This window comes from Camellia sinensis, chromosome 1 (genome assembly GCF_055761805.1).
Source record: "Camellia sinensis isolate YWXY chromosome 1, ASM5576180v1, whole genome shotgun sequence".
NCBI lineage: Eukaryota > Viridiplantae > Streptophyta > Magnoliopsida > Ericales > Theaceae > Camellia > Camellia sinensis.
In genome coordinates, this window is record NC_138961.1 from 84,783,306 (window position 1) to 84,855,394 (window position 72,089).

The following is a 72,089-nucleotide window of genomic DNA, read 5'->3' on the forward strand; positions in this document are numbered from 1 at the left end:
GCTAAGTCAAAACAAAACACTGTTTCTCATCTCGGGAAAACATGCTGGGCGATAACCAGGTCTAGGCCGAGGTCCCACACCTCATTGCCGAGGTGTTTCCTTGATGGCCACATTCAAGGAAATGCGGTCGGGAAAATCTGGGTTTCCCTCTCTTGAAGAACATGACGAACATGAAGAACATGGACATGAGGAAGATGAATGCAAAGATCAAAACTTGCTATTACAAAAGCTGAGATTTCATGCTATGAATTCAAAAACATGGACCTGGGTACCCATACTCGAAGATCCTATGAAAACAAACACAAAAGCATGAATCTTAATGCAAACTTTCGGATCAAACAAGGCTTTTATTGAAGAACACATGAATACTACTTTCTCTTTCTAAAACCAAACTTTCAATCAATGCATGGCTTGCAAATCAGGTTCGATCATGCAATGCAGCTAGATGATTAACAAGGACTACAAGAGTAGGTCAAGAATCTAACCTTAATACACGAATCTAACGGTTAGATCTCTAGGAATCAAGCTCGAAGATCCACTCCTCCACTCTAAAACTCCTTCTTCCTTCTAGAGCTTCTCTCTCTCAAGGCAAAGATATGATACAAAATGATAGGTTCTACTTACTGTCGGCTGATTTAACATTTAGCTCAGACACGTGGCAACGGCTGGTTGGTTCTCCCCGAAGAGGAGGCTGACAAACCAAACAAAGTATGGCGAAAGGGTGTTTAACAAGTAAAGCGGCATGGCATTCTGACAAGGTACTGACATCGGGTGAAAACATCGGCTCTGGTAGGTGAGGTACCTATGATCCCGGCTAGGACGGACAACACTTGGCCTAGCTATGCCACACCTCGGCCTAGATGTGCCACACCTCGGTCTAGGTCGCACCAATCCGGAACAAGATCACTTGGGTCAAGGATAACATCTCGACCTAGATGATACACCCCTCGGCCTTGATGATACACCTCAGCCTAGAAAATGACATCTCGGCCAATATGCCAGAACGAAGGTAGAGGTCAACCAAAGTGGTTTCAAGGTGGTTCTGGCTTTAAGGTGACCTCGGCTAGACTCACCAGAAAGAACAAGACTCAACAAGTAAATTTCACATAAGTACAAACCAAGACAAAAATCTCATTCTAGTTAAGACAAGTCAAGAAAATTCACTACTGCAACTTAGCAAAACAAGATTATACAAATGCTCATGCCCGAGGCTAAGGTGGGGAATGAGGGTCACTACACTCTGATACCACTTTATGTTGGGTGTTTTGGAAGCAAATGTGTGTTGAAACTACAAAGGAATCAATCTATAACACACAAAATCTGATCTGATTTTTTCTGCAGAAAAATAGAGAAAAAGAAGAGCCAAAACAGGGAAAAAGAGTGGTCAAAACTGAATAAATAAAACCCAAGTTAAATCTTGCATTAGTTCATAATAGCATTCAAATGCTACCACATGGATAAGTTCAACTATTAGAGTGACAAGATACTTCAAATCACACCATGGATAGCAAGCAATCATCCAATCCGAGCCTTGAAGTGGGGGTAATTTGTAGACACTTAAATTTTTACGTGTCTTGATCACCATTTAATTAGTTAAGATAAATAAACTTTTCTCGATTAGTCAAAATTAAGATGGCCAAAGTTTTAAAATGGATGTGAGCCCTACCAAAATTATGGATTTCAACACATTTAAATTATGGATCATACCAAAGGGGAAGTAAACCTATCTTGATGATTAAGTGTAATATCCTGACCCTCGTACATGTTTTCTGATATGCTTTTAGTCCCCTATTCTGTGCATTTATATGCTTATTGTGAAATTTCATGTGAAATTAAGTTTAATTAAGTGAATCTTATGATTATAGATTCATATCTATCTAATAAGAGAAATATCTGTTACAATTATAATGTTTGGATCAGAAATTGAAAGCCTTAGAAGCTTAATAATCTGAAATTGACTTCATATTTGAGTTCAGCATAATTTTTAGATCATAATATGATTTTCTGTAAAAAATTGATTTGGAATGATTAAACTGATTAAATTTCGTCTTATTCAACCTTGCTATATCTATATGTTTCTTTGAACATTTGACTTAGAAGCTTTCACACAAATATCCCCTGAGAGAGAGTGGTAAGAGTAGAGAGAAAGGATCAAGATGCGAGCTTCATCAAACAAGATAGTTGGAACTTGAGAAGAATTTGAGAGAATTAAGCTCAAGGTATGTTTAATTCACCTTGTATAACCCTTTTCTTGGAGTTGGGTAAGAATTCCCTTTTCATTCATACCACCTAGGGTTTGTAATTGTGATCTTGTGTGTGTATGTTGGTTAATTGGCAAGATAATCTTATCTTTTGATTATTTTGACTTAACTTGAACTATCTAGTGGGAAATTACATCTTATTTCCTCTATTTTCATGTTTGAATTCAACTATGTAGATAGATGGCTATATAGGTATATATTGTGTGAATAGTTAGAAATATAAAGAAATTGAGTTGAGTTTATGAGTTTAAGGAATCAAAGACCTAATTGATCCTATGATCCAAGTTAATGTATCATCACATCACTATATTGTGTTAAATTCCCTTATTTTGTGCCTTATATTGAATTTGCCAAGTTGAAGAGTTGCTTGAAATCGAATTGCACAAAACAGGGTTTCGACCGCATGTGCGGGAGCACTGCCGCATGTGTGGGGCTCACTGCCGCACATGTGGAAAACAAGGGATTTTGGGATTTTGGCTACTGGAATAAAAGCACGTGCGGGGCCTCACAGCCGCACGTGTAGGAACCACTGCCGCACGTGCGGGCTCACAGCTGCATGTGCGGCCCATGCTGAAATATTCTGCCTGCTCCGTTTTACGTGTTTGACCCTCTGGTGTTATTAAAATTTGTATTTGATGCCTTTACAATGTTTGAAAATTCATTCGAAGTGAAACGAATTAGATATTGTTTAACCAGCGAAATGGACTAATTCCTGAACTGCGTGTGTATGTAGGGCACATACCAGAAGGAACTGCCGTTCCACCACAGCACTGTGAGTAATAGTACTGTAGTAGTACATTTTACTTATCGCTAATGATTGTTATTAGCACTCTGTTAATTGCAAGTCAACTGTGTTAACTTATGTGAACGTTTGGAAGAATATGTGTACGTCTGTATGACTTTGAGACTAGTCTATTTTGTTGATATCTGGGCCTAAGGCCAATTTGTGAAATCTGTTGGGCCTAAGGCCAATCTGTAAAATCTGATGGGCCGAAGGCCGTTCTGAAAATATTTACAGAATATGATTTCTACACCTGTGTATGTTATAATTCAGATTTATTCATTGAATCATTTAAGTATTATTATTCACTGAGCTTCGCTCACTCCGTCTTATGTCTGTCTCTGTAGGTAATCAACCTGGAGGTCAGTTTTAGCCCATCATGTCCATTCCGCTTTTGTCAACCTCAATGCGTCCAAGCACTTAGATGAAACTCATTCATTTTTGTGGAGTTCATGCTAAGCTTTTAGCTTTGTGCTCTATGTTTTCGATTTAATGTCTTGAAGTGTGTATAACCTTCTCTTACCAATGCTTTTGTTACACGCCCAATCATGGGGCTGGGTCTGTATATATGCGTGTACATGACAGTTTCTTGTGTGTATGTTTACCGTATGTTTGTCCGTCTAACGCAATGTTTGTGATCCTAGCATGTTAGTGATAGCTCAATGGATACTGTTTATGTTAATACTTGCTTTCGTTCAGGCCCCTATGTTATACGTATCAAATTTGATGTCCGTTTTCGAAGTGATCATGCCCAAACTTTTAGGGACGGGTTTGGGGTGTGACATTAAATCAACCTGAAAGTGTGGGGCCTATGAAGATATTATATCAAAGTTTGGTGCAATAATTCAAATTTCAATGCAAATCATTTCCATAAAGCAAAAGATAAATTTCTATTTTCTTGAAAATTAAAATCAGTTTTGGATTTTCCATAATTTACCATTCTTTTATAAGCCTATAAATAGAGGCTCTCACTATGAGGATGGGACGACATTTTGGCTAAGATCTTGCAAACTCCTAAGCAATCTTAAGACTTTGCCAAATTCTCTTCTTAAAATTCTTTCTAAAGCTCTTCAAACTTGAAGTGAAGGATTATCAAGCACTCCAAATTTGTGCCAATCCTTCGAAGTTATAAATACAAATTCAATTTTTTTTGTAAAGAGATCATTTCAAAGCTCATTCAAGATCAAGCCATTCAAGTCCTCGATCAAACCTTTTTTCTCCAAGTGTCTCTCTTTGAAGACTTGAAGAAATCCATCAACTTGTTCGATTCAACAAGAAACTTCTACAGCCATTGGACTACAACCCATTTTAGAGATTGAATCAGAGGATTTGTTCTTTTGTAATAGGGCAAACCACAGAGGATTGCACCCAATTTATTATAATCAATAAAATTAATTATCTGTGCATTTATTTCTTATCATAATTGCAAATACGAAATTCGTGTTTATAATAAGATAAACCAAAATTAAATGCCATTATATTAAATAACTTACAAACCATAACTTAATTTTAAAATCATATTAAGCATAAAATTAAAAATAAAAAATAAGTCTCGCAAAAGGAGTTTTATCTCTGTAGTAAAAGAAAATATTATTTCGATTGAGGTACAGCACGGGTTGGACATATACCAGGTACGTTTGGGTATACCAAAAATTAAGGGAAAAAAAAATTAGTACATGTTTCATATACTCGGTATGTATGCAAAAGTATCATATAAAATACACAGTACAAGTACGACATGTTTGTCGAAGTACCCATGCTTCATAGTTTGAGACTTAAAGAGATAATTCTATATGATAATTTTTATTAATTTTTTGCAAAGTATATTATTTAAATTTTAATTTTTTCATTATTGAGATAAAAAACTTATTTATTAAATATTTGAATTTAACTTTTTATAGTTGGGGGTAAATTGATTTTTAAGGTATAATTTGAGGGGTAAATTGAAGTTCTAAATGAAGTTTGGTGCTACGTTAACAAGTTTCATTTGATTGTAGATGGAAACAGATGGCGGGGGGAGAGGGGTGAATTGATCAAACTTTAAAAAGTTTAAAGGCTAAATTAAAATAATGCAAAGTTTAGATGTCAAATTGAAAAATGAGTAATAGTTTAGAGGGCAAAGTTTAGATGCCAAATTGAAAAACGAATAATAGTTTAGAGGGCAAAATGATATTTCTTCAAGCTCATTACATCTCCTTTTAGGACCTACCAAACTTTTTAACAAAATTAAAATTAAATCTGCTAGGTCCTGGAGCTTTACTGCCTTCAGAACTATTAACTGCACTCTAAACTTCCTCTTCATTAAAAGGTAAATCAAGCCTTTGAATACGGGAAGATCTGCACCATCCATCCACTTTGAAAAATGATGAAAAGTGATTCACCATCTCTGTTTTGATCAACTAGTGACAACTCTTCCATTATTCATTAGTTGCCCAATAAAATTCCCTTCAAATATCTTGTTGGCTAGTGCATGAAAAAACCCAGTATTTTGATCTCCAAAACTGAGCCACTACTCTCTCATGATTTCTGCTTCCAAAAAACTCTCCTCTAACCTGCTTGCCTCCCATAATTGACTTCTGAAAGCCCTCTTCTGAACAAAATCTCCTTCAAAACTTGTCTCTTCCTCAATCTATTTAAATTTGTGAAGTGAATCAGCTAAACTTTTAACTCTCATCACTTGTGTTACCAAAATTATTCATGTTCCCAACTTGGTTGGTTCTACATTTTGTTCTTCATTTTGAATGCTGCTACTTGGTGCACGAGGATAGGGTGATTGAAATGCTATTGGGATCGGCTTGCTTTTAGTGCTCTGTTGCATTTTTATTTTTATTTTTTTTCTTTCTGTTGTTCATTGGTTTCTCACCAACTTGGTATATTACTAGCATATGATTGGACTTGCTTTTTGGTACCAACCTAGTTGAGATGGTTCAACTTTGCTTTGATACTTTTTGCACCATTCTTCTTTATTGATATATATTATTTGCTATCTAATTTGATTTTCATCGATATAAGTTTCTTTTACTGATAAAAATATAAATAAATAAACTGTTCCTGTTCCACCCCTTCCCCTGAAATTTGCTTTCTTTCAGTATTTCTTAATTAATTTTTTAAATTCCCTTTGTCCCCAATCTTTTACCTCGCTAGTCGGCAAAACAAGATAATCAGATAACACTTGTAACTAAACTAATCATTGAGCCTACCCTAGATTAGATAATCCAATTCATACAATCTCAAAGGGCATTACCGTTGTTTTACACACTTCTCCTCTCCACTGCATCACTATATAGATAGATAGAATTAGAACACCATTGATCCAATGTTAGAGTATCTCCAAGAGGATAGCTAAAAACGGCTTGTTAGGCATTTTAGCCAATGTAACTCTAATTTTAGACTCCAATGGGCTAGCTACTGGGCTAGCTACTTTACCATTCTACATTTTTGCTACCCACAATTAAAGAGGCCCATAGGCTCTCCAAACAAATATTTATGTGTATGTCTTGAATATTTGTATATTTATGTCTTGGAGTTGGGATTTTATATATTTTATATATGCATATGTAGCAATTTTATATGTTCTTTCAATTCTGTTTGATGAATTATGGAATAACTTATTTTGTATTTTGTATTTTGTATTTTTTTTTCTCCTCATTCTATAGGTTTTGTATGCTTGTATGGACAAATTTATTATTATTGCAAATTTACATTAGTAAAATATTAGCAATTAATATTTTTTATTTTAAAAATTAAATTAAGTTAGTTTGAATGATTAGCTAAAATAAAGAGTGTGATTGGAGAACAGAATAGCTAAAGTAATTAGGTAAAATAAAGAGTGTATTTTTTTCGTACTTTAGCTAGTGAAAAGTAGAGCGTGTGGTTGAGGGGATGTCTAACTATTAGTTGAAGGCCTGATTATCTATTAGGTATAACTAGAATAAAGTATATATTTGGGTTTAGGAGCTACGGGTGTTCATTTACTATTTACTTTTTATTTTTTAAATTTACTGTTAGTTGAAAGCCTAACTACATATTAGATTTATAATCGTGATTTTCTAATTTGTGTCTTGTCTTGTGTTAATTAGGCTTTTGTAGTTTCAACTGCATCAATTTTATTATTTAATTTTTTTATTTTATGTCATTTTATTCTAATTTATAACAACCGTTAAGAAATTAAAATATAAGGCAAAATGAATTATTTCAAATTGACAAGAAGGCATTATTTTGTGTATTAATTTGAGTCCAATTTCTAAAGAAGTTAAATTCCACTATTAAAAACCTAAAAATTGCTTTAAATAAGAAAATAAAAACCTAAAAGCTCATTAAGGGTAAATTATATAACTGAAATACAAATCCATTAGACAATAAGAGCATGTTTGGTACAATGGAATGGGTTAGAATGGAATTCCCATTCTAGCTTTGCATTTCATTTCTCTTATTTGGCACGCCTTATTTAAGTGAGAATAGTCGCTTCCTTAGAATGACAATTCCAACAAAATGTAGGAATGCCTATTATTTCATCCAACCTAAGGAATAGCCATTCCATTCCATTATGGAATTAGTATACAATTTTATTATTATTTTTTTGTTGGCATTTAAAAAAAAAAATTATTATTTAACTACTGCCATTCCATTCTCTTACCACTATATTACCACCGCCACCATATTACCACCACTAGCATCACCAACACAGTCGCCACCACAACCACCACACCACCATACTACCGACGTCGCCACTACTACCACCACCACTACTACTGGCCACCACAACCACCGTCGCTGCCGCCACCTTACCACAACACCACCTTACCACCACCACTAAAGCCACAACAATTTGCTACCACCATCCTATTATCATTGCCATCATCACCACTAATGGCACCACCGTCGTTGCCCCCACCCCACCACTACTATGACTCACACCATCACTTTCACAATTATTAATATTATCATGAGCTATATAAATTTTTAATTTATTTGTTACTAGCTTGTTAAAAAAATAAATAAATAATAAAAAGTTATTCCATTCAATGAGTTTAATAGGTATAACCAAACATGAGAATGAGAATTATCATCATATTCCTATGTCATTCCATGTTGACAACCAAACAATAGAATGTGAATGGACATTTCATTCATTTCAACCTTATATTCCATTCTTACTCTTATGCCATTTCCACTTCATTTCATTCCATTGTACCGAACATGTATTAGAATTACACTTATACCAATTCTGTGTCCCATCTTCCTGTCCCAGTGTCTCTCGACTACTATGTGTCCAACACCAAACATTCAATGTAACTCCGTTAACTCTCCGTAAGAAAACTCACGGCACCGTTGTCAATTTCCTTTGTTCCTCTTCCCTCTTTTCTTTCTTCTTCTATTTTTGTCTCCTTTATTCCTAGCAGCCACAAAACATAGCCGACACCTCTTTTTCTTTTCCCTCTTCTCTCTGCCATAGTGATCTCCTCTTCTACTTTTTTCTATCCACTTCCTCTTGTTTTTCTTCTCTTCTTCGTTTCCCTCTTTTCTTTCTCTTTTCTTTTCTCTGCTATAAAAGGAATTTTCTATGGTACATAAAAATGGTTTTCATGTACCATACAGAAATTAATTTTAGGCATTAGGTTCGAGTTAGCAGAAATCCAGACTGTAATGATTAAAATTAAATTCAGAAAACAAGGTAGTTTGGTGAAACACGAGGTGATTTTTAAAGAAACCACTACTAGAAATAACACATTTACCGACCACTTTTGCGGACCAAAAATATTTTGGTCGCAAAAAAATACATTTGGCTACTAAAAAAAAATTGGTAGGCAAAACTTCATACTTTTACCGACTAAAGTAATTTAGTTGCTGAAAAGTGAATTTTCGCGACTAATTTGAAATATTGGTCGCCCAAAATTTAGGCGGGAAAGTGAAACACTGGGTGGGAGACTAAAATCTTTTAGCGACTATTATAATTTAGTCGCAGATTTCAAAACGATGTCGTTTTGCTTGCTAAATGCATAGAGTCCAAATAGTCGACCAACATTGTTGTAAAGGAAAACAAATTCAAACCCTTATAATATTTCAAAAAATACGCGCCTAATCGATCCCACCCTCTCAGTCGCGCCACTCATCTCACCTCTTCACCATCAACGTTGTCGTTTGCCGTCCTTGCCTCTCCACTGTCAGCGCTGTCATCCGTCTTCGCCTCACCACCGTTATCTAGGTTTATTTTTTCAAGCGTCTGTCTCTCTTTGTCTCACTTTTTCTCTTTGATTTCCCTTACTCTTTCTCATACTCTTCTTATTCTAAAGAGAGCATTTTAGTGGAAGAAGGAGCTCTATAACTCTGTACAGCTCATCGACATCATCGTTACACCTGTTCAAATCAAGTTCCTCAGCTCTGGAAAGGTCTTCGCTTGGTCTCACCTCACCATCAAGAAATCCTCTACCGACACTACCTAGTAAACATTTCTTCATTTTTTTGTCAAAACCAACTCATGTGTAAAATCAATCAGTGTATGTAGGGTTTTTAGATTGTTTTGTTAGTCTTGTCTTGTTAATACCAAAATGGCATCATTAATGATTAGTGGATATTTTGGCTCCAATTCCTGGGTCTGGGAATTTTGTTGCTAGTGTGCCTTATGTTTTGAGCCTACTTTGTAGAAATTCTGAATACAATTTGAGGTATAAATCCTTTAACTCTCCCTAAAAACAAATTGACGTATAAATCCTCTCTCCCTCTCTTACTCATTCTCTGTCTGTCTCTCCCTCTGCCTCTCAATGTTTGTGTTCATATTCTGTTTTTTTTTGGTCTCTTTGTTTTCCCTAAGGTAAGAAAGTCGACAAAGATTTCTACTGTTCCTGTGTTTTTTGGATGATGAAAGTGCATTAAAAATTATTATTATCATCTAAGTTTTCCTGAATTATGTAGATGTATTTAGAATTTGTTTGTTTGCTTGATTAAATATAAGAGCCATCTTCTGGAATAGAAAAATAATGTTAATGGTGAAAGCTTGACCAAAAAGTCATTACAAACATATTAATTTTTTTTACCTCATATTTTAGCTAAAAAACCAAAATGTTACTAAAATAGTATGTTCCCAAACGAAATACTAATACTAGATTAAAAATATTTAATTATATTAAAATATACAATATGAATGCAATCAAGGTAAAAGATTTATAAATAGCCATTTTAAAGCTGTGAGCCTTGGCAAAACTGCTTGGGATGGGGGTGCTACAAATAAATTATATGGCTCCAAGTAAAATGCATTTGGTGGGGATTCTTTTGAACAATGGATTAAGGTTTAGACTACGATGATGAGTTGTTTGTTTTTATAGTAGTCTTTCCTTTGCAATGTTGACACTATAGACACCCCATTTTTGACCGTCCTCAAGACTTGGACGTCACTGTTTGAACACACGGTGATCTTCCATGTTTGTGTTCGTTTGGAGTTCCCGGAGGCCTCGGCTCGCGCGCCTTGCCTCAGGATTTCCGAACTTGACCGTTTAGTGTCTGGTTTTGCACCAAACACTTGCATCTTGCCTTTGAGAGGCAGGGTAGGGCTTGTAGACCATCCCTACCCACCACCGGCAGTGGCTAGATGCCACCGGCTGGTTTTTGCTGCCACCGGCAATATAGTTTGCCGGCCGGCACTATTTGTTGCCGGTCAGCACTATTTGTTGCCGACCGGCACTCTTTTTGGCCAAGATGGCATTTTTTGCCGGCCGATTGCTGTTCATCTGCTTTTGCAGATATTTTTGGACAGCTGTATAGCTTTTGCTCCCCTCCATACACGTGTATGGAGGGATCTCCCTCTTGAAAAGCTTGTCTTGTAAGCTTTACAAGAGGCATATAGAGGGAAGCCCTCTCTAAGGCAAGAGGAGGGCTTTTAGACATTTTTGAGAGAGAAAAATACAGAGGAGAGCTCTGGTTTTCTAGGGTTAGGGTTAGATACACTCACCTATCTCTCTTTTCCTCTCATTTTGCACACTAGGTGTTTTGTGTCTCACTATTGCACACAAACACCTAGTGTTTCACCTTTCTCTTGGAGCTGAGGTTCTAAAGAGTGTGTTTTGAAGCTTTGGTGTTGGATTCAAGCTCAAGGAGGCCATTGGAGCATCTTTGTTGAAGAAGGCATCAAGGGTGAGAAACTAGTCCCCTTTTTCCCCCATTTTTGCATTGATTTTCTACTAGTCTTAGAGCTGTTTTTGTGATTATTGTATAACATAAAAAGTTCTGTTTTTAAGCCCTCTTTGTTGTTTATTAAGAGTGTTTTGTTGTTTGAGGGTTGTTGACCACCCTTAGGCCTTGAAAGGCCTCATTTTGAGCCATTTTGTGTTAGCTCCGGGATTTTGGTGTTGAGGTCTCTTCACCACTGAAATCTTGAGGGATTTCAGTGGTGAAGATGATGCTTTGAAGTCCCAAGAAGGAGAGGGCCACCCCCTCTCCTTGTTGTCCTTGAAAAGGACATATTTTGGCCTCTTAAAGAAGCCTATGCTTGAGTGTGTGTTGAGCATATTTGGTTTGTTTTTCATGCTTATATATCCATGATATAACATGATTTCAAGTTGGTTTTGGAACTCCATGCATGTTTAGCATAGTTGCCATGTAATGCCTTATTTGTGCCTTAACATGTTCTAGGTTGTTAGCCTTTGTTGGAGCATGTTTTAGGTTTGCATTTGTGAAGTTTATGTGCTTATTTTGCCATGTTTTAGCTCTGTCCATAGTCGTTTGGGTTGATCTTTGCATGCATTATATAGCTCATTTGTATTTGGGCTTGTTGGCCTTGAGTATGTGCATGTGTAGCATGCCATCTTTGCATTGTTTTGGTGATTTGGGATCATTCTACATGTCATTTCAGTCCCATTTCCATGCTTGTTTGATTGCCTTGCATGCCTCTTTAATGCTTTGAAAGCATGTGTTGCAATGCTCCATGTTTTGGCCATGGTGTATGCCTTTGTATTTGGGCCATTTAGATGCCATCTAAGGAGTCCTTTAGCTTTGTTTTAACATGCTAAACCTCTGATTTTGGTCCTTCTTTGCATGCCATGTTTGGTCATGTTAAGTGTAGTTCAATGCCTTATTGATTTGCTTTGAACACTTGGACTATTTGTTGCATGTTTTGACTTGATTTTGTTGCTTGGTTTGGCACCATCCTAACATGATTTTAGAGCTTATAATGCATGCCAATTATCCATGTTTCCTCCTTTCAAGTGTGCTTGAATGTTGTTTGATTTGTGCTTAAGTGTTGGCCCTTATGTGCATGTGTGTGTGCATGCCATTTAGCTCTCATTTTATAGCACTTTGGCCACTGTTTTAGGCCTTATTAGAGCCGCCTAATTCATGTTTAAGTCCATCTTTGCACCCATTTGTATTGCCATATGCATGCTTGTATGCTTGCATAAGTTAATTGCCATGCCATGTTGCATCCTTAGCTTTTATGCCTAGGTTGCATTGCATCTTGCATGCATTCCTTGTCCCTTGACTTGGGGGATAGGGATTGGGAGTTTTGTTTGATTGGTTTGCATGCATTTGAAACCAAAGTTGCATGCTTGGTTCCTTGGACCATCATGCATGGAAATGCGTGATTGGTGGCCCGAGAACCGAGGCACATGTCCCTTTGAGTCATTACAATGATAGGAGACATGTTTGGTGCATACATGCCTTGAATTGTGCTGCCATGCCTTGTTTTGCCCCTCTGTTGCTGTGAGTTGCAGGTTCTGCAGGAATACTCTGCCGACCGGCAGTGTAATGTGCCGACCGGCACCATTTTCTCTGCCGACAGCTTCAATTTTCTGCCGGTGGCCATACTACACTGCCGGTGGAAATTTCAATCAGCCGGTGATGACCCCCCTCTGTCCAAGGATGCAGTCCTGAGGCTTTGACAGCCTCCAGAGGAGGAAAGGAAGGAAAACAGAGGCAGCTTGCGCATGGTGGCGCGCTTCCCGAGGCGTTTTCCCGCTTTATTTAATTTATTCAATTTGTTGATTAAATTAGTTAATTTGTAATATTAATTAGCTGGTGTAGTTAATTAATTTGTATTATTTATTCAGTCCCTCCGAGCGAGGGAAAATCTGTAATAAGTGTGCGTGAGTGTGTGTATGTCTTCCAACCTCACGTCTTTCTTCCCTTTTATTTACCTGCTTAAGATGGTAGATTAGGGCACGTTTAATTTAGCATACCTTATGCTATGCATGTGTGCATCCATGCATTTCTATTACATGCATTAGGCTCGGTACATCATGCTAACCGCATATGTTTTTCAAATCAAAAACTGAATATGTGATAATTGTGCATTTTCACATGACATATCTAGGATTAGCCGAGCCTATCTTAGCGACATTTTGTATGCGATGCATTAGGCACTTCACATGGACTTGGATCATGCATGTTTGCTAACAAGTTCTTTGTTTTGGCACGGAGTACTATGTAAGTATTTCCGCTTTAGCATATCGCATGAGTGTGAATGTTACCATGACAGCATGCTTAACATGTGGCTAGATGCTTATGTGTTCAACTGTTTTGAATGCCTGTGGGTGAAGGCCGGATTGTTTGAGTTGGAAAAACTCGTTGAAATCCGTATTTTAGCCTACTTGCGAGTAGCAAATTCCAAAGCATTTTCAAACCAAACGGATATGCAATGTTTATTTCCAAATTAGGCAATCTAGTCTATACTTGTTTGCTGTGCGCATAACATAGTAATTCTAGGCTAATAATTGGAATAAGAACACGTAAAGTTTTCAAAAACGGATATCATGGTTAGTAGAGGCCGGTCTTCGGACCGGGCGAAAGGGGGTGCTCATAGCTGACCTTCCCCGATCGTACCCAAGCTCCCGAGCCGAGACAACTCCGGTGATGACGGACATGTGGCCTTCGGCACCGAGTCAGGGTTTCCTAAATTTCCCGTTTTAAAAATATTTAGGTGGCGACTCTGTATCTGGCAAAGCAGTCCATGTTTGGCACTACTTTTTCAAAAATCTGTTTCTCAAAACGATTTGCCAGATTTGGACTCTTTGGTTCAGATTAAGAACCGTGACACAAATCGAGTCCGAACTGTAGCACGAGGCCCACGCGGGCGCTGTTACAGACACTCATGTACTAAATGAATATTCTGACAACATAAAATTAATAAACTGTAGTGTTATGTGGTGTATGGATTATGTGTTCAATGAAATCCTTCTGGTGAACTTGACTACCACTGTATCAGCGTGTTAAGGAGATTATATCAGGATTGATGCATATTTTACCAACATCCCCTCACTGATGTCTTCCTCATATGAAAAAGCATAGACATCTTCTGTTTCCTTCTTTCCATGTTGTCCTTTTCATTCTTTTCCAATTCCAATATTGTTTGTTCTATTTAACTGATAAGAAGTTGTGGATAAAATAGCAAGATATGTAGTTGTTGCCTGAGGGATTTGTTCTATTCATTGCTAAATTAATATTTCCTTGAACAAGAATCTTGCTTTCTCATTTAGATTGAATGTGTTACACCCCAATCACAGTATATTTTATTTGATCTTCTAGTATTGGTGCTATTTGCTTCAAAAGTTTCCACCCTTCAAGATATCTAGATGTTTTTTTGTAACTTATTATTTTATTTACTGTGTATACAAGTTCATATTTACACTGCTAAGTGCATCTTTCTTTGGTAAAAACAGCGAAGGTTTACTAAAAATTTTCATTTCTTTTGCTATTGTGGGGGTCGAGAAGAGGGAGTTGTAGAGATTCCGGATAGTCGAATCTCGGAGAGTCGAGATTCGAAGCACTCGACAATTGGCTCGCAAGCTCAAATCCAACCCTATTCGGCCAAATAACCGATTAGGCAAAGGGCCGAGTGAAGGTCGGTCTATTATAAAATGTGTTGAATATGAGTTGGAAATGGACCTAATCTCGAGGCCCATGGAAGAAAAAATATAAATAGAAGAACATCAACCAGAAAGAGGTATGTGAGAATTGTTGTGCTTAACTTAGAATACAAGCATTCTTGAGTGAGGATTCTAACTTGTCCGTCTGAGTGCTAATTCTGGCACCCCTGACTGAAGTGTTTATTCCTTTTCAAGTGACGAGAAGAGGATCACGAGTATTCTCCAGGATCAGAAGAGTATTTCCAAACCACTTCCCCACAATTGGTGCCGTCTGTGGAAATACTCAAGCACATCCATGGCGAGCGTGATGGAAGATCCTCCGACAGTCACTGTCGACCCTATACTGCAAGATGAAACCACTCCAACAAACATGCTTGGAACAGAGACTATCACCGCAAGACGTGCCTTAAATTTCGCCTTACCCTTGACTTCGGAGCACGAAGCAATGCAAGCGATCCTGCAACAAGCAAAGCAAAACGAACAAAGATTGGAGAACATGATCGCAGAGAACGAACATCTCTGTCAGGATTAAGCCTTGGAGGTGGCGAAGTCCAAACAATCTGCATACCAAGGCCCAGGACGACCTGTGAGGGCAGCTGGTCGACGTTCTCGAGCTCCACAACAAGATACTGATAGCAACTCCGACTCATTATCCTCAGAGCCCAAGAAGAAGGGACGATCTGAAATTTCCAGTTCTTCTGAAGCGAGTCCCCATACAAGCATAAGCAAAGAAGAAACAACTCAGATGACGATCAACACGATCCATTTGTATGACGGATTGCAAAGGCAGTGCTACCCAAGAAATTCAAAGCATCGTTATTCACCATGTACGACGGTAAATTGGTACAAGATGGCTGGCTACAACGGTACGTCCGAAAAGGCAACCCAACCAAAGCAATAGCCTTCACACAAGATTCACATGTGATCCACGTAATCCACATGATATACAGCCTGCCAATGCCATCAGCGGTGCATGAGATTCAGTCGAAGTCTAACCCTCAAGAGCAACTCACTCCAGCTAAACAGCCCCATGAAGCCGAGGTTATCACTTTCGATGATTCGGATTTGGCCGAAGTAACACTGCCCCACATTGATCCCTTGGTAATTGAGTTACGCGTAAACTGATTCACAGTTGAGCGCGTACTCATTGATCCGGGGAGCACATCGGAGATTATGTATTACAAGACATTCACCAAACTCGGCTTCTCCGAATCGGATCTCTCTCTGGCCCCTTATCCACTATTCGGCTTCAATGCCAATCTAGAGTACCCGTTGGGAAAAATCAGACTTCCCGTTCGAGCAGGCTCTCGAACAATGGATGTGGGATTCTTGGTTGTCAAGCTACCGTCGCCATATAATCTCATCATGGGGCGATCCTGGTTGCATACTATGCGAGCCGTGCCCAGCACCTATCATCAATTACTCCGCTTCCCTGCAGAACGCGGTATTGAGCAAATCCGTGGCTCCCAAAAATTGGCACAAGCATGTTATCTCCTTGTTGAGAAAGCGCCAAAGGAACTATAGGTGAATTCCATTGAGTTGCTGGATCGAGAAAGCCTCAACGATGTCGGGCGGCTCCTAAATGAAAAGGCAACGGAAGACTTGGAACGAGTTCAAATCGATGGAAGCCTAAACAAGTTCTTCATGGTCGGCGCCTCCTTAAATCAGGCTGACAGACAGCAGCTAATATCTTTCCTGCTCAACAACCTCGATGTCTTTGCATGGACTCCATACGAGATGCCAGGCATAGATCCGTCAGTTTCACAGCACCATTTGAATGTCGATCCTAAGTGCAAGCCGATCATTCAGAAAAGTCGGTGGTCAACCGCAGAGCAAACTACCGCCGTTGTTGAGGAGGTTGACAGGCTGCTTGATGCCGGAGCAGTTAGGGAGGTGACCTACCCTACATGGCTCTCTAATATAGTGGTGGTGAAGAAGAAAAATGGGACTTGGCGAGTGTGCGTCGACTTCACGGACCTAAACAAAGCCTGCCCAAAGGATTATTTTCCTCTTCCCAGGATAGACCAGCTTGTAGATGCTACGGCGTGCCATCAGCGTATGAGCTTCCTTGATGCCTATAGAGGTTATCATCAAACCGCTATGCTTTCAGAGGATCAAGAGAAAACTGCATTCCTCACCCCAAGAGGAACCTATTGCTATAAGGTAATGCCTTTTGGGTTGAAGAATGCAGGGGCAACCTACCAGAGACTAGTTACCACCATGTTCAAGGAGAAACTCGGCAAAACTATGGAAGTTTACATTGACGATCTGGTGGTTAAGTCCAAAGAGGAACAAAATCATATGGCCGATCTGGAAGAGACATTCGGCATTCTACACAAATATGGAATGAAGTTGAATGCTTCCAAATGTGCGTTTGGTATCGGCTCTGGAAAATTCTTGGGCTACATTGTCAACCACAAAGGAATCGAAGCCAACCCAAGGCAAATCACAGCAATCCTGGAGCTCGGCTCCCCTCGTTCAGTAAAGGAGGTTCAAAAGTTGATGGGGATGGCTGCCGCACTCAACAGGTTTATCAGCCGGTCCACAGATTGCTGCTGACAATTCTTTCATACACTATGGCAGGGCAAGGCCTTTGAATGGTCCGCTGAGTGCGAAGCCGCTTTCAATGGCCTGAAGACCTACCTCCGCTCTGTACCACTCCTGACAACACCTTCTGCTGGTGACCCGCTCATTTTGTACTTGGCATTTTCTGACCGAGCCGTCAGCACTGTATTGATAAAGGAAGAGATGGGGGAGCAGCGGCCAGTGTATTATGTGAGCAAGGCAATGGCTGACGCCGAAACACGCTACCTTCCACTGGAAAAGCTCATCCTAGCCCTAGTTATTGCGGCAAGGAAGCTCATGCATTACTTCCAGGGGCATAGCATTGGGGTGCTAACAGATTATCCCCTCCGATCAGTACTATGCAGTACGGAAGCATTTGGACGTGTTTCAAAGTGGGCTCTGGAACTTGGCCAGTACAATATTCAATTTCTACCCAGAACCTCAATCAAGGGACAAGTGCTTGCCGACTTTATCGCCGAATTCACAGGGGGCCTTGCCAACTTCAAATATGATGTCGCCGACTTCAAGTCAGATGAAATTCGACTGAAGCCGAACTAGAGGATTTATGTTGGGGACATCTGGCAGTTGTATTGTGATGGATCGTCCAATCAACGAGGCAGTGGAGCTGGAGCTATAATCATGACCCCCGACGGCGCAGTACTTGAGCAGGTCGTCAAGCTCGGCTTCGAAGCATCAAATAACGAAGCTGAATACGAAGCCCTTTTAGCCGATTTGTGGAATACGCATATTCTGGGTGCCCGGTGTCTGCTTGTGTTTTGTGACTCAAAACTGGTGATCAATCAGCTAAAGGGGGAATACGCGGCAAGAAACGACCATATGGAGGCCTACATGAAAACGGCCAATTCTCTGTTGGCAAAATTTGACCATCATGAGTTGAACCAGATAACACGTGATCAGAACACTCATGCAGATGCCTTGGCTTGCCTAGCCTCCGCAATCAACTCAGAGATTAAACGGACCATTGAAGCAGGATTCATCCCAGAGCCAAGCATTGGCCCTTCAGAGGAAATCGAAATCAACGTTATAGAATCTGCACCAAGTTGGATGGATTTCATTGTTGCATTCTTATCTTCTAAACAACTCCCAGAGGACAAGAAAGAAGCACACAAACTGCGAAACAAAGTCATGCAATACTACTTGGACCTATAAGGAAGGCTTTATAAAAAGTCACTCTCTGGCCCATATTTGGAATGTGTGCACCCGGATAAAGTCGGGGAGCTTCTGACTAAAATACACGAAGGTAGTTGTGGAGCCCATTCTGGCGGACGCACTTTGGCCCATCGAGCTATAACGCAGGGGTATTATTGGCCGACAATGAGAGCGGACGCCGAATGTCATGCAAAAAAGTGTGAACAATGCCAGAAATTCTCCCCGTTAAACCATCTGCCTGCCGAAGAGTTGAACTCAATCACTAACCCTTGGCCGTTCGCCTAGTGGGGGCTTGATATCGTAGGACCATTGCCGAGGACCCCAGAGAACAAGCGATACCTGATCATCGCAACAGATTACTTTACGAAATGGGTCGAAGCGGAGGCATTAACACACACCCGAGATGCTGACATTAAGCGCTTTGTGTGAAGGAACATCATAACACGATTTGGCATTCCCAGAGCTCTTATCTAAGACAACGTCACCCAGCTTGATTGTGGCGTATACCGAGAGCTGTGCAGCAAATACGGTATTCGGCCTTACTTTTCTATGCTGGCTTATCCCCAAAGTAATGGCCAAGCCAAAGCCTCTAATAAATCTATCTTGGACGGCATCAAGAAGAGGTTGGAGAAAGCCAAAGGCAGATGGGTCGAAGAATTACCGAGTGTACTGTGGGCTCATTGAATTACACCGAGAAGATCGACTGGAGAAATGCCGTTTGCCCTATGCTTTGGAACCCAGGCAATCTTACCCCTGGAGATTGGGCACCCGACACTCAAGTCGCAAGTCTTTGATACGGGCCGAAACGACATGATGCGAGCTTTGGATTTGATTCTAATCGAAGAATGAAGAGACCGAGCCCTTGCGTCAATAGTGCGGTACCAACAGCAGCTAGCAAAGTCGTATAATTAACGGGTTCAGCTGCGCCGCTACACACCAGGAGAATTGGTCCTGAAGAAGGTGCTTCCAGCTGATAGGAAACCGGCCGATGGAAAATTGGGTCCTAACTGCGATGGCCCCTACCAGATTGATTCGATCGCCGGAGTAGGGGCATATCGGCTCAAAGACATGTCAAGAAGGAGTCTGCCACGGCCCTGGAATTCCACGGATTTACACAAATTTTATCATTAACCCAACTTGTGGGACATGATGCTTGCTTCGAACTGTTCGCTATGTACATCTCTTTTTCTGTAATACAAAGATTTCCATTCGCCTACTACAAAATCTAGTTCAAAGATGTTCCGATTAAAGCCTCCGGATTTGGAGCCCCATCAACGAATGACATCTTTAGGCCGATCAAGCCTCCGGATTCGGAGTGCCCTTCGTGGATATCACGATTGGCCAATTAAAGTCTTCGGATTCGGAGCCCCATCGGCGAATGACGTCTTTGGGCTGATCAAGCCTCCGGATTCGGAGCGCCCTTCGTGGATATCACGATTGGCCAATTAAAACCTCCGGATTCGGAGCCCCATCGGCAAATGACGTCTTTGGGCCGATCAAGCCTCCGGATTCATAGTGTCCTTCGTGGATATCACGATTGGCCGATTAAAGTCTCCGGATTCGGAGCCCCATCGGCAAATGACGTCTTTGGGCCGATCAAGCCTTCGGATTTGGAGCACCCTTCTGTAGCACGTGCCCGCGAGGGGCCCTCGCTACAGTTCGGACTCGATTTTGTTTGCGGTTCTAAATCTGAACCAAAGAGTCTAAATCTGGCAAATCGTTTTGAGAAACAGATTTTTGAAAAGAAGTGCCAAACATGGATTGCTTTGCCAGATACAGAGTCGCCACCTAAATATTTTTTATGGGGGAATTTAGAAAACCCTGACTCGGTGCCAAAGGCCACGTGTCCGTCATCACCAAAGTTGCCTCGGCTCGGGAACTTGGGTACGATTGGGGAAGGTTAGCTATGAGCACCCCCTCTCGCCCGATCCGAAGATCGGCCTCTACTAACCGTGATATCCGTTTTTGAAAATGTTATGTGTTCTTATTCCGGTTATTAGCCTAGAATTACTATGTTATGCGCACATCAAACAAGTATAGACCAAATCGCCTAAATTGGAACAAAACATTTCATGCTTGTTTTGAAAATGGTTTGCTACTCGCAAGTAGGCTAAAATGCAGGTTTTGCCACCCTCGAGTGGGCTTTTAGAAAAGATGGTTTTGCCACTATCTAGCGGGCTTAAAATTCACAGTTTTAATGCGTTATCCCAATTTAAGCAATTCGACCTCCATCCACAGGCATTCAAGCAGTTATATCACATAAGCAGCTAGCCTTATGGTAATCATGCTGTTATGGCAACACTCACACGCATGTGGTATGCTAAAGCATAAATACTTACATCGTACTCCATGCTAAAACAATAAACTGGTTAGCAATCAATGCATGATCCAAGTCCATGTTTAAATGTCTAATGCAACGCATATGGAATGTCACTAGAGTAGGCTCGGCTATTCTATGAATGACATGTGAAAATGCACAAGTAGCATGTATTCAAGTTACATTTGAAATACTAATGCAGTTAGCATGATGCGCCGAGCCCGGTGCATGCGATACTGATGAATGATGCACGCATGCATAGCATAAGGTATGCTAAATTAAACATGACCTATTACTAACCATCAAAGCAGGTAAGTAAAAGGGAGAAAGAAATGGGGGTTGGAAGACATGCACACACTCACCCACACTTATTACAAATTCACCCTCGCTCGGAGGGACCAAAAGAATAATACAACGACCGAAAGAATAATACAAATTAACTAACTCACAAGCTAATTAATTATTACAAATTACCTAATTAATTAACAAATTAACTAAGCATAAGAAAAGCAATAAAAGGGGCCTCGGGAAGAGGGTTCGATGCGCGCGTGCTCGGGCCTTGCTCGGAAGTGCACTGCCATGCATAAGCTGCCTCTGTTTTCCCTGCACTGCCTCTTGGAAGACTGCCAAAGTCTCAGAATTGCTTCCCTGAACATTGGGAGACACCACCGGCTGAGTAGAATGTCCACCGGTAGTAGGACGTGACCATCGGCTGTTGATGAAGCTATCAGCCCAGGAAGGATTGCCGGTCGACACTTAACACTGCCAGTCGGCAGAAAGTTCCTGCAGAATCTGCAATTGACAGCAGCAGAGAGCAAGGCATAGCATGGCAATGCAATTCAAGCAATGTGTGCACCAATCCTATCCCTTATCATGTGTATAACTCAAAGGGATATGGTTCTTGGTTCTCGGACCATCAATCGCGCATTTCAATGCGTGATGGCCCAAAGAATCAAGTGTGCATTTTTGATATGGAATGCAATGCACATGAACAAACCAATGGGACTCAACCTCTATCACAAGCATTTCAAGAGGCCAAGCATGCATGCAAATGGAATGCAATCCTAGGCATGTGAGCTAAGGATGCGATATGGCAATGCAATGCATTCATGCAATTATGCAAGCAAATATGCGAGGCAAACATGCAAACAAGCAAAGGGTGGACTTAAACATGGTTTAGGCAGCCTTCACTAAGCCCAAAAACAGTGGCCAAAATGCCCAAAATGGAGAACTAAACACACATACACACATGCATATGTTAAATGGCTAACACTCAAGCACAAAAGGGCAACTCTCAAGCACACTTGAAAGAGGCATAACATGGACTAATGGCATGCAAAGTAAGCATTGAAAATCATGCAAGAACATGGTGCCAAACCAAGCAAACAAGATAGGCTAAACATGCAACAAATGGCCCAAGCATTCAAGGCAAGCTAATGAAGTATTGAACTACACTTGATATGACCACACATGACAAGACTTAAATGACCAAAAATAGAGTTTTAGCACATAAAACAAAGCCCAAAAGACCACTTAGATGGCATCTAAATGGCTTGAATTCAAAAGCATGCACAAATGCACTTTCAAGGAGCATACCACACGAGCTCATGAGGCATCAAAGAGGCATCCAAGGCAAGCATAGAAGCATGCTAAGGGGACTGAAATGATGCTATAAATGGTGCCAAACCATTAAGACAAAGTAAGTAATGCATGCTATACATTCACACACTTAAGGCCAACAAGCCAAAAATGCAAAGGGGCTATACTAAACATGTCATGGCCGACCAAAATGACTAAGGACAAACCTCAAACATGGCAAAATAAGCACAAAAGCTTCACAAAGCTAGGCCTAAAACATGCTAGAACAATGGTTTACAACCTAAGGCATGTTAAGGCCTAAACATGGCATTACAAGGTAGGTATACTAAGCATGCATGGTGTACCAAAACCAACACACAACAATGCTATTTCATGGAAAAATAAGCATAAATAACAGCCAAGACGTGGTCAACATGAGGCTTAACTAGGTGCTCATTAAAGAGGCAAAAATGGCCCTTTTCAAGGACAACAAGGAGAGGGGGTGACCCTCTCCTTCTTGGGACATCAAGGCACCATCCTCACCTCTGAAATCCCTCAAGATTTCAGTGGTGAGGAGGCCCAAACACCAAGGTCTCGAAGCTTACACAAAATAGCACAAAATGGAGCCTCTCAAGGCTTAAGAGGGTTCAAACAATCTCAAATCACAAAACACTCTAAACAAACTATTTAGAGGGCCTAAAAACAGAAATTTTTATGTTATATGCTAGACACAAAAATAGTTGTAAGGTAAGCAAAAAGGCTATGCAAGAAAGGGGTAAAAAAGGGGCAAAGTTGTTACCCTTGAAGACTTTCTTCACAAATGAAGCTCCAGTAGCTTCTTTAGCTCCAAACCAGCTCCACGAATTCCAAGAACACTCCTTTGGCCCTCAATAACCAAGAAAAGGTGTAGTAATGTGTGCTTGTGTACAATACTATGAACAAACACACCTAGAACACTCAAGAAAGAGAGGTATAGAGATAGGATATGTATAAAACCCTAACCCTAGAACTCAAACCCTAAAATGGCTGTCTAAAAAAAATCTAACCCTAAAGCCAAGAGGGGAGGGCTTCTCTTATAAAGCTTTTTGTCTTGTAAAGCTTACAAGACAAGCTTCTAAAGAGAGAGATCCCTCCATACGTGTATGGAGGGGAGCCAAATGCAAGACAGTTGTAATAAAATATCTGCAAAAGCAGATGAACAGTAGTCGGCTGCTCAAAATTGCCATTTTGACAAAATACACTGCCGACCGGCAATAAATGATGCTGACCGGCAATATACATTGCCGATGGCAACAAAACACCAGCCGGTGGCCTCTGGCCATGGCCGGTGATGTGTGGGGATGCCTCACAAGGTATTCCCTGCCCCTCCAAGGCAAAACACAAGTGTTTGGTGCAAAACCAGACACTAAACAGTCGAGTTCGGAGATCCTGAGGCAAGGCGCATAGGCGAGACCTCCGGGAACTCCAAACGAACACAAACATGGATGATCACCGGGTGTTCAAACGGTGACGTCCAAATCTTGAGGACGGTCAAAAATGGGGTGTCTACACCTTCGTAGATATCACAATTGGCCAATTAAAGTCTTCGAATTCAGAGCCCCATCGGCGAATGACGTCTTTGGGCTGATCAAGTCTCCGGATTCGGAGCGCCCTTCGTGGATATCACGATTGGCCAATTAAAGTGTTCGGATTCAGAGCCCCATCGGCGAATGATGTCTTTGGTTCGATCAAGCCTCCGGATTCGGAGCGCCCTTCGTGGATATCACGATTGGCCAATTAAAGTCTCTGGATTCGGAGCCCTATCGGCGAATGACGTCTTTGGGCTGATCAAGCGTCCGGATTCGAAGCGCCCTTCGTGGATATCACGATTGGAAAATTAAAGTCTCTGGATTCGGAGCCCCATCGACGAATGACGTCTTTGGGCCGATCAGGACTCCAGATTCGGAGCGCCCTTCGTGGATATCACGATTGGCTAATTAAAGCCTACGGATTCGGAGCGCCCTTCGTAAATATCATGACTGGCCAATTAAAGTCTCCAGATTCGGAGCCCCATTGACGAATGACGTCTTTGGGCCAATCAATCGTCCGGATTCGGAGCGCCCTTCGTAGATATCACGATTGGCCAATTAAAGTCTCCGGGTTCGGAGCCCCATCAGCGAATAACGTCTTTGGGCCGATCAAGCCTCCAGATTCGGAGTGCCCTTCGTGGATATCACAATTGGCCAATTAAAGCCTACGGATTCGGAGCGCCCTTCGTAGATATCACGACTGGCCAATTAAAGTCTCCAGATTCGGAGCCCTATCGACGAATGACGTCTTTGGGCCGATCAATCCTCCGGATTTGGAGCGCCTTTCGTGGATATCACGATTGGCTAATTAAAGTCTCCGGATTCGGAGCCCCATCGGCGAATGACGTCATTGGGCCGATCAAGCCTCCAGATTCAGAGTGCCCTTCGTGGATATCACGATTGGCTAATTAAAGTCTCCGGATTTAGAGCCCCATCGGTGAATGACGTCTTTGGGCCGATCAAGCCTCCGGATTCGGAGCACCCTTCGTGGATATCACAATTGACGTCTTTGGGCCGATGGACCCTTCGGGTCCTGCGTAACACAATGTCGATTAAATCAGGCCAAACAATGTCCATACAATCGTCTGAAATACGTTTATTCAAACATTTATATAATAAAACACATGCAATCACGTGTGTGCCGAACAAAACTTATGGCAAAACATTGAAAATAAAATGCTTTTTCATTAGACCAACCAATAATTACATAATCTTAGACGCAATCCGCGTTTGAACATTTATAACGAGTATTTTTATTTGGTGTCTCCCTCATGATCGCTCTTTTCAACTTCAAAGGCAGAAAAGGGCAAATGATCACGATGATCCAGGCCACATAAGCTGAAATCGACACCCTTCGCTCGGAGAACCTCCGCGGCCTGAAGAGTCGCGATCCAACCATGCTTAAAACCGCGATTCTCGCATCGGCAGACCTCCTCAGCAAGTGTCTCTTTCGTTTTGTCGATCCCAACCTTTCGGTCATCATGGAAACCCTGCTTGTAACCATTGGCCCTCGCATTTGCTATGGAAAACATGCCTGCCGTATCTCAGTCGGCGATGGCATGACTCAATAGTTGTTGGGTCACCCTCTCGTCCACAATCGAGTTAGACTGACCCGCCGCATGCGGATCGGAGACTTTAACCTTCCTAAGCTCCCTAAGCTCGCCCTCGACCTTTCACGCAGGAGCCTCCGAACTACGGGCCCGTTCGCCAATTTTCTTCATTTCCCGCCACACAACGTGCAGACGCATGCCGACTTCGTAGGCCGTGTACGGGCTTCACCGCCCCATGAATACCTTCTCGAAACACTTCGAAATCTGGTCGTCTAACCATCGATTGTTGGACTTCCGGTGGAAAGATATGTCGAGCGAGCTCGACCGCTACACCCAGATCATTGACGATGGAATCTACCTCAGTCATCGGTTTATTCCACACGAACACCGCAAAACACAATGGTTATGGCGTCGTGTCTGACTCATTCCTCGGTCGTGGTCGGGGGGAGCTTCCTTGTTGGTACTTCTCTCTTCGGGGTGATCTACTTCGGCAGCTTGAAGGTTGACGTTTTTCGCCTTCCATGGGCGTCCGTCCTCCTGTACGCGCAGGTTCGCTGCTGCGATTCATCGCAGTATCTAGCTCAGCCAACGTTCATCCCTCTCCTCTGCTGTTGAAGAACAGTCTGTTTGATATTCGCCCTCGCCTCAAGCTAGTTCAAATCGAGCCTGAATAAGAATAAGTGGACCCACTGGCGCGTACCCACCCCATTTATTTGTAGGTATACAGCGACCCCGAGGCAATTTCTCCAAACGACGGAGATTTATTAATCTAACCGGCCGAACATCTTGGCCCCATGCCGATTGATATGTGCCACAGCCACTTTATGCACTGATTTTTGGCTTGTTAAAACGACCTAATTATCTAAACGACAATTATGGAAGAATGCCTTGAAGTCCATGTACTGGCTGGGACAAGGGCAGATTTGTTAATTTAACTGGCCGAGCATCTTGGCCCCATGCCAATTGATATGTGTCACAGCCACTTCATGCACTGATTTTTGGCTTGTTAAAACGGCCTAATTATCTAAACGGCAATTATGGAAGAATGCCTTGAAGTCCATGTACTGGCTAGGGCAAGGGCAAATTTGTTAATCTAACCGGCCGAGCATCTTGGCCCCATGCCGATTGATATGCGCCACAGCCACTTAATGCACTGATTTTTGACTTGTTAAAACGGCCTAATTATCTAAACGACAATTATGGAAGAATACCTTGAAGTTCATGTACTGGTTAGGGCAAGGGCAGATTTGTTAATCTAACCGGCCGAGCATCTTGGCCCCATGCCGATTGATATGTGCCACAGCCACTTCATGCACTGATTTTTGGCTTGTTAAAACGACCTAATTATCTAAACGGCAATTATGGAAGAATGCCTTGAAGTCCATGTACTGGCTGAGGCAAGGGCAGATTTATTAATCTAACCGGCCAAGCATCTTGGCCCCATGCCGATTGATATGTGCCACAGCCACTTCATGCACTGATTTTTGGCTTGTTAAAATGGCCTAATTATCTAAACGGCAATTATGAAAGAATGCCTTGAAGTCCATGTACTGGCTGGGGCAAGGGCAGATTTGTTAATCTAATCGGCCGAGCATCTTGGCCCCATGCCGATTGATAGGTGCCACAACCACTTCATGCACTGATTTTTGGCTTGTTAAAACAACCTAATTATCTCAACGGTAATTATGGAAGAATGCCCTGAAGTCCATGTACTTGCTAGGGCAAGGGCAGATTTATTAATCTAACCGGCCGAGCATCTTGGCCCCATGCCGATTGATATGTGCCACAGCCACTCCATGTACTGATTTTTGGCTTTCTAAACGTCCTAATCATGTAGGCGGCAGGTATACAAAACGTTTTATCCAAAACAGCAACCAAACAATTCCGATCATTAGTAACAACAACGTACAAAATGAATTTTCATTAAGTAAATTGGACACAAATTGTAACCATTTTACATATGAAAATTACTAAACAAAAAACTGTAAAAAGCTGAAAATTACATGCAAATCCTAAAACAAAAACAGGAGCCGCCCAAATTAGCCCTCAGAGTCAGACTCTAGCGGCTCAACATCCACTTGCTCGTATAGAATTGGCATAGTCAATGTCACATCAGCAGCAGCAAGGGCTTTAAGCCAGCCGTGTTTAAATCCCCGATTTTCAAATTGGGGGACTTCGTCTACATATTCATCAAAAGCAGACTTCTTTCCAACATCGAATGCGCTGGCAACCTTCAGGTCGACTGTTTCCTTTGCTGCCTTCATCTCTTCCAACCCAGCCTCCAATTTAGAGATCGCCTCTTGGGCCAATTTAAGCGCGTCGTCGCTCACATTCGCCCGCTTCTCGGTGACTGATCTCAATTCTTTAGTATTGCGAGCTCTCTCCATCTCGGTCTCGGCACGGGCGCCCTCCGTCTGCGCCCTACTCCTTTGGCCCTCAACTTTGACTTGTAAACGGCCAATTAGCTCGATGGCATCGTGATAGCGACGGCCCATGCCGACTATCCTCCTGACGGCCTGCAAAACAGGAAGTTAAGAACAAAATAATATTTGCATAAAGAGAAAAGACAAAGTCCAGATATATACCAAAAGAGCCGATTGCGCGGCCAACCTAATTGCAACCAGATCAGGCTTTGCCCGAAAAGTCGCCTTGTCAGCAGGCAATGAAACGGATGTCGCCAAGCTGAGTGCAACCGCTGGATCTTTGATTACCGAAGCATCGGAGGAGATCAACATATTTTTTTATCTTGGGCTGAATAACAAAAGGTACAATCACATCTGACTCCTCCAAACGAGGTCGTTTGTCGGCACGATCTTCTTCTGAGCCGGCCTCGACGTCGGCAGGGCGTTTCTCCACCCTTTGCTGAGCTTCTACACTTGCCTGCATAAAAGGTTCTGCCTCGGTACTTCCATTCTTTGTCGTCCCCTCAATAACAAGCAAGGAGGTCTGGGACTGAGACTCGGCAGCCCAAATCTCCTCCGCCCTTCGCCGCGCGGCCATCCTTTCCGCGTTTGCCTTCTTGGCAAGTTTAGTGAGGCTCAACCCAGCCATATCTTCTAGGAACGCACCGGGAAGGTCCTCCAGACCGTGAAAAATATCGTCGAGCGGACTGTCCTCTCGACCCGAAGCGGATGGAGGATTAGTCGAATTGAGGTCGACTTCTTCAAATGCTAACTTCAAAGCCTTGTCAACCTCAGTTTCGGATTGGTCTGACTCGGCAGCCTCAGCTACTTCCGGTCACTCCGAATCTGATCCCTCGCAACCGACTTGCCTCAAATTTATGAAATCAGTCAAGATAAGGGTGATAAGAGACTAATCACCCTCCGAAATTAGGATGTTTTCCGCCGCCGAAAAGGTCGTATAAGTTGGCTCGTAGCAGAGCAGAATGTGGGCCGCCGTCCCCTGCTTATAAAGACTCGGTCAGCCGAAATACTTGAGCGCAGTCTTGATTTCTGAAAGGATGACGTCGTCGGTCGAGATCAAGACTTTTTTCAAATCGTTTCCTGCAAAATCAAAACCATGAGGTCCCAAAAATAAATTTTTATAAATATAACAAGTAAATAAATAAAAGAAGATACTCGGCCACCTGGTTCGCCCCTCCGTCTAGGAATATGATCAAGGCAATCCTCGCCTTCGTTGAATTCCCAGTTTCCTTGGACGACGACCATAACATCATCGACCCGCTTCCCAAAGCTGGAAAGCATAGTCACTAGTTGATGGTCGGTGTCTTTGGCTCTAAGGAAATAACGCACGTGCCGACCAGAAGACTTGGCCAAGGCGTAGCAATGCCGAATAGCGGGAATGCCAAGGTTAAGCCTAAGGCGGCAGTTTAGTGCGATAATTCCCATCATGATCCTATAGAAGTTGACGTTGGGTTGGGAAGGGATTAACCCCCAATGGCAAAGCATGACCCTAAGGAGTGGGTGAAGGGAAAAGCGGACCCCACCCTCTGCAATTGACAGAAGAGGGAAGACAATCTTGGTTTCATCAACCCTCTCCATATCGAGGGTGTCGTCTGCCATAAATGACAGATGGACATCATCAGGAATGGAAAAATGGCGTCGGAAGCCAGAAATTCGATCTAGTGAGAGGAGATCTTTTAAATGTTTCGCCATTCCCCAGCCAAAAGGATTATGCTAAGCCAAAAAAAAAAAACAAAGCGGAGAAGGAGAGAACTTACAAGAGGCGAAGGAGATAGAGAAGAGTAGGAAGTTGTAGAGGTAGTTCGGAAGGCAATCCAGCGACAGGCATCTAAAAGCATGTAAGCATCTGAAAAGACGTCGAAATTTTAAACCACAATAAATAGAAATATACGAAGAGGCGGGAAGTTGAAATGATAATCGGGAAGCGTGTGTACAAACATTTGCGTTGGAATACGGTCAGCCGTCGAATTTCAGCTCTAACTCTTCGAGTTTGAAGCCAAACATTCCAGCCAACTGTCGTTAGTGGAGTGCTTGAGGGGCAATTGTGGGGGCCGAGAAGAGGGAGTCGTAGATATTCCGGATAGTCGAATCTCGGAGAGTAGAGATTCGAAGCACTCGGCAATTGGCTCGCAAGCTCAAATCCAACCCTATTCAGCCAAATAACCGATTAGGCAAAGGGACGAGTGAATGTCGGTCTATTATAAAATGTGCTGAATATGAGTTGGAAATGGACCTAATCCCGAGGCCCATGGAAGAAAAAATGTAAATAGAAGAACATCAACCAGAAAGAGGTATGTGAGAATTGTTGTGCTTAACTTAGAATACAAGCATTCTTGAGTGAGGATTCTAATTTGTCCGTCGGAGTGCTAATTTCGACACCCTCGACCAGAGTGTTTATTCATTTTCAGGTGACTAGAAGAGGATCACGAGCGTTCTCCAGGATCAGAAGAGTATTTCCAAACCACTTCCCCACAGCCATCCAAACAGCATCACTGTTATTTTCTTTGCAAAAGAGAGTGAAGATTGTAGCCTTACTACAACAAGGGAAAATTTGATTAAACCAGTGACCATGCATTTCAAACAAGGTTTAGGCCAGAAGTTCATACAACCCTCTAGAACTGGGATAGACTTCTCAATGTTTGATGAGAGAGAGTTACTGGCAGAGGGTGATATGGAAGTGTATCCTCTAGCAGTGAAGGCAGAGGCATCCCCAGTTAGCCAAAATGAATCGACAGATGAAAACCCAGAGTTTGGAACCACAAACTCACAAATAACTAAGGTGGTGTTTGAGAATGAGAAAGGTGAATACAAGGTGAGGTTGGTGAAGCAAATCTTATGGGTACATGGGATGAGATATGAGTTGCAGAAGATTTATGAGATTGGGAATTCTGTCAATGGTGACTTTGATGGGAATGATTTTGGCAAAGAATGTGTTGTCTGTCTATCGGAACCTCAAGACACAACTGTTCTTCCCTGCCGACATATGGTACTCTCTCTCTCTCTCTCTCTCTCTCTCACACACACACACACACAGAGTTGGTAAGTGTCCCGATTAAGTGAATCAGTATTTGTCTATATTGAGTGAGTTCAGTATTCCCTTTATACTCATGAAGGGTAAGGTTGATCTAATAGGCATACTTTCATTGCATCACGTCCTACTTTCTCTCTAGGAACTACTTTCACTGCTTTATCATGATGGATTTGGAATAACAATGTAAAAATAGTTATTTGAAATATTCATGCCAAGGATTCTAATATATATTTAACTTTACTTTATCTTCCTCTTTAGTTTCTCAACGTAACTATAATAGCCAACTCTCCTTCTATAAAATTTAATCTCAAACCCCTTCGTTTGAAATCCGTATATCCAAATGTAGCCTATGTGTGTGTGTGTATTTATACTAGTGATGGGTGTAAATTTGATGAGTTTGATGAATGAAGAAGATAAGTTGAAGTTGAATTTGAAAAATGTTAGTAGTTATTAGCAGTCGACGACATTCTTGAAAAAAGAAAGTGACAAAGCTTCAAAGCTATTCTGAGCTGTGTGCTTTATATAAAATAATATATATATATATATATATATATATATGATGTGTTTTTCAATGTTGTTGCTGATTCCTTGCTTGTTTGCTTGAAAATTATACTTTTCCTAAGCTTGTTTGATAACTATTATATGACAGGTGGATTATTTGCTGAAGTTATTTGTCATGTTTATTTGATTATGAGTCACAAATTAATTGGTCAGGATTATCTATTGTTTAAATTGTTTGAATAGTGGTAGAGGTCATTGTGTTCTGAATCTAACTATGCTATTCAATAGTGTTCTGCAACTTAAGTAATGCAACAACTTAATAGAAAAACAAAATATAACAATTTAAGAAAGGTTGAAAACAAAAAAATATATTATTGTGTAAAGAATTACAAGAGGTTTATGACTGCTATTTGGGGGGTTTGTTGAGCATTTAGCTTTACCGCTAAAGAAGATGAAAATGGGAAGTAGTGTGGTATTGGAAACCCATTCATTTTTTCTTTATTTATAAATCTGTTGTAGTTTTATCATGCCCATTTTGTGATTTTGCAATTCAAGTGTTGGAGTTCTTGGGCCTTTTCGCCAAATCTTATTGTTAGGTAAAATGACTTCATTTTTAGTTAGCTTTTGATTAAAGTTGACTCCACCAAAGCTACACTAAGTAAGCTTGAATAGGGCTAATTGAGCCTGAGCCAAGCTCCTCGTTAATCAATGAAAATTCCAGTGCTCTAAGCTTGGTCCCTTCTTCTTCTTCTTCTTCTTCTTCTTCTTCTTTTCTTCAATTCTAAAACAAATGGATTAAAGTTTGTAGAGTTCTTAGATGCAGACACTTAGCCATGATTCCCAAAGCATATCAAAGCATATTGCTTATGCTTCATGTATTTGGGTGGCTTGGTTAGGGCATTGGCCACATACTGCCACAGACCACCACCTCTGGCAGCCTCACAAACCTCCAATTGCCCCCTCTAGTAACTCACAAAACCCAGGGTTTTATTTGAGTCCTCTGTTTGGTACTATTTCTCATCAAACATGAGTTTAAAAGAGAAATAACCAAGATAAATGAGAAGAGGAAGTCTAAGATAAAAAGAAAAAAACAAACTACCAAAAAGGTTCTTGTGCTTGTGCTTGTGCCAGTGCCGGTGCCCGTGCCAATGTTTTTAGTTTATTGTTTTCACTGTATCTAATACTTGTACTCGATACTTGTATCTAAATTCATGTAACAAAGAGGTTAAAGCATGTCTAAATACCCAACTGTATATTTTGTGGACACTTTGGCTACAAATTGAAGTTATGAATGAAGGTGCAAATTGAGCTAGTGGTGGAGAAAAATGTGATTTGGCTTGAGCTCCCAATCTGTTCCTGTCACTTGAGTGTGAGTTGGGGTCCATGGGGGACTTGGAGGGGAATGTAATATCAATGGACTGACATGAACTTCAAGGCATGAAGCTTTAAAAAGTTCAATCAAAGCCACCAAGTTATTTTAATCATATATGCTATGTTTTACTGACTGTAAAATTCACTAATCATTGAAAACAGGGCATGTGCTAGTGAGGCCTGACCTGGTCTATACCATTCTCTCTTGTACTATTTTTATATAGACTCGCATCCTGGTGTTTGGTTTGAGTTTGTGTCTAAGTGTCTGATTAGTCTAATTCCATGTTCAAAGACTTGGTCATTTTGTGTATAGAAATTAGAATATTTTTTGGGGAAATTTGTGTTTGTTGTGAGTTATGATTGATGGGTTTTATTTTTTTTTGTTTCGATTTGATGCTGTTAAGTGCAGTAATTTGATGATTCAGAGCTTGGTTTAATTGTTTGGGAACAAATTTTTGTATGTTCTTGAGGTGTGATACAGGGGAGCTGTTTTCTTAGAATTTGATTATGTTGAAGAAGAAAAATTGTTCATTTAAGGGTTGGAATTAGGTTTTCGAGGATTATGTTTTTGTGTTCTTTAGGGTAAGACTAATGGGTATTGCTTTTCTTTTATGGGACCTAGTTCTCCTAAATGGGTGAAATATGCAGTGCAATCTGACTGGAAAGCTCATTCAAAGACATGTGGTACTAAAGAATACATATGCGACTGTGGTACTCTCTTTTCAAGGTAATCACCTATCCATTCTTTTAATTTCCCTGATATCAAATGCACAATGGAGCATCCATTATCATATATATATATATATATATATATGCCCATTCATGATTTAGAAAGAAATCATGGGAAAAAATTGGTTTTGGTTTTGGTTTTGGTTTTGGTTTTGGTTTTGGTTTTGGTTTTGGTTTTGGTTTTAAGAGAGCAATCTTTTTAAGAGCCTACATGTGAATCATCTCCTTCCTCCTCCTCAATCCTTTAGGGACTTCTATATCTGTGTGAGAAAAGGCCATGGAAAAACCTTTTTCTTTTACTTGATTATTCTACTCCATTCCCTTGCAATTCTCTCTCTTTGAGGGAACTGCATAGCAATGCTTGAGCAATATTGTATAATGGCATGGTATAAGAATAGGGTAATAATAAAATCTATGTAAAATAATTTGAAAAACTGGTACTCATTCATTTCAAACCAATACATCTTTATTTGTTATTTCAAAATGTTACTACCATTTGCCAATCATTTTCTTTTCTAGTGTATGGTAGCAGGAAAAAGTAAAAGGAGGGAAAAAAAATTGTAATTCAAATCTCCTCCTTCAAAGCACTACCAATCATCTTTTGCTATTCACGTGCAGTGGATATAATGTGAGGAAGGAAGGATATGTTGTTACTTGGTTTGTTTGTTCTCATGTGAGTTGTATATCCTTACTTACTGGTTTGTTCTCTTATATTCTGGCTACATGTACTCAATGATGTGCCCATGCAGGCTCTCCTTTCATGAAATTGTTAGTATTACGGGACCACCTTTTAGGCCATGAGTGATTTGTATCAACACTCCATGTACTGGTTTTGTTCTTTTGAGTCTTGTAGTCAGGAATTTGTTAAATTTTGGCAAAAAGAAGAATTGATAATATGAAGGCTAAGAGCCCCATCTTTTAGGCCATGAGTGATTTGTATCAGCACTACATGTTAGCTCCACTTCTCGGGGTCTCTTTGGCCAATAGTGCTCTCTCTCTCTCTCTCTCTCTCTCTCTCTCTCTCATGTGTGCGCACACACAACACAGTAGGGAAAGAGTGGCACTAATGATCTATTTATTTAACCATCTATTGAACAATTGGAAGCAGACTATTTTAGACAATCATCAGATCTTAGTAGTTCTTTGCCTAGGTGTCTGCTCAGAGACTCTCCAAGGGGTTTGAGTAGTGTTGTGATTAGGGAAGGGTTAATGAAATTTCTTTTACATCCAACCATTAATGTTCTGAAATGGCGTAGGGAGCCTGCCTTGCGCAGAATGCTAAGAAATGGTCTGAATGCATCAAAGAAATTTGCACCTTCCATGAGTTGCCCTTTCCCACAGATGATGAGAGATTTCCAGTTGGCATGGGTAGCAATCCAGTAAGTGAGTGGCTCATGGTCTTCTACAGATTTTCAAATTTACTGGCATTTGGGTTTTTATTTTGAAAGTGCTAGTTTTTTTTTGTCATTCTTTGAATTGGACGCATAGATTCTAAGCATATTTGGAGTCCATTAGCTATTTGAACCAGAAGCATCTGAAACTTTGGTATTCTAAACTTTCTTTTTTCTTCTCACTGGTTAGCATTTTGGAAAGAACTTGAGACAATTAAAATTGGTTTTCCTATAGGAAAGATTAAAACGTCAAAAATAAAAAGGACATTTTTTTTTCTCTTTTGGATAAAAGGAGTTGTTTACATGTACTCCATTAAAAATTGAAGCCACTGCTTGAGTAAACTGATACAAAATTAAAACATTATCATTAAAACTGACAACTATTATCATTCTTGGGAAAATGATCTTTAGCTATCTGATCACTTGTTATATTATTTGTTAACAGGTTTATCTCATTGCTGACCATGTAATTAAACTATATGTTGAAGACAGTCTGGAAGTTTCTCTTCATGCTTTAGGCGCTGAGGTACCATCTTCTTGTTCTTGATTTTTGTCCCTTAGAGCAGTCGTTTTTATCCTTACATCGTATGAACTTTGATTGTGTCTTTACAGCTGGAGTTTTAATTGCATCTATCATTATCAAATAGATAGCTTTTGCTGGAAAATTGAGTATTTTGTCTTATCTGTTTCACTAATTAATTTGTGTGTGTTTCTCTCACTACAAGAGAATGCACCTTTGCCGACTAATTTTGGCGACTAAAACATTTTTAGTTGCCAAAAGTATAATTTTTGGCTACTAAAATTTAATTTGGTTGGCATTGGTTCCATATTTTCCTACTAAAATATTTTAGCCGGTAAATATTTGTAATTAGCAACTAAATTTCAAATTAGTTGGCAAAAATTAAACTTTTCAGCGACTAAATAGGATATTAGTTGCTGTTGGTGTACAATTTAGGCTAAAAAAAATAAATTTAAACTGTAATATTCACTTTTTCCCGACTAAAATAGTGCTTAGTTGCCAAATAGGCTTTTAGTGACCAAAAATTTCGTCGCTAAATCTTGATAATTCATTCATTTCCCGACTAATTACAAAATAGTCGGTAAATGTTGAAATTTCAACTTGTGCCACTTCATTAATTGTTGTGCGCGTGTTGATGTATAGGCAACAATATCACACACTGAACAACAGTGTACCACACACACCTCACCAAATCTCATAGAACTCAGCCCCCCTCACCGAATTCTACTGTACAGGCGATGCACAGATGGCCACCGCCGCCGCTACTGACACCAATCACCACCGTCGCAGCCCTTGAATCACAGGTTCACTCTCTCTCTCTCTCTCTCTCTCTCTGTCTCTCTCTCTTTCTCTCTCTCTCTCTCTCTCTCTCTCGCTTTTGCGCTCTGCTTCTCAGTCCGTCTATGCGTCTCTCGCTCGAGCTCTCTGACACAGTGTATCTATATATTTGTCTGTCTCTGTGTCTCTCCATCTCTTTCGCTCTCTCTGTCTTCCCCTTTCTGCGTTTCCTCCATTTCAGACATTGTTGTTGTTTAATGTTTGTGAATGATATTTGAATGAACAATCCGAAATCAATTTTTAAGCAATTTTTAATCATTCAAATATGTAATTCAGAAATTGATTAAAAATTTCCAACATGATGTTTAATGTGTGTGAAACTAACCTTGCAATAAGATGATGAAAATAATACTGGGTTTCATTAATTTGGGATTGCAATAGCTCATATATGTCTGTCTCTGTCTCTGTCTATCTCTCTCTCTGTCTCCCCCTTTCTGTGTTTCCCCCATTTCTGACATTGTTGATGTTTCATGTGTGTGAATGATGTTTAATGTGTATGAATGATATTTGAATAAACAATCCCAAATCAATTTTTAATCATTCAAATATGTAATTCGGAAATTGATTAAAAATTTCCAACATGATGTTTAATATGTGTGAAACTAACCTTGCAATAAGGTAATAAAAACAATACTGGGTTCCATTAATTTGGGATTGCAATAGCTCATATTATACTAGGCATTATCTTATGAAATTTAGGTCAATTTGAGTCTTATTATCTTTTTTCTAAGTTAAGATACTGTTGGACATATTTATTTATACTTCATTAGGTTAAGCAGTCAAGGGGTAGTTTGGTAATCTTTGGATTAGCTAGACATGGACTCTGGTATGAGTTCATGGGTCGTATTATGGGACTTAACTACTCAATCTTCATTTCCAATATAGCTTCGCCCAGCATCAAGTTGGATGCAATGGAAATTTCCCAATAGCAACATAAGGTTGGGTGAGCCTAAGGGAAAACCAGTTGTTGATTTGTGGAGTTTACTCTGGTAAGGTAGGCCAAGAGTAGATAAGTACTCACAAATGTGTGTGCAATCAAATTCACTTACCATAAGCAGTGTAACAGCCTACAAAGGTTTTTATTCTATCTCCACTTTAAGATGGATCTTTCTCCAAAACACCCACACACAAACACACAAAAAGGAGGCACTAACCTCGAAAAATAGTGAGTTCTCAAACATAGGTTCCACAAGCAAGAACCATGTTGCATAAGTAGGTACCACAAGATTCTTTCAATGACGTTGAAAAACACATCTAAGAAATGAAAGATATCAAGATGTCAAAAGTTTAGAATACAAGAACATTCGTTTAGAAAAATCTCCAAATGAAATAGTCTTCTACATACAAAATTAAATCACAAAAAAATATCAGGAATGTACATCTCAGCGTCATAGGGCCACTAAAGATACCTTCACTATTTTCACCAGAGGTTAGCCCCATCGTGCTAACATATACATTCTTGGTATTTTTCTGTGGTTTAATTCTGTGTGTGTAAATTTAATCGATAAGATATCAAGGAAAACAATTCCAATAATAGCCTCCTTATTCAATTCGGAAATGCCATGTTTATCTAATATATAGTAGCAGAAATTTCTAATGGCAATTGTATAATCATTTTGTTTAATTAAAGAAGTGATAACCAACATCATTCATGATAGGACTAACTATTTCTTCTTGGTTTGTACAGCATAGCTCAGGATTGAAGGTAAATTCTTATGTTGCTTATTTTATCTCACTATTTGTGTTTGATTTGTGTGATTTTAAATGCATAGTAACACATGGCTCAAGTCTCTTTTGCAATGCTTCTTTTTTTATGATGTAGATAGAATGGTCTTTTTTGATCGCTTTAGAACTGGTTCATTTCTGATTCTGAGGGGTCCATTAATCAGAGGCAGCACTAATATGGAAATAAAGATGATAAATCCAATATGTAAATGTAATTAGTCTATTCATTTCAACTTGCTAATTATCACATTGGCAGATTCCACATAGGGAATACATTATATTTACAGTCATCTGTCCAAAAATATACTTATTCATCTAACATTTAAATATATATATATATATATATGTCATCTGTCTTAATTAAAAAGTCAAAATATGACGATCATATCATTCTGTTGTTGAGTATTTTTGTTTATTTGTTGTCCATTCCTATTTTAAAGTTTGCTTGACTTGTAGGGTGCACAAGATGGACAAGAGTTGGATGATGATAAAAGGTAGGTTGAAAAGTAAAGAGTACCAACAAGGTATTAAGTCATTTATTGACTTTGCTACGAAGGATTTAGGCCCACACGATGACATTCGTTGTCCGTGTGTTGATTGCTTGAATGGCACAAAACATAGTCCACAAGTTGTACGGCTGCACTTGGCTGCACTTGATTCGAAGAGGAATCGTGTGTTCTTATAAAACTTGGGTGCACCACGGGGAACACGTTCCATTGTGTCATGATCATCCTTGTGCGTCAAACATTGATGGTGAAAGATATGGAGCTGCAATTTTTGACATTGATGATAATTTGGGCGAGTTGCCTACTATGTTGGAAGAGATTTACATGAGTGGCCTCATGGATGATCATATCGACGAAGAACCTAATAGCTTGGAGAGAGAAAATTTGGTGAAGTTCATTAGGTTGTTTGATGATGCTCGACGCAAAGTGTACCCGGAGTGTGAAAAGTTTTTTGTGTTGTCCTTCGTTATTAAGATGCTTCATATTAAGGTGTACAATAAATGGAGCAACAAATCTTTCAATATGGTTATGCAAGTTTTCAAAGACATTCTCCCAAAGTGTGACGAAACAGTTCCGTGGACCCTTTATGAAGCAAAAAAATTCTTACGTGAATTGGGTTTGGGATATGAGGCCATTCATGCATGCAAAAATGATTGTATTTTGTTTTGGAAGGATAATGCGAAACAAAAGAATTTCCCTACATGTAAGGAGTCAAGATACAAGTTCAACAATCAGAGTGGTAAAAAGATTCCTCACAAAATATTGAGGTACTTTCCTTTGACACCGAGGTTGAAGCGCTTGTACATGTTGAAAAAAACCGCCGCAGATATGAAATGGCACAAAGAGAAATGTGTAGATGATGGAGTGTTAAGGCATCCAGCCGATGGTCAGGCATGGAAGGACTTTGATATGCAACATCCTAACTTTTCTGTGGAACCCATACATGTAAGGTTAGGGCTTGCCACAGATGGTTTCAATCCGTTTGGAAATATGAGCACATCGTACAACATGTGGCCCGTACTATTAATGCCTTACAATCTTCCCCTGTGGAAGTGTATGAAAGAGCCATATCTGATGATGTCAATGCTCATTTCCAGTCCATCCTCTCCTGGAAGAGACATCGATGTTTACTTGCAACCATTAGTGGAGGAGTTAAAGAATTTGTGGGAGCATGGTGTGCAAACATATGCCACAACCAGTGAAATATTTACAATGCATGCAGCAGTCATGTGGACCATCAATGACTTCCCCGCATATGGTACCCTCTCTGGTTGGACTACAAAAGGTTACTTGGCTTGCCCTAATTGTAACATGGATGCATCATCTCAGCGTCTGCGAAGTAAGATAGGGTATATGGGTGCCTACCGCCATTTGCCCAAGAACCATATTTGGCGAAGAAGTAAGCTCTTCAATGATCAGAATGAGCATCGGTCCAAACCTATGGAGTTATTGGGAGAACAAATATTGCAGCAAATTGATTCGGGGACATATAGGCCGTATGGCAAGCATCCAAACAACCGAAAAAGACAACAGAATGAAAGTCCACCTTCTAATTGGACAAAAAGAAGCATTATGTTCGACCTACCCTATTGGAAAACACTGAAGCATCGTCACAACCTTGATGTCATGCACATAGAGAAGAATATATGTGACAATCTGGTTGGGACACTACTAAGCATTAATGGCAAGAACAAGGACATGGATAAAGCCCGCTTGGATCTAGAAGACATGCGGATACGGAAGGAGTTACACTTGAAGAGGCGTTCCAATGGCTCATTTGAGAAGCCTCCGGCATCGTACACATTGTCCCCGGTAGAGCGACAAGGTTTTTGTGATTTCTTGAAATCGATTAAGTACCCTGATGGCTATGCAGCAAATATATCCAATTGTGTCACCGCTCAAGGTGGAAAATTAACTGGCCTCAAAACTCATGACTGTCATGTCCTTCTACAACGACTACTTCCAATTGGGATGCATGGATACCTTTCCAAGGAGATTGAGACCACACTTTTTGATTTGGGAAATTTTTCAAACAGTTGTGCTCAATGACATTGAGGGTGACTGATTTGGAGAAAATGGAGGAACAAATCGTACTTATACTTTGTAAGCTTGAGAAGATTTTTCCTCTTGCGTTTTTTGATGTCATGGTTCACTTGGCAATTCATTTGCCTCGCGAGGTTATTGTAGACCGCCCCGAACTTCGCTCCGCGCGCGAGGGCGCGAATCGTTGTTCTTAGCTACTACAGTTCGGACTCGTGTCACGGTTCTGAATCTAATCTCACAAAGTGCAATGTAAGACTAATAAATCACCAAAGAGTCCAAATCTGGAAAATCATTTTGGAAAATCGATTTTAATCAAAAAGCACCAAACATGGTCTGCTTTGCCAGATTTCAGAGTCGCCACCTAAATATTTTATTTTGGAAAATTTAGGAAACCCTGACTCATGCCTAAGGCCACGTGTCCGTCATCACCAAAGTTGCCTCGGCTCGGGAACTTGGGTACGAGAGGGGAAGGTCCTAAAATTAGCACCCCCGCTCGCCCGATCAAAGATCAGCCTCTACTAACATGATATGTTGTTTTTGAAAACACATGTGTTCTTATTCCGGTTTATTAATCTAATTTACTACGTAATGCACACAACATACAAGTATAGACTAAATTACTCAAGTTGGAACGAAACATCTCATGTTTGTTTGTTTGAAAATGGTTTGAAGGTGCTACTCGCAAGTAGGCTAAGTCATGGATTTTGCCACCCTCAAGTAGGCTTAAAACAACATAATTTTGCCACTTCAAGTGGGCTTAAAACTCGCATATTTTGATGAATTGTTCCAATTCAAGCAATGAAGCCTTCATCCACAAGCATTCATGCAGTTAATCAATTAAGCACATAGCCTCATGGCTAGCATGCTATCATGGTAGTATGCAATCACACTCATGCGGTATGCTAAAGCGTAAACACTCACAGTGTACTCCGAGCCAAAAAAGAAGCTAGTTAGTAATCATGCATGATCCTAACTATACAAGATGCCTAATGCAACGCATGCAATAATGCAACTAAAATAGGCTCAGCTATCTAGGATGGCATATGAATGCAACACTTGATACATGTATTCAAATAGGAATTGAAATACAATGCAGTTTGAATGATGCGCTGAGCTCGGTGCATGGAATACGAATGAATGAAGCATGCATGCAAGCATAAGGTATGCTAATCGAAATATGCCATAATCTAACCACTGAAAGCGGGTAAATAAAAATGAGAAAGACGTGGGGTTTGAAGACATGCACACACACAAGCACACTTATGACAAAGTTTGCCCTCGCGACGGAGGGTCCGAATGAAAGCTAAGCTAACTAGCTACACTAATCAATTAATCTAATTGAGCTAATTAGACTAATTATTACACAACCAAATTGAGTAACTAGCTACAACTAATTATTACATCACTTTAACTAATTAACAAATTAATTAAGTTACAAACAACAAATGCTAACTAACAAGTAAACATTTAAACTAAGCTGCTCCAGCTCTGTTTGAAGAAGAAGAGGATGCATGCTCGCACTCGGTTTCTCACCTCGAAACACCTTCCGGTTGCTCTCTTGAGCCTTTGTTTGCAGGGTGTCTTCAAGAACTAGCTGCTGGAACTTACCAAAACATTGCTGGGTAGTGCACCAGTGGCCTGCCGGCCATGAAGAGCTATTGCCGACCCCCCTGCCGACCAAGGATGCATACCGCCGACCACAGATGAAGGGGTGCCGGCCAACAATAAGAGGGTGCCAGCCACTGGTGTGCTGTGACACCAAGCTGCAATAGAGCACAAAACAGAGAAAATGGAGGGTCTCCCAAGAACATGTACGTACTATGCCCCTCCATATCACCTCAAAACATCAAGGGAGAGGCACCATTGGATCCAAAACCATCAATCAAGCATCTTAATGCATGATGGCCAAAGATCCAACATGTACAAATTCAATAAATGCAATGCAAACAAGACTCTAAATCCGTACCTCATCATGGATGATCAAAGGCAACAGAGACAAAGGGAGATTGGCTCACTTTCATCACTTTGAGTATGAAGTGGACCAATCAACCTTGTGTTCAACATAACGTCCGGTTGAACACAATGCAATGCAAACGACATATGTAATGCATGCTCAAATGCCAAATACATTAAGGTAGTAAAGAGCATCACTCAAGAGGCCTGCATTATCAATCTCAAATGACTAAAACAGCCATGGACAGACCTTATGCATGCCAAAATAATAGTCCAAACATGCTGAAATAGGAGCTCAAAATGCTAGACAAGCATGCACACATGTTGGCCTATAAGCAAGGCATGATACACAACCCTAAAAATCTATGAAGAAGTGAAGTGTACGAGAGTGTGACTACACTATATGCACTAAAATTACACGCCAAATGGTGCCATGCCATGCAAACATCACATGCACAACATGTTAAATGCCCCAAAACTCAAAGCTAGTCAAGCCCCTCTACACTACAACCATATTAAACAATGCTCAAATGACCCTAACCATTCAAAACAGATCTAAATCAGGTCAAAATAGTGGCAAAAACATGCTAGACTCGCAACATATATGGCAAGAAAGATATGCTCATGTATTGGCTCACCAACAAGGCAAAAAGGTTCAACTCCCAAAAGCACTTAAAGAGTGATATGTGTGGGTATGTGACAGAGTAATATGCTCTGAAATTACATATTAAATGATGCCATATCATGCAAACAACCCAAGCAAGGCATGCTATGGGACTCAAAGCACAAGGCTAGCAAAGCCATTTGCACTATAGCCCTACAAGGTGGGCCATACATAATCAAGACCACTTAAAACAGACCTCAAGCATGTTAAATCAATGGCAAAAATGTGCTGGAGCAAAGATAACACATGCTAGAATGATGAACAAAAGCATGAAGCACGTTAGGCCAACAAGCATGATTGCACTACAAGTACCAAAAGCATGCAAGAGGTGACCAAATCAGCCAAAAACAGAGTTATGGCATGGCAAATAATGGCTAAAAACATGCTTGAACTAAGCAAATTCAGGGCACAAAGACATGCTACTTTGCGAGGCTACAAGTAGGATTACACTACAAGTATCAAAAGCATGCAAGCAATAGCCAAACCAGCCTAAAATAGAGTTATGGCAGGTTGAAAAGTCACAAAAATGAACCTAAACAAAGCCATAAAGAAGTAAAAACACATGTTCATTTGGTTGGCCATCAACACAAGCAAGCAAGACAAGAGGAGAGGGGACCACCCTCTCCTATTTGGGACCTCAAAACAGGGTTTTTACCCACTGAAAATTCTTTGGATTTCAGTGGTTAAAAGGCCACGAAAAGTTGTTTTGAAAGGCCTTGAAAGATGGCTCAAAAGCTATACAAGCTAAGGAACAAAAGGGAGAGACAACCCCCTAACACAAAATAGGCCTAAACCATCATTTTTAGGACTGAAAAACAGAGTTTTCTTCAGTTCAAAACCAAGCCAAAAATAGTTTGCAATGGTGGTAAAACAAGCATGCAAAACAAAGCTTTAGAAGGACAAGTGCTTATCCTTGAAGCCAAGCAGCAAAACAACAAGATTTCTGAGTTAAAACCAAGATTTAGACCTCAAATAGGACCTCCAAGGACCTCAGCTCCAAGATGAAGGTATTTGGTCAAGAGGTTGCATGCAAAAATGTAGAGATTTTCCACTTTCAAGCCTAAACTAGGGAGAGAGAGGGAGTTCTAGAGAGAGAGGCTCCCAAACCTTTGCCAAATTGTTCCAAAATGTTATAACCCTTGAATGTGAGATATTTGGCTCTCATATATAGCAAAATATCAAGCTTTGGTCGAAATATCTCTAAAAGAGACAGCTGGAGCAAGCTGAAGCAAAATATCTGTCCAAAATTGCTTTCTGCCATCTGTGGCTGGCACTGTACCATTGTTGGCTGGCACCTTACCATTGTTGGCCGGCAGGGGTCACTTTTGGATGGCATGGGGCCGGCATTGGCCATTCATGGCCGGCACACTCCTATAGAGGCCGGCAGCAAAAATCAGTCCTGGTCCCCGACTTGAAGCAAGCCTAATTCCTTCATTTGGACTTCATCTGGACTCCTTTTCAGGTCATTCTTGAGCCTAAACTGAAGCCCTAGAAGTATTCTATCCAACGGTGGTAGCCTCACATAAAAATTCTAAGTGTTCTAAGAGATATCCCTCTTTTAGTGAAGACTACTCAATTTCGGTCCAACCGGATTGATGTGTAACTTTAACCAACCATATCTCCCCCGTCCGAACTCAGCTTCAGAAGATTCTTAAGTGCAAAATGAAGCCCGGAAGTCTTCTTTCCAATGGTTGTGGCCTCATAGCTGAAATCTAAGTGTGCAAATGAATAGGCCTGATTCAGCGAGGGCTGCTCGACTCTCTCTCTTAACAGTTCATGCCCATTTTCTCCCCCAACTTGTTTTCTTCTCTCCTCTCCTCTTTTCTTCAACTCCAAACCTCTAAACAAGGTGTTTTGAAATATTTTTCAAATATTTAATCTCTCTTTCATTCATTTCCACTTTGTCCTTGCTCAGTTTACCAAAAAGCGCAACATTTAACAAAATGCGAGCGTCGGAACATTGTAAAATCATCTTTTCAAAAATATTTTAAAAGAGAGGGTTTTGAGGTCTAAAAACCATTCAAAATAGTTTTAGTCCAAAAATGGGGTGTAAGGTTTGGGATTTGACTCTCTCTTTGCCGAAGAAATTGAACATTTGCACTGCACACCTCATCACCAAGTAAACCATCAGTAGCGCCCAACTCTTAAGGGTGGTTAAAAATGAGGTGTCTACAACTATGCTTGGAGAGCCTGTGTAATATCGATGGATGTATCACATTGAGAGGTAATACCACAAGTTCCCGAACATCCCTATTTACATATAGTATATAATGTAAACATTAACATTCAAATCATATTGGCATGTAGGATGCTCGAACTTCTGAAAGGATTTCTTTGCAATAAAGCTCGGCCAGAAGGTTCCATTACGGAGGCGTACATTTCAAAAGAGTGTACGACATTTTGTTCAATGTACTTAGACGGCGTTGAAATGATGTTTAATCGGGAAGAACGGAACTATGGCGGGGGTGACAATGGCCTGGGGTTAGCGATTTTCACTCAAAATGTTCGTCCGTTTGGTCTACTAACAAGGGAAACTGATGTGTTTGTAGCTGACCGTGAAAGGGCTCATTCGTTTGTCTTACACAACAGCTTAGAAGTGGAAGAATATCTAGAGTACGCGTCAAAGCTATGGCGTACTATATGTGACCTATATGCTTTTTTTTTTTAGTGATCATTCTGCAAATTACTTATGAATTATATTGTCCTATGTAAGGAACACAAGATGTTGTTGCAACAACAACATGGAAGTGCATGCGACATTGCCAAGATACAATGCAAAGAATTTCCTAAATGGTTCAAAGATCGAGTATGCTAAAATTCCTTACAGTGTAGTTTACACATCAACTTAAGTTGTGTCAAAAATAACATGACAATTGTTTCTTATGTAGATGAACCAATTGCGGGACAACAAGTCACTCGAAGCAACCGATGAGATGTTGTCACTGGTAAATGGTCCTAACAGCTTAGTGAACACATATTCGGGATGCATTTGTAATGGCATCCGATTCCATGCTCGCGACCGTGACAACCGTCGTAAAACTCAAAATAGTGGATTGGTAGTGGAAGCGGAGCATGAAGGCCAACTCATAAAGTTCTATGGCTACATTTGCAAAGTTTGGGAAATGACATATTTGTTTAGGCACCGTGTTGTTTTATTCCAATGTGAATGGTATAACACCGGTAGTAATAGAACTTTGCGTGTCGAACCACATTTCACTACTATTGATATACGAAGTCGATGGTATAAAGATGACCTGTTTGTGTTACCAAGTCAAGTGCAACAAGTTTTCTACGTGCATGATACGAAATTATGTGCCAATTGGAGAGTGTAGACACCCCATTTTTGATCGTCCTCAAGACTTGGACGTCACCATTTGGACACCCGGTGATCATCCATGTTTGTGTTCGTTTGGAGTTCCCGGATGCCTCGGCTACGCGCCTTGCCTCAGGATCTCCGAACTCGACTGTTTAGTGTCTGGTTTTGCACCAAACACTTGTGTTTTTCCTTGGTGGGGCAGGGAATGCCTTGTGAGGCATCCCCACAGATCACCGGCCATGGCCAGAAGCCACCGGCTGGTGTTTTGTTGCCATCGGCAATATATATTGCCGGTCGGCACTATTTATTGCTAGTCGGCACTCAATTTTGTCAAAATGGCATTTTTGAGCAGCCGACTACTGTTCATCTACTTTATGTAGATATTTTGTGCCAGTTGTGATAGCTGGCACCAACTCTGTTCCCCTCCATACACGTGTATGGAGGGATTTCCCTCTAAGCAAGCTTATTTGACAAGCTTTACAAGAGAGAGCTCTATAAGAGAGAGTCTCCTCTCTTGGCATTAGGGTTAGACAACATTTCAGAGGGTTTTAATATTAGGGTTAGGAATTTGTATCTATCCTATATCTCTCTCTCTCTTTCTTGAGCTTAGTGTGTGTGTTTTGTCTTACTTTTGCTCACAAGCACCCACCATTACACCATCCCTTGGAGCTGAGACCTCTTGAGGGTTGTTTTTGAGGTTTTGAAGCTGGTTTCAACCTAAAAGAAGCTGCTGGTCCACCATTGTTGAAGGGGTCTTCAAGGGTAAGAAACTAGTCCCATTTTACCTCATTTTTGCATTATATTTTTACCTATCTTGAAATTGTTTTTTGGCTTTGTATATAATACAAAAAAGTTCTATTTTTAGGCCCTCTAAATAGTTTATTTAGGGTGTTTTGTTGTTTGAGGTTGTTTGACCCCTCCTAAGCCTTGTAAGGCTCCATTTTGTGCTATTTTGAGTGAGCTCCGAGACCTTGGTGTTTGGGCCTCCTCACCACTGAAATCTTGAGGGATTTCAGAGGTGAGGATGGTGCCTTGAGGTCCCGAGAAGGAGAGGGTCACCCCCTCTCCGTGTTGTCCTTGAAATGGACCATTTTTGGCCTCTTGAGGGAGCACCTAGCTAAGCTTCATGTTGGCCATGCCTTGGCTGCTTTTTGTGCTTATTATGTCATAATATGCCTCTGTTTTTTTGTTGGTTTTGGTACACCATGCATGCTTAGCATACCTACCTTGTAATGCCACTTTGTTACCTTAACATGCCTTAGGTTGTAAACCCTTGTTCAAGCATGTTTTAGGCTTAGCTTTGTGAAGCTTTTGTGCATATTTTGCCATGTTTAAGGTCTGTCCTAGGTTGTTTGGGTCGGCTTTGGCATGCTTAGTATAGCCCCTTTGCATTCCGGCTTGTTGGCCTTAAGTGTGTGAATGTATAGCATGACATTCTTGCATTGATTTAATGGTTTGGCATCATTTATAGCATCATTTTAGTCCACTTAGCATGCTTATATGCTTACATTTCATGGCCCTTTTGATGCTTCAAGAGTTGGTGTTTCATGCTCCATGTTTATGCCATTGTGTATGCCTCTAGGATTAGGTCATTTAGATGCCATCTAAGTGGTTCTTGAGGCTTACTTTTGCATGATTCGGGACTGTTTTGATTCAATTTGGTCATTTGCTTCATGAGTCATATGTCCATGTTCTAGGTACTTGGGTTTGGTTGCATGTATAGCTTGCATTGGTAGGTTAATTTGGCATCATTTCTTACATGTTTTCAAGGCTTATAATACATGTCATATGCCCATGATTACCCCCTTTTAAGTGTGTTTAAAAGTAGTCCTTTGATGCTTAAGCGTTTAGGCCTTAACATGTGCATGTGTGCATGTGTGTTTGGTTCCATTTTCTTAAGCTTTTGGCCACTGTTTTGGGCCTATTTAGAGCTGCCCAAATCATGTTTAAGCCCATACTTTGCTAGCTTGCATGCTTACCTTGCATGTTGTTTGCATGCTTGCATGCACATCTTGCATTCCCATGTTGCATCCTTAGCTTGCATGCCTAGGTCGCATTGCATCTAGCATGCATGTCTTGTTCCTTGATCTAGTGATAGGAATTGGACTTTGGTTTGTTGGTTTGCATTGCATTTGACATCCAAATGTGCATACTTGGTCCCTTGGGCCATCACGCATGGAAATGCGCGATTGATGGTCCGAGAACCAAGGAGCATGCCCCTTTGAGTCACTAACAGGATAAGGGACATGATTGGTGCATATATGGCTTGAATTGTATTGCCATGCTCTACCTTGCCCTCTGTTGCTGTCAATTGTAGATTCTGCAGAAACTTTCTGCCGACCGGCAGTGCTATGTGCCGACCGGCAATCTTTCCATGGCCGATGGATGCATTCACAGCCGGTGATTTCATGCCACCGCCGGTGGCCATTCTATTCAGCTGGTTGTGTCTCCCAATGTCCAGGGAAGCAATCCTGAGACTTTGGCACTCTTCAGAGGAGCATAGCAGGGAAAACAGAGGCAACCTATGCATGACAGTGCACTTCCGAGCAAGACCCGAGCATGCGCGCATCGAACTCTCTTCCCGAGGCAGTTTACTGTTTTTCCTAACTTAGTTAGTTTGTTAACTAATTAGGTAATTTGTAATAATTAATTAGCTAGGTTAGTTAATTCGTTATTTAATCTGTATTATTTATTTGGTCCCTCCAAGTGAGGGCGAACCTGTAATAAGTGTGGGTGCGTGTGTGTGCATGTCTTCCAATCCCCATTTCTTTCTTCCCTTTTACTTACCTGCTTATGATGGTTAGTAATAGGACATGTTTAAATTAGCATACCTTATGCTATGCATGCGTGCATTCATGCATTTGCCTTGCATGCACCAGGCTCGGCACATCACTCTAACTGCATTTGTACTTCGATTCCAAATTGAATACGTGATTAGTTGTAGCATTTCACATGCCATTATAGTTTAGCCGAGCCTATCTTAATCGCATTCTGTATGTGTTGCATTAGCCACTTTAACATAAACTAGGATCACGCATGATTACTAACTAGTTTATTGTTTTGGCACGGAGTACGATGTAAGTATTTATGTTTTAGCATCCTTGCATGTGTGTGGGTCTTGCCATGATAGTATGATTACCATGTGGCTAGATGCTTATGTGATAAACTGTTTGGATGCCTGTGGGTGAAGGTTGGGTTGCCCGAGTTGGAATAACTCATTGAAATCCATGTTTTTTAGCCTACTTGCGAATAGCAAATTCCAAAACGTTTTCCAAAACAAATGGATATGCAATGCTTTTTCTCAAATTAGGCAATCTAGTCTATACTTATTTGCTGCGCGCATAACATAGTAATTCTAGGCTAATAAATGGAATAAGAACACATAACGTTTTCAAAAACAGATATCATGGTTAGTAGAGGCCGATCTTCGGATCGGACGAGAGGGGGTGCTCATAGGTGACCTTCCCCAATCGTACCCTAGCTCCCGAGCCGAGGCAACTCTGGTGATGACGGACATGTGGCCTTCGGCACCGAGTCAGGGTTTCCTAAATTCCCCCATAAAAAATATTTAGGTGGCGACTCTGTACCTGGCAAAGCAGTCCATGTTTGGCACTTCTTTTTCTAAAAATCTGTTTTCTCAAAATGATTTGCCAGATTTGGACTCTTTGATTCAGATTTAGAACCGTGACATCAAATCGAGTCCGAACTGTAGAGAGGCCCCACGCGGGCGCATCTACAGAGAGTAGTAGAAAAGTTTTAACAACGATGAATTTGGGATGTGCCCGAGGTGGATGTGCCATAACCTGATGATGTGTCCAACAAGATGAAATCACTAATGTTGTACCAACTGAGCCTATGGATGACGATGTGGTGTTGTGTCGAGATGATGTTGACGCTAAAATTATTCCAATGGAAGTTTTACAGTCTGATAACTGTGTACAACCCTTGGTTGGTATGGACAATGACTTCATATGTGATGATGAAGATGAACCGACAATGGAGGGTGACAATGAAGAAGAAGATGAGCTTGACAGTGATTTTTTATTCAGATATGGACATAGAGTGTTGATGTATGGGTTCTAAATTTGGATGTGTGTTCTTGGTAGTTGTTGTTTTGTCTTTTTGTCGTTTTGTTGATATAATGGGGAAATGGAGGGAGGAGATTCCCTTTCTTTATGTGTTATGTAATTAGATAAGAGTTTAGTCCTTTTGTTTATATTGTTCTTCATGTCATCATGCTGAGCTATATTGTAAACTTTTTCACAATGTTGAACCTGTTAAATTGATGAACCTCCTTATTTGACATTTATGCTTAACATTGGTTTGTGTACATCATTTTTATTTGACAACCATTATCAATTAGTTTCCTATTGTTGTCTTGTTGTAATTTTGTGAATACTTGAGCGCCTGTAAACAATCCATATAATATCGATGATGCATGTGATGCATTTACTTAATATATCATGCTTGCTTCTACTTGCAGGTACGAGCATGGTTCCTGGGACGAAAACAGGGCGGCGTAAGAAAACAGCAACTGACCACATAGCATCACGCTCGGGAACATTTGCACCTGTCATTGTCACACCACAGACTTTATCCGATGAGACACAACCTCCGTATGACACACAAACATTTGTGGAAGAGACACAGGCGCACGGTGTAGGTAAGACCATTGTAGCTTTGTAGGTGTGTTTCGACCCCTAAAGATCACTTTACTTGATGTAAGCAACGGATTTTATGTCATCTAGATGAACAATTTCTTGCATGTATTAAAAAATTATAATCCCTTACAAAATTTGCTTGGATGATTGTTAAATTTAATATTAATTATTGTTGATTATATGTTTGTGGAACTAATTGCATGTGAAGGCCTTACACTTGTTGCCCCTTCTTGACCAGGGAAAAGTACGTCAAATCGTGTACGCGGTCCTACAGTCAAAAAAGGAATGCAAAAAAGGCTTGCGAGAAAAAAATGGGGAGAAACTACATGTATATGTCAATCGCATGCTGAATGCACTCACTGGAGGGAATGCCACGCCTGCCACAAATGAGTTGGGCTTGCAGATAAGGCAGTTGTGCCCCCTTAAGGGAGTGAAATCATGGAAGAAAATTGATCAAAGTATCAAAGATGCTGTAGTACAGGCTGTGTTAGTAATTTCGGACCTTAAACTAAATGTCTTCATTATGTAAAGTTCCATTTGCTACATTCCATTTCTATAATATGTCACACACTTATGCTTGCAGGACATGTTTGAAATTGGTGAGGATTTCCATACTGATCAACAAGCTCAAGAGATCGTTGATACGATGGTGTATCTCTTGTACAAGGATTGGAGGTACACCCTGAAGCAACACTACGAAAAACTTGTAAAAGAGGGTGTTGATGACCCATATGGTCATTCGCCTGAAGGAGTTTGCTTGGATGATTGGAGACACATGATTGATGTTGCTTGGAAGGATGAATCTCATTTGGTAACAAACAAATATAAACGACTCTATTGTTTTATTTGTGTATTATGCATTGATATATACTAATTCTTGAATAATTCTTTTTTTAGAAACGCTCTAAAGCTGGTAAGGCAAACCGGAGTTTGCTACCATACAATCACACCAGTGGATCTTGCTCCTTTCCAATAGCAATGTCGCTCATGGTGAGTTACATACATTTGGAACAAAATTGTCATCACTTATTTATGTAGGATGAAAGTCATGGTTACTATTGTGATGAATTAATTTTGTTATTTGAAACTAACAGGTAGATGAAAATGGGGAGTTGGATTTTCTGGAATTTTATTCGAAATCACACAAATCGAAGAAAACAAATGAATGAATTGATCCCAAATGTTGTGAGCTACATGTAAGGAGTAAACTTTTTTGGCCTACGGTCGTAATATTAATGCCTATCTTAGCACAAAATTGCATGTGATTCTTTGTGCCTTTGTTGAATAGTCTACTTTTTTTGGTAATGGCAGGATGCGATGGTGAATCTACAAACAACAGCCACGGATGCAGGGATCCCACTGACACATGTGGAACTCTCACGGCAAGTGCTTGGACAGAGAAAGAATTACTTGCGTGGATTTGGGATAGGCCCACAACCCTATTCTCCATCTGATAGTGCGACACGATCTCGTGACAAACAAATGGAGGCAATGCGATCTGAGATTGACGTTCTTCAAGAAAATTTGATGAAAGAGAAAGAAGAGCGCCAGAAAGATTGTGAAGAGATGACGAGGGAGAGAGATGAGTTAATAAAAGAAATAAAAGAAAGAAAAAAAGCAAGGGAGGCGCAACAAGAACAACTGAATCATTTGAACTCTGTGGTTTTATGACTATCAACACTGTTGGAGGGTTCAAACGGGCATCGTCATATTTGGTAAGAAGAATTTCATTCGTATCATACTAACACTTATACACACTTAGATTTACTTATTCACTAAACAATACTATGCGATTTTGATCTTGAATATACTTCAAATTTGTTGCTTTTTTGTGATTATTTTTATTGTATGTCAAAATATGTAGAGCCTCAAGGAAAATGGTATGTTCGTAGAAATGAAATGGGGAAAACAGTGTAAAAAAATTGGTTACAAATATGTCCAAAAACTACCAAGACCATAGATAAACAAATTTTAGATAAATGGAATAATCTCCCTGGTAAATTCATGAAGGGATTGGGTAAATTCATGTTGTGCTTCAAAAATGTTAACTCTATCTGTTAAATGGTTAATTTGATTTTCTAATCTCACAATGTGATTAAGTAAAAATGTAATAACACCGTCAAGTTGAGAAGGTCCACTTGGTTCAAAACTAGCTGTGTTACTTTGGCTAGGTCTTTGATTAAATGTTCTTCATCTAGATTGACCAGCTTTTTTCCATTTCTGAGTGTTTCTAGGATTCTTAAAGGTTGACCTAGATTGTTTATACTCAGGGGGATCATTTAAATAACTTAAGGGAGTGTCAATCTTACTACAAAATCCATAATCTGATTTCTTTAGGGATTGTTGGATTTGTATTTTTACACATTGGTCTCTAACAACTCCTATTGCATGTGTCATTCTTTGCAATATAGTTGCAGCAGCATGTGGATATTGTGTTCTACCAGGGAGATAATTCCATTTGTCTAAAATTTCTTTACAGATGTGGTCGCTGGTAATTTTTGGAAATATTTGTCACTAATTGCTTAGTCAAAAGCTTTACCTGCTAAGCATGCCTTATTAACATAAGCGTTGGAGAATTCAAGGACATACATATCGCCAATTAAATAGATTTGCTCTAAATACCTTAAGCAATCTTCTTTGAATTTGGTTTGTCCTGAATTTGGGTCTTGTCCTGTAACTAAACAAGCAATTTTGTTTGTAAAATTGTTGATATTTGGTCCTAATTCCATTAAAGCTAGGTCATTAGAAGGATAATTGTAGACACCCCATTTTTGACCGTCCTCAAGACTTGGACGTCACCGTTTGAACACTAGGTGATCATCCATGTTCGTGTTCGTCTTGAGTTCTCGGAGGTTTCGGTCGCGCACCTTGCCTCAAGACCTCTCGACTTGTTTGTTTTGTGCTTGGTCGTACACCAAACACTTGTGTTTTTGCTTCTGAGGGCAGGGAATGGTTTGTTGGCCATCCTCACACCTCACCGGCCTAGGCTTGAGGCCACCGGCTTTGTTTTCTTGCTACCGGCCAAATATTTTGGTCGGTCGGCAATGTTTTTGGTCAGCCAACCATTTTTGTTGGTCAATCGGCCACATTTTCCAGCTGACCGCTTTCCATCTGCTTTGGGCAGATATTTTATGCCAGCTGTCACACCTGGCATCCACAATACACCCCCTCCATACACGTGTATGGAGGGATTTGCTCCCTTATGTTAGCTTCTCCAAGAAGCTTAGGAATTGGATTCCTATAAGAGGAGGCCCTCTCCTCCCTTTCCTAAGGTTGATGAATCTGATATATATGATATATATCACTCTCTCTCTATATCTCCCTCTCTCTCTTGATTTGTGTGTGTAAAAGTGTTCCAAAGGGGTTTTTGTTCTTAGTTTTGCACTAAGACACCTAGTGTTACACCATACTTTGGTTACTGAGGTCTTGAGGGGTTGATTTCAGAGTTTTTGAGTTAGTTTTGATCAAAAGGAGGTGCTGGATTTGGTGTTCTTGAAGTGTTCTTCAAAGGTGAGAACTACCTCCTTTATTCACCATTTTTCCTTAAGCTTTTAACCTATCTTGCATGCTTTTTTCAGCTTAGTGTATAACTGATAAAAGTTCTGTATTTTCATGCTTTAGATGTTTGTTTAAGGTTGCTTTTGGGTTGGGGGTTGTTTACACCCTCTTAGGCCTTGTTTGGCCTCTTTTTGTGCCTTTCTCTTAGGGCTTTGGAACCCCTTTATTTCGACCTTCTCACCACTGAAATCCAAAGGATTTTCAGTGGTGGAGAAGTGGTTTTGAGGTCATGTATAGGGGAGGGACACCCCTCTCCCTTTGTGTCTCATTTGCTTGTGTTTAAGGCTTATAAAGGTAACATGCTTGCTTAGCTTTATTTGGCTTCATTTCAGTGGGTATTTGGTTTTAGTTTAGCATGTTATACCTCTGTTTCATGTTGGTTCGATGGCCTATTACATGCATCATGCACTTGCTTTGTAATCCCCTCTATTGTCATAATATGTGTCATGCATTTAGACCATCATGCATGCATGTTTTAGCTTGACTTCATGAAGCTTTTAGCTATGTTGTGACATGCTTAAGTTCTATTTTTGGTCTTTTGGGTCATGCTTTCCATGCTTTGTATAGCCACTTTGCATTTTAGCTTGCTAGGCTTGGTTGTGTGAGTCATGAGCAAGCTTCATTTGGGCTATTTCAGTGATTTGGAATCCCTTATCATGCTATTTCAGTCCATGTTCCATGCTTGCATGCTTGCATTTACCATCCTTTCAATACTTTGAAGAGTTGTTGTTCAATGCTTTGAAAAGGGGTCATTGTGCATGCCTCTTTGTTCAAGTCTTTGGGCTGCAATATCAGTGGGTTTTAGGACTCATTTTGGCATATTATAGCTCTGTTTTTCATTGCCTAACCCATGCCATGTTTGGTTGAGGTAGTTGTAGTGGAATACTCTCTTTGTAGTCTTGAATGCCCTTGTTTTGGTGCCTATTTCTTAGCATGTTTTGGTCATGTTCCATACATGTCCTAGCCTTATTTTGGTCTGCCCTAGGACTAATTTAAGTCATCTTGGTTCTTTGAGGCTTGGTTGGTGTGACCATGGCTTGACCCCCTTTTGTTAGCCTTGATTTTTGGCCTTCATTGCATGCCTTGCTGACATGGCTTGGTTGATTTGGCATCATCCTTTACACATTTTCAGAGCTTAGCATGTATGTCATTTGTCCACATTAGTCTCTTTTTAAATGTGTTTAACAGTTCCCCTCTCCATGCTTAAGTGATAGGCTAGTTAGCATACATGTTTGCTTTGCATTTTGGTGCCATCATCCATCACTTTTGGCCACTGTTTTGGGGTATGGCTGAGGTCTCCCATTTCGGTTTAAACCTACCTTTGCATATAGACACATATTTGGCATGTTGCATCTTATTACATTACTTGCATGATTCGCATTCCATCATGTTTATATACTTAGTGTATTACATGATGATTAGCTAGTCGCAATACATAACCTTGTTATATACTTGGCATGTTCGTGTTACATTGGCATTAGCATGCATGCTTAGGTAGCATTGGGTTACATTGAGTTAACAAGTTCATATTGCAATGCATTAGTTACATGCCTTGCATTGTATATGGCATACATACATTGCATTATGTTTGGTTTGGGGCGTCAAACTAAACATAAAGAATGAGGGACGTTCGTACTTGAAGTGACGAAACGTACCTTAATCCTCAGTCGCTGTCACTCTTGATCCAACATGATAGAGTGTGTGGCATCCATTTGTTTTGTGCATCCATTTTACATTGATATGCACACTTGGCTCCTTTGGCCATCATGCGGTGAAATGCGTGATTGGTGGCCCGAGGGTCGAGAGCCATACTCCCTTGAGTTCATAGCATGATAGGGAGGGTGGTCGTGCATACATTTGGCTTGCAAATTCCATGCCATGCACTGTCTATCCTCTGTTGTAGCAAAACCAGTGTTCTGCAGGAAAAAATGGCCGGTCGGCAACTTTAAGTGCCGGCCGACTATCAATACCCAGTCGGTGGTCCCATTTTTGGTCAATGACCATATTTTCAGGACCGGTAGTGTTTTCTCTTGGCTGGTGGTATCCCAAAGTGTTCAGGGAGTGGTTCAGAAGCAACCTTAGGATTTTCACAATTATCAGAGGTGCAGAACAGTGCAAACAGAGGCATGGCAACGGGTTTCCAAGCAAGGCAAACTGAGCATGGATCATCCAATCATTCCAAGGCGGAGCTACGGCGGCCTTTTCAATTCCATACTTAGTTTATTTTGTAATTAATTCATTAATTAATTAAGGGACTGTAATAATTAATTAGATAGAGTAGTTAATTATCTATTGGGTTTGTATTATTCTTTCGGACCCTCCGTCAAGAGGGCGAATTTGTAATAAGTGTGCATGCGTGTGTGAATGTCTTCCAACCCCACGTCTTTCTCCCTTTTATTTACTAGCTTTTGATGGTTAGTTTAGGACATGTTTCGGTTAGCATACTTATGCTCGCATGTTTGCATCATTCATCTGTTTTGCATGCATCGAGCTCAGCGCATCATGCTAACTACATTGTGTTTCATTTCCAACTTGAATACGTGTATCGAGTTGCCACATTTCACGTACCGTTCTTAGAATAGCTGAGCCTATTTTAGTTGCATTTTGCATGTGTTGCATTAGCCATCCTAACATGAACTAGGATCATGCATGATTCCTAACTAGTTTCTTGTTTTGGCTCAGAGTACTAGGTAAGCTTTTATGCTTTAGCATCTTACATGAGTGTGAGTTTTGCCATGATAGCATGCTTACCATGAGGCTATGTACTTATGTGATATAACTGCCTGAATGCCTGTGAGTGAAGGTTGGGTTGCTTGAATTGGAATAATTCATCGAAACCCATGTTTTAGCCTACTTGCGAGTAGCAAACTTCAAACCATTTTCAAAACAAACGGATATGCGATGCTTTGTTCCAACTTAGGCAATCCAGTCTATACTTGTGTGTTGTGCGCATCACATAGTAAATTCTAGCTAATTAACTGGAATAAGAATGCATAATGTTTTCAAAACTAGATATCATGGTTAGTAGAGGCCGATCTTTGATCGGGCGAGCGGGGGTGCTCACGAAGTGACCTTCCCCAATCGTACCCAAGTTCTCGAGCCGAAGCAACTTTGGTGATGACGGGCATGTGGCCTTAGGCAAGAGTCAGGATTTCCCAAATTCCCCACAAAATAAAATATTTAGGTGGCGACTCTGTATCTAGCAAAGTAGTCCATGTTTGGCCCTTCTTTCTAAAAATCTGTTTTCCAAAATGATTTGCCGGACTTGGACTCTTTGGTGATTTATCAATCTTGCATTGCACTTTGCAAGATCATATTAAGAATCGTGACATTGAGTCCGAACTGTAGTGAGCCCCAAATGAACAAAACGGGATTCTCTCCCGGGACGTTCGGGGACGTCTACAATAATCTCTGATAAAAGTTTCCTATAGTGCTTTAGCCATTGGACCTAAAGAACAAGCTAAGGTTGTATATACTTCTTCAATTGACATTTGTTCTTTACTGTAGATTCTATTAAAATCTTGTTAGAGTAAATTTTTCCACATATCAATTAGTACAGGCCAATCCTGGGGATTGTGATTGGGGACATCTAACGTAGCTCCAAGTGTCATTGCTTGGAACTAGAATCTTTCATAAATATTTGGCTTACCTGTAAATATTTGAGCATACCCTCTTATTTTCCTGGAATATCATAAGCATCTTTTTCAATATTGTCATTCGTAATGACAATATTGAAAAAGAAAAATATTGTCGCTAGCCTTCCATTACATCAACAGAAAAATATTGGTGCTTAGCCTTCTATTACATCAACAGAAAAATACAATATTTTTTGGTTTTTCATGGTTGGTATACTCTTATGCTCACTATTTTTCTATCTCTCTTTTTCTCTATAGCTCTAGATCATAAGATATCTATTCTATAACTAAGGACCTCTATATATAGGTAGAAAGTCCCGGACTCCACACAAACATTACATTGTGAAAAATTAAAAGATAAGGTCCCTCCTGGAATACAGCTGGAACAATGCCTCTCATGATAGCATAATACTTAAATTTTTGTCCTAGAGAAGTTGTTTTGCAATAATGTCTTCCGAATCCATCGAAGAAGGGCGTTTCAGGGGAAAAAATTGAAAATAGCCCCCGAACCACCATGTGGCCGACACGAACAGCTTCCCGATGCTAAATATGACTTGTGACAACTGATGGAATGTAATTCGGACCCGTAGATTGGGATTCAGAGCCGAATACGCCCAAAACTTAGTTGAAAAAGGGCGTTTCGGGGGTCAAAAATTCAAAACAGCCATTGAATTGCTATGTAGCCAACACGGGCAGCTTCCCCATGCCAAATATGGCTTGTGACAACTGACGTAATGTTATTCGGACCCGTAGGTTGGGATTTAGAGCCGAATACGCCCAAAACTTAGTCGAAAAAGGACGTTTCGTGGGAAAAAATTCAAAACAGCCCCCAAACCACTTTGTGGCTGACACGGGCAGCTTCCCCATGCCAAATATGACTTGTGACAACTGACGGAATGTTATTCGCACCCTTAGGTTGGGATTTAGAGACGAATATGCCCAAAACTTAGTAGAAAAAGGGCGTTTCGAGGGCGAAAATTCAAAACAGCCCCCGAATTGCCGTGTGACCGACACGAACAGCTTCCCCATGCCAAAAAGCACTTGTGACAACTAACAGAATGTTATTCGGACCCGTAGGTTTGGATTTAGAGACGAATACGCCTAAAACTTAGTTGAAAAAGGGCGTTTCGGGGGCGAAAATTCAAAACAAGCCGAGGTCATGGCTCAACAAACAGAGTTGATTGCCAGGTTACAGCAGCAAACCAGAGCATCTGCTTCGCACCAAGTCCCTCCCCCACCAGGAGTTCCAGCACCCGAGGAGGCACCAAATGTCGAGGGAGATACGGACATTCCGACAGGGTCGGCTCCGCCCCCAATCCTACCCCAATTATCCAAAACACCCACCAACCTGCCGGATTCTCCCTTTGAGTCTGAGATGGACCCCACAGCATTAAAAGTAAGCAAGCTTGAAAAGCTGTTCAAGAAATCTCAGGGCGTCAAGTCCATCCCGGACATTGAGGATGGGTATACCGTTGCGGCCGTAACGCTGCCAGACCGCTTTAAGATGCCACATATTGACTACTTTGACGGATCTGGGGATCCCATGGTGCATTTGTGGCTATTTTCGGACATACTAAGGCCGATGGGCCACACCAGATTACAGAAGCTTTCTTTGTTCGGCCGGACCCTATCAGGTGTAGCGGCCATTTGGTATGCAAAATTGGAAGATTCCGTAAAAAAGAACTGGGAGGAGATGGTCGAGGCCTTCGTAGCCCAATACTCCTACAACACACAGATCGAGATCACAACTCGTGATCTTGAGACGACCAGACAAGAGCCGAAGGAGAGTTTCTTCGATTTTATAAACCGGTGGAGGGCTAAGGCCTCGATGATGACCATCAGGCCTGTTGACAAAGATCAAATTCGGATGGTTGTGCGCAACCTCCAGCCCAAGCTCATGCAGAAGATGATCGTTCTCCCCCTCCCCACCTTTTCAGATTTGCATGAGATGGGGGTACAGATCGAGGACGCTATGCAGCAGGGCCTCATTGACCAGGAGAAGGAGCAGCCCAGGACGGTATTTTTTCGCAGTTCGAATGCGACCACCAATGGTGATGCAGCTGCAAGATCTTCTGAATTAGGCATGGTCACCACCACTGCATCAAAAACAGCTACCTCATTCACCGGTGCATCCGGAAGTAGCTCACAAAAAACCAAATATCCACCTCGAGTCAAGAGGGTTTTTCCCCCCACTTTATATGCCTTTGTCAAAGGCTCTAGAGGTCTTACTCCGGAAAGGACATCTGAAACCGTTAGAACAACGGCCTCTACCCGATCCTATCCCTTCAAAGCATGACCAGACTAAATACTGTGCCTACTATCAATAAACCGGTCATGACACTGATAGTTACTTTCGTCTGCGCCATGATGTACAAAATCTGTTTGACAACAGGGTCATCGCCGCACCAAGCCCTACAAAGTCTATCGGCATTTGATCAGTGAACTTGTGGGGGATAATGTGATGTGATCAGGGGATGAACCACCTGCGGGCGGCGCTCAGTTTACTCTAGATGTGGCATATGGCATGCACTGTTTTGAGCATTTGCAAATGCTAGCTTTTGTGCTTCCTGACTTGGGTATTGAGTCAGTTTTGTTATGTCGTTTAGAGTCTGTCCCATTGTATAGAGTCAACTTTTTTATGCCGAGTCAGTCGGGTCTGTCCTGTTGTATCGAGTCAGTCCTGTTTTGTTAGAGTCGGGTGATTTCGGGGGTGTTACCTCGGACATCACTTGCTTGTTTTGTGTTTGTCTTTTCGTTTTCTTTTGAGTCTATTTTTTCCTTGGAGCTAGTAATGCCAACAGATTTGAATGAACAACAGTGATTTTCACACCCATGTGTTTGCTTCTGCCTTACACTAGTTGTGCCAGAAAGTTTGAATGAAACGACAGTACTTTTTGCCTACTTTTCTATGCCTCGAACTCATTGCGTTGACCTAAGTTTTCCAAAAACTTTTCAAACACTGTGATGAAAATGAAGAGGGAGGAATTCCTCGAGTTTTGCAAAATTTGATCAATTAAGAAGAAAGAGAGGCATGCTAAGCCCTTAATGAATGAAATCATGTTTGTTAATGTGAGTACTGAGAAGGACCCTGGCTTGATCCAGATTGGTTCTACACTGCCTTCAGCGATTTGTCGCTTTCTTAAAAAATTTCAAAAAATATTTTGCGCGGTCCTGCGAAGACCTGTGTGGAATCGCTCTTGAACTTAGATTCAGAATGTTCAACGGTCAACCACCATGTGAGGCCTGTGTGGCCAGATTCGAAGCAACCCTCGAACTAAGGGCAGGGAAGTCAGATCAAGAAGATCAGATGTGATCAAAGAAAGCTTGCGAAGGTAGATCAAAAGCAGCCCTTGAACTAGGGGCAAAAATGTCAGATGCGTTCGAAGAGTCGAAGATGGATCATTCTATAAATCAATGAAGATCAGCAAGAATGACAAATCCCAGAGGGGAGGAAAGAAGAAAGTATTGCTGAAGGATAACCGAGTTCCTATCCACAATACTAGGGGCAAATTCAGCCCTCCATTGGATGGACTCCTGAATCATTAGTGAACATCAACCATTCTCCTGGATTCAGATGACTTCAGGATCTCAAAATCATTTGACATGGACAAAGCTACACTTTTACCCTTGAGAGGCTCGCTGGGCCGAAAACCCGGAAGGGCGACCCAGGCAAAAGTTAGAGCAATGAAAAAAAGAAAAGAACAAAAAAAATAAAAATGCAAAGAATGAAAAAAAGAAAAGAAGAAAAATGAAGAAAATGAAAAGAAAAGATGAAAAAGAAATGAAAAGTATTGAAAAGAAAAGAAGAACAAAGCTTGCAAGGTTGAAAGCCCAGAAAGGGCGGCCTTGGCAAAAGTTAGAGCGCAAAAGGAGAGGTTAATACCCGAGTGCACCTTAACACCGGAACTACGTAAGGCTTGATTCCCATGTTTGGGATACGTAGGCAACTTCATTCTGAAGTCCAGCCATAAAACACTTCAAATTCAACTGTCCTGTCTATGAGATTGAACGGGTCATCTTTGTCATTTCTATATCCAAGAGTTCGGTTGTGACCTTCACCATGAGAACTGGTTACAGTGCGCTGCGGTACTATTCAAACAAGGGGCAACTTTCTGTTGCCATACAGTGTGCTGCGGTGCTATTCAAACAAGGGGTGATTTTTCACTATAATGGATCTGAGGTTGTGCATCTCAAGAGTAGATTTCGTGCTCGTTGAGCAGTGGCCATTTGCAAAATTGGTTTTTGAGAATTTTTAATGAGGTTGACTAATTCTCTCGAAAATTATTCCATTTTTCTAAAACTAGACCATTTCTTGGACCCAAAAAAGGAAACTTTTCAGTGCTCATAACCTAACTTGCATGATTTTAAATCAAAAAATCGAACAAGTATGTTAATCTAACTCTCATATTGGTCAAAATTGTTTTAGTGGAAAACCAAAAAAAAAATGGTCAAAATGATGAACTAGGGGCACAGTTGAGTCAGGTGTTCTGTCTTTTCCCCATTGTCAACATACTTGCTAGAAAAGAGCACTCTACTTGCCAAAAAAGGGCACTCTACTTGCCAGAAAGGGCACTCTACCGCCAGAAAAGGGCATAACTGAAGCTAACAATAAAGGGCTGAAAGCTCTCAACATCCTCCAAGCAACGAGGTATCAAGCCAAGTGCGAAGCATGAACTGGAACGGATCAAGATATTCCACTCCCTCGTCTGGACACATTTGATCATGTCCAAACTCCCTAGCAGAACATCGTCAATCGATGTCAGCTGCAGATTTGCTACACACCAAGTTGTAGCGCAACCCCTCTGCGGGAAAGTTCACTGTTGTGAGTAGAAAAAGTGAATCTAGCAGAATGCAAGGGGCAAGAGCCCGCAACTTCCTGTTTATCCATCAACCACCCTGGGGAGGGATGAAAAACGAGAGATTAAAGAATAGAGAGATGTGCGCTGAGAGGAAAAGCGAGAAAAGGGTTTTGAGAGAAAAACCGAGCTTGAGGGCTGAGTGATATGAGAATCACAAATGAGAAAGGGTGGGAAACGATACCCAGAAAAATAGGCTCCCTGTGCACGTTAGAGTGTCGTGTCTTTTTGTTTTATCTCGATTCTTGTCTTGAGTCATTTTTGAGTGCCTGCGTTTGTGTTTAGGTTGTTTTGCCTTTGTTTTCCTTTGTTGAGTCGTGGTGCGCTGTGTTCAGTCGTAGCTCAATACCCGGTCGAGAACTCATTTCTCAATTTCAAAATGATTTGTTTTGTGCTCAGAGTGTTGTGCCATTCTCTACATTGTGCAAAACAGGATTCGTTTTTTCATAAAACCGCAAGGTTCAACCTAAGTCATGTCAAAATAGTAAAACCAGGACCTATCTGAAGCTATATGGGTTCCAGACTGCAAAGTAAAAGAAAAGAGGAAATGTCGAGCATCTGAGTTTGTTTTAACTTCAGCAAGTTCCGAGATTGCATTCCGTGTGTACCTCTTCAGGTCTTGCCAATGCTCCGAAGTGTGAGTGTGCCTCTACATCAAGCTCAAGATCAAGTCTGTTTCAAGCCATAATGGCGATCAAGTGCTCTTCCTGAGTACCATTCCTTGCCAGAGGCATCTTGACTGTGTTCGCAATGAGTTCCTAGGAGACCAACTGCGACGGTGGAAACTAGAGTTCGAAAGGCGGTTGCCTGGAACGCAAAGGTTTGGAATTTTCGAGACTAAAGTCTATTTTAAATACCCAGAGGCGCATCCTCGGCTTGAAATCTGTATGGAAGCCCCATAGGTTGAGGTAGCGTGTATGCACCTCAATTCTGAATATTGAACCAACCTAGTCTGTCACCCCGTTGGAGAATAGGGAAAGTTGTGAATATGGTCAGAAAGAAAAGCGGCATCTGTGGCTTCTACATACAGAGGTTACCCCTTCTCAGCATATCAGAGACTTTGTAGTGTAAGTTGAAGGTAAGTGTTCGAAGAGCACGAGGGGAGATCCCCGTCAGAGTAGAGCGGTTCATCGCCACTCACCCCATGAGGTGCTTTCTAAAGCGCCGCTAGGTTTGTTTATTGCATTCCTTAAACATCATGCATTGTATTGTATTGTACCTATCAAGTTTTTTTTTTCTCATTCATGCACGATATTGTATGTACGGTTCATTCAAAAGAAGTTTCGTTTAAGATCATTCACTTAGTGTATCAATCACACTTTATTTACTTTGGTGTATCCATCACACTTCACTCATTTAGTGTATCAATCACACGTCACTCACTTCATTCATTTAGTGTATCAATCACATTTCACTCTCTTTATTCATATCTAGTGTATCCATCACACTTCATTCATTTAGTGTATCAATCACACTTCACTCACTTCATTCAGTTAGTGTATCAGTCACACTTCATTTATTTAGTGTATCAATCACACCTCATTCACCCTTAGTGTATCTATCACACTTTCTTCATTTGCATAGTGTATCAATCACACTTCATTTATTTAGTGTATCAATCACACTCTCTTCACTTAGTGTATCAGTCACACTTCTTTCATTCTCTGTATCTATCACACATATTCTCATTTTCTGTATCTATCACCCACATCCTCATTTTGTGTATCTATCATGCACATATTCACTTCATTATCTTTTGTGTATCCATCACACCTGTTCACGTAGTGCATCTATCACACTTCGTGCTCACCTTTAGTGTATCCATCACACTTGTTCACTTAGTGCATCTATCACACTTCGTGTTCACCTTTAGTGTATCTATCATACTTTGTTCACTTAGTGCATCTACCACACTTTGTGTTCACCTTTTGTGTATCCATCACACCTGTTCACTTAGTGCATCTATCACACTTTGTGTTCACCTTTTGTGTATCCATCACACTAGTTCACTTAGTGCATCTATCACACTTTGTGTTCACCTTTAGTGTATCTATCATACTCTGTTCACTTAGTGCATCTATCACACTTCGTTTTCACCTTTTGTGTATCCATCACACCTGTCCACTTAGTGCATCTATCACACTTTGTGTTCACCTTTAGTGTATCCATCACACCTGTTCACTTAGTGCAGCTATCACACTTTGTGTTCACCTTTAGTGTATCTATCATACATGTTCACCTAGTGCATCTATCACACTTTGTGTTCACCTTTTGTGTATCCAGCACACCTGTTCACTTAGTGCATCTATCATACTTTGTGTTCACCTTTTATGTATCCATCACACTTGTTCATGCATCTATCACACTTTGTGTTCACATTTAGTGTATCTATCATGCTTTGTTCACTTAGTGCATCTATCACACTTTGTGTTCACCTTTTGTGTATCCATCACACCAGTTCACTTAGTGCATCTATCACACTTTGTGTTCACCTTTAGTGTATCCGTCACACCTATTCACTTAGTGCATCTATCACACTTTGTGTACACCTTTTGTGTATCCATCACACTTGTTCACTTAGTGCATCTATCACACTTTGTGTTCACCTTTAGTGTATCTATCATGCTTTGTTCACTTAGTGCATCTATCACACTTTGTGTTCACCTTTAGTGTATCTATCATACCCTATTCACTTAGTGCATCTATCACACTTTCCGTTCACCTTTTGTGTATCCATCACACTTGTTCACTTAGTGCATCTATCACACTTTGTGTTCACCTTTAGTGTATCTATCATGCTTTGTTCACTTAGTGCATCTATCACACTTTGTGTTCACCTTTAGTGTATCTATCATACTCTGTTCACTTAGTGCATCTATCACACTTCGTGTTCACCTTTTGTGTATCCATCACACTGGTTCACTTAGTGCATCTATCACACTTTGTGTTTACCTTTTGTGTATCCATCACACTTTGCTCACTAAGTGCATCTATCACACTTTGTGTTCACCTTTAGTGTATCCGTCACACCTATTCACTTAGTGCATCTATCACACTTTGTGTTCACCTTTTGTGTATCCATCACACTTGTTCACTTTGTGCATCTATCACACTTTGTGTTCACCTTTAGTGTATCTATCATGCTTTGTTCACTTAGTGCATCTATCATACTTTGTGTTCACCTTTAGTGTATCTATCATACCCTGTTCACTTAGTGAATCTATCACACTTTCTGTTCACCTTTTGTGTATCCATCACACTTGTTCACTTAGTGCATCTATCACACTTTGTGTTCACCTTTAGTGTATCTATCATGCTTTGTTCACGTAGTGCATCTATCACACTTTGTGTTCACCTTTAGTGTATCTATCATACTCTGTTCACTTAGTGCATCTATCACACTTCGTGTTCACCTTTTGTGTATCCATCACACTGGTTCACTTAGTGCATCTGTCACACTTTGTGTTTACCTTTTGTGTATCCATCACACTTTGTTCACTAAGTGCGTCTGTCACACTTTGTGTTCACCCTTTGTGTATCTATCACACACTCTCTTTGTGCATCCATCACACGTTTACTTTGTGTATCCATCATACGCACGCTTTGTGTACCCATCACACGTTCACTTTAGTGTATCTATCACTACACTCGCTTTGTGTATCTATCGCACATGTTTACTCACTCTGTGTATCTATCACACTTTGTTCACCTTTATGTATCTATCGCACATGTTTGTGAGAATTGTATAATTCTCTTACATCCTTTCTGCATTGTAATGTAGTTTGGTTTTTGGCTTTCTTAAAACTGTTGCATTTATTGTATGTATTTGCTTCATTGCAGCTTTCTTTGCATGATCATAAGTTATGTTCGGCTTTGTGCATTGTTCTTGCGCCTTGCCCCTGCCTTCAGGCACATATCTTCCTATCTTGCATGCTTGTCTAAGTCTTCAGCCTTGTCAAAAATGGGTCATCTCTAGGCTTTGACATTCACTCCTGTCATTGTTATGACTTTCGAGTTTTGTCAAAGAGGGGCAACTGTAGACACCTCATTTTTGACAGTCCTCAAGACTTGCACGTCACCGTTTGAACACTAGGTGATCATCCATGTTCATGTTCGTCTTGAGTTCTCGGAGGTTTTGGTCGCCCACCTTGCGTCAAGACCTCTCGACTTGTTTGTTTTATGCTTGGTTGTACACCAAACACTTGTGTTTTTTGCTTATGAGGGCAAGGAATGGCTTGTTAGCCATCCCCACACCTCACCGGCCTTGGCTTGAGGCCGCCGGCATTGTTTTCTTGCTACCAGCCAAATATTTTGGTCGGTCGGCAATGTTTTTGGTCGACTGACCATTTTTGTTGGTCAATCGGCCACATTTTCCAGCCGACCCCTATCTATCTGCTTTTGGCAGATATTTTATGCCAGCTGTCACACGTGGCATCCATAATACACCCCCTCCATACACGTGTATGGAGGGATTTGCTCCCTTATGTTAGCTTCTCCAAGAAGCTTAGGAATTGGATTCCTATAAGAGGAGGTCCTCTCCTCCCTTTCCTAAGGTTGAAGAATCTAATATATATGATATATATCACTCTCTCTCTATGTCTCCCTCTCTCTCTTGATTTGTGTGTGTAAAAGTGTTCCAAAGGGGTTTTTGTTCTTAGTTTTGCACTAAGATACCTAGTGTTACACCATACATCGGTTACTGAGTTCTTGAGGGGTTGATTTCAGAGTTTTTGAGTTAGTTTTGATCAAAAGGAGGTGCTGGATTTGGTGTTCTTGAAATGTTCTTCAAATGTGAGAACTACCTCTTTTATTCCCCATTTTTCCATAAGCTTTTAACCAATCTTGCATGCTGTTTTGAGCTTAGTGTATAATTGATAAAAGTTTTGTATTTTCATGCTTTAGATGTTTGTTTGAGGTTGCTTTTGGGTTGGGGGTTGTTTACACCCTCTTAGGCCTTGTTTGGCCTCTTTTTGTGCCTTTCTCTTAGGGCTTTGGAACCCCTTTATTTTGACCTTCTCACCACTGAAATCCAGAGGTAACATGTATAGGGGAGGGACACCCCTCTCCCTTTGTGTCTCATTTGCTTGTGTTTAAGGCTTATAAAGGTAACATGCTTGCTTAGCTTTATTTGGCTTCATTTCAGTGGATATTTGGTGTTAGTTTAGCATGTTATACCTCTGTTTCATGTTGGTTCGATGGCCTATTGCATGCATCATGCACTTGATTTGTAATCCCTTCTATTGTCATAATATGTGTCATGCATTTAGACCATCATGCATGCATGTTTTAGCTTGACTTCATGAAGCTTTTAGCTATGTTGTGACATGCTGAAGTTCTGTTTTTGGTCTTTTGGGTCATGCTTTCCATGCTTTGTATAGCCACTTTGCATTTTAGCTTACTAGGCTTGGGTGTGTGAGTCATGAGCATGCTTCATTTGGTCTATTTCAGTGATTTCGAATCCCTTAACACGCTATTTTAGTCCATGTTCCATGATTGTATGCTTGCATTTACCATCCTTTCAATACTTTGAAGAGTTGTTGTTCTATGCTTTGAAAAGGGGTCATTGTGCATGCCTCTTTGTTCAAGTCTTTGGGCTGCCATATCAGTGGGTTTTGGGACTCATTTTGGCATATTATAGATCTATTTTTCATTGCCTAACCCATGCCATGTTTGGTTGAGGTAGTTGTAGTGGAATACTCTCTTTGTAGTCTTGAATGCCCTTGTTTTGGTCCCTATTTCTTAGCATGTTTTGGTCATGTTCCATACATGTCCTAGCCTTATTTTGGTCTGCCCTAGGACTGATTTAAGTCATTTTGGTTCTTTGAGGCTTGGTTGGTGTGACCATGGCTTGACCCCCTTTTGTTAGCCTCAAGTTTTGGCCTTCATTGCATGCCTTACTGACATGGCTTGGTTGATTTGGCATCATCCTTTACACATTTTCAGAGCTTAGTATGTATGTCATTTGTCTACATTAGTCTCTTTTTAAATGTGTTTAAAAGTTCCCCTCTCCATGCTTAAGTGATGGGCTAGTTAGCATGCATGTTTGCTTTGCATTTTGGTGCCTTTATCCAGCACTTTTGACCATTGTTTTGGGGTATGGCTGAGGTCTCCCATTTCGGTTTAAGCCCACCTTTGCATATAAACGCATATTTGGCATGTTGCATCTTATTACATTACTTGCATGATTCGCATTCCATCATGTTTATATACTTAGTGTATTACATGATGATTAGCTAGTTGCATTACATAACCTTGTTATATACTTGGCATGTTCTTGTTACATTGGCATTAGCTTGCATGCTTAGGTAGCATTGGGTTACATTGAGTTAACATGCTCATATTGCATTGCATTAGTTACATGCCTTGCATTGTATATGGCATACATACATTGCATTATGTTGGGTTTGGGGTGTCAAACTAAACATGAGGAATCAGGGATGTTCGTACTTGAAGTGACGAAACGTACCTCAATCCTCAGTTGTCGTCATTCTTGATCCAACATGATAGAGTGTGTGGAATCCATTTGTTTTGTGCATCCATTTTACATTGATATGCACACTTGGCTCCTTTGGCCATCATGCGTTGAAATGCGTGATTGGTTGCCCGAGGGTCGAGAGCCATACTCCCTTGAGTTCATAGCATGATAGGGAGGGTGGTCGTGCATACATTTGGCTTGCAAATTCCACGCCATGCACTGTATGTCCTCTGTTGCAGCAAAACCAGTGTTCTGCAGGAAAAAATGGCCGGCCGGCAACTTTAAGTGCCGGCCGACTATCAATACCCAGTTGGTGGTCCCATTTTTGGTCGATGACCATATTTCCATGGCCGGTGGTGTTTTCTCTTGGCCAGTGGCATCCCAAAGTGTTCAGGGAATGGTTCAGAAGCACCCTTAGGATTTTCACAATTATCAGAGGTGCAGAACAGTGCAAACAGAGGCAACAGAGGCATGGCAATGGGTTTCCAAGCAAGACAAATCGAGCATGCATCATCCAATCATTCCGAGGTGGAGCTGTGGCGGCCTTTTGAATTCCATACTTAGTTTATTTTGTAATTAATTCGTTAATTAAATAAAGGACTGTAATAATTAATTAGATAGAGTAGTTAATTATCTATTGGGTTTGTATTATTCTTTCGGACCCTCCGTCGAGAGGGCGAATTTGTAATAAGTGTGCGTGCGTGTGTGAATGTCTTCCAACCCCACGTCTTTCTCCCTTTTATTTACTAGCTTTTGATGGTTACTTTAGGACATGTTTCGATTAGCATACTTATGCTCGCATGTTTGCATCATTCATCTGTTTTGCATGCACCGGGCTCGGCGCATCATGCTAACTACATTGTGTTTCAATTCCAACTTGAATACGTGTATCGAGTTGCCACATTTCACATACCATTCTTAGAATAGCCGAGCCTGTTTTAGTTGCATTTTGCATGTGTTGCATTAGTCATCCTAACATGAACTAGGATCATTCATGATTCCTATCTAGTTTCTTGTTTTGGCTCGGAGTACTAGGTAAGTTTTTATGCTTTAGCATCCTACATGAGTGTGAGTTTTGCCATAATGGCATGCTTACCATAAGGCTATGTACTTATGTGATATAACTGCCTGAATGCCTGCGGGTGAAGGTTGGGTTGCTTGAATTGGAATAATTCATCGAAACCCGTGTTTTAGCCTACTTGCGAGTAGCAAACTTCAAACCATTTTCAAAACAAACGGATATGCGATGCTTTGTTCCAACTTAGGCAATCCAGTCTATACTTGTGTGTTGTACGCATCACATAGTAAATTCTAGCTAATTAGCCGGAATAAGAACGCATAATGTTTTCAAAACTAGATATCATGGTTAGTAGAGGCCGATCTTTGATCGGGCAAGCGGGGATGCTCACAAAGTGACCTTCCCCTATCGTACCCAAGTTCGCGAGCCAAAGCAACTTTGGTGATGACGTATACGTGGCCTTAGGCACGAGTCAGGGTTTCCTAAATTCCCCACAAAATAAAATATTTAGGTGGCGACTCTGTATCCGACAAAGCAGTCCACGTTTGGCACTTCTTTCTAAAAATCGGTTTTCCAAAATGATTTGCCGGACTTGGACTCTTTGGTGAATTATCAATCTTGCATTGCACTTTGCGAGATCAGATTAAGAACCGTGACATTGAGTCCGAATTGTAGTGAGCCCCAAATGAACAAAACGGGATTCCCTCCCGGGACGTTCGGGGACGTCTACAATAATCTCTGATAAAAGTTTCCTATAATGCTTTAGTCGTTGGACCTAAATAACAAGCTAAGGTTGTATATACTTCTTCAATTGACACTTGTTCTTTACTGCAGATTCTATTAAAATCTTGTTGGAGAAAATTTTTCCACATATCAATTAGTACAGGCCAATCCTGGGGATTGTGATTGGGGAGATCTAACATAGCTCCAAGTGTCATTGCTTGGAACTGGAATCTTTCATAAATATTTGGCTTACCTGTAAATATTTGAGCATACCCTCTTATTTTCCTGGAATATCATAAGCATCTTTTTCAATATTGTCCTTCATAATTACAATATTGAAAAAGAAAAATATTGTCGCTAGCCTTCCATTACATCAACAGAAAAATATTGGTGCTTAGCCTTCCATTACATCAACAGAAAAATAAAATATTTTTTGGTTTTTCATGGTTGGTATACTCTATGCTCACTATTTTTCTATCTCTCTTTTTCTCTATAGCTCCAGATCATAAGA

The 72,089-nt window shown here is 40.7% G+C and overlaps 2 protein-coding genes across 2 annotated transcripts; both read left to right on the top strand.

Annotated features, from left to right (window-relative positions):
* The first annotated feature begins 29,253 nt into the window (after nucleotides 1-29,253).
* LOC114274796 (putative E3 ubiquitin-protein ligase LOG2) lies at nucleotides 29,254-34,498 on the top strand. Its single transcript, XM_082900526.1, has 4 exons — nucleotides 29,254-29,354; nucleotides 30,541-31,051; nucleotides 33,550-33,695; nucleotides 34,447-34,498. Exons 1-4 carry the CDS (start codon nucleotides 29,254-29,256, stop codon nucleotides 34,496-34,498), a joined length of 810 nt encoding a protein of 269 aa, XP_082756652.1.
* Nucleotides 34,499-38,775: 4,277 nt separating this feature from the next.
* Nucleotides 38,776-40,725, top strand: LOC145805426 (uncharacterized). Its single transcript, XM_082900571.1, has one exon. It carries the CDS (start codon nucleotides 38,776-38,778, stop codon nucleotides 40,723-40,725), a length of 1,950 nt encoding a protein of 649 aa, XP_082756697.1.
* The last annotated feature ends 31,364 nt before the right edge of the window (nucleotides 40,726-72,089 follow it).

Coding starts and splice junctions, on each gene's coding strand:
- LOC114274796 (XM_082900526.1), top strand. CDS start 29,254: ATGATCAAGGCAATCCTCGCCTTCGTTGAATTCCCAGTTTCCTTGGAC. Junction 31,052..33,549: donor TTCTTCCCTGCCGACATATG/GTACTCTCTCTC, acceptor TGTGTTCTTTAG/GGTAAGACTAATGGGTATTG. Junction 33,696..34,446: donor TGTGGTACTCTCTTTTCAAG/GTAATCACCTAT, acceptor GTGCCCATGCAG/GCTCTCCTTTCATGAAATTG.
- LOC145805426 (XM_082900571.1), top strand. CDS start 38,776: ATGGCACAAAACATAGTCCACAAGTTGTACGGCTGCACTTGGCTGCAC.